General features: G+C 44.3%; 3 protein-coding genes across 7 annotated transcripts in view; 2 read left to right on the top strand and 1 right to left on the bottom strand.

Annotated features, from left to right (window-relative positions):
- Positions 1 to 3,694: 3,694 nt before the first annotated feature.
- Positions 3,695 to 19,146, bottom strand: LOC116957333 (uncharacterized). 3 transcript variants are annotated; one of them, XM_032979426.2, is made up of 3 exons: positions 19,005 to 19,146; positions 17,450 to 17,577; positions 3,695 to 9,636 (listed from the first exon to the last, which is right to left on the bottom strand). In XM_032979426.2, exon 3 carries the CDS (start codon positions 9,593 to 9,595, stop codon positions 8,012 to 8,014), a length of 1,584 nt encoding a protein of 527 aa, XP_032835317.2. In that variant the 5' UTR covers positions 9,596 to 9,636; positions 17,450 to 17,577; positions 19,005 to 19,146; the 3' UTR covers positions 3,695 to 8,011. The 3 variants fall into 3 exon arrangements, with proteins under 3 accessions (XP_032835317.2, XP_032835318.2, XP_032835316.2); XM_032979427.2 differs by lacking the exons at positions 17,450 to 17,577; positions 19,005 to 19,146 and adding an exon at positions 15,499 to 15,655; XM_032979425.2 differs by lacking the exons at positions 17,450 to 17,577; positions 19,005 to 19,146 and adding an exon at positions 11,117 to 11,213.
- Positions 19,116 to 39,151, top strand: LOC116957336 (uncharacterized). Of its 2 annotated transcripts, none has more exons than XM_032979437.2 (3): positions 19,116 to 19,202; positions 23,608 to 23,694; positions 27,206 to 39,151. In XM_032979437.2, exon 3 carries the CDS (start codon positions 27,247 to 27,249, stop codon positions 28,474 to 28,476), a length of 1,230 nt encoding a protein of 409 aa, XP_032835328.2. In that variant the 5' UTR covers positions 19,116 to 19,202; positions 23,608 to 23,694; positions 27,206 to 27,246; the 3' UTR covers positions 28,477 to 39,151. The 2 variants fall into 2 exon arrangements, with proteins under 2 accessions (XP_032835328.2, XP_032835329.2); XM_032979438.2 differs by having other exon boundaries at positions 19,141 to 19,202; positions 23,587 to 23,694.
- Positions 39,152 to 45,250: 6,099 nt separating this feature from the next.
- Positions 45,251 to 58,569, top strand: part of LOC116957337 (uncharacterized) — a 15,628-nt gene continuing 2,309 nt past the window's right edge. Inside the window, exons 1-4 of one of the 2 annotated variants that reach the window (XM_076055803.1) lie at positions 45,298 to 45,366; positions 50,350 to 51,995; positions 54,095 to 54,181; positions 57,693 to 58,569. The exon at positions 57,693 to 58,569 is cut by the window's right edge and continues 2,309 nt beyond it. In XM_076055803.1, coding sequence (XP_075911918.1) covers positions 57,734 to 58,569 — 836 coding nt within the window. In that variant the 5' untranslated portion in view covers positions 45,298 to 45,366; positions 50,350 to 51,995; positions 54,095 to 54,181; positions 57,693 to 57,733. Of the gene's footprint in view, positions 45,367 to 50,349; positions 51,996 to 54,094; positions 54,182 to 57,692 lie in introns of both variants that reach the window. The other variant, XM_076055802.1, reaches the window with a different exon arrangement.

Genomic DNA, 58,569 nt, shown 5'->3' with positions numbered 1-58,569 from the left:
AGTATCTACTGACTCTGTATTAGTATCTACTGACTACAGTAGTATCTACTGACTACAGTAGTATCTACTGACTGCAGTAGTATCTACTGACTCTACAGTAGAATCTACTGACTCTCCAGTAGTATCTAATGACTATTGTAGTATCTACTATTTAAGAAAATGCACATTGGGGTGGGGGACATCACACTGTTCAGGATTTACCTCAGCGTCTGCTTGTGCAGCAGCAATTGTGCTTGATTTTTTTGTCATTTTTAACGCAAAGGAGAACCTCCCTCTCGTCGCCGCTCAGAAAGCTTGTTTGCGTTGCTAGGGGCAACGGCGAGTTGGCGTTTCCATATGCAGTGTGTTCAACTGAGTCGCACACTTAAACTTGGAGGCAGCGCATTTATTAACACAACGGGGTAACTCTACCTCTTAAAGAGATAACAACCTAGGGTGGTGACCACCCCGGCTAACTACACAGGTTATGGGATAACTAACAACTTCAGACCAGGACCGCCAACATGCTGCCTGGTCCGCGTGCCTGAAGACTGGAGACCGAAGATCGAAGACAAAGGGTTTATTTTGGCTTATATCCCCTGCGGCATGGCCGGCGCTCCGCCCCTGGCCACGCCCCCTTCCAGAACCCTCCCGGGGAACCCTCACACCCCCCTCTGGGGGCCCCCCAGTCAACCCGTCCGGTCATGTGTCCTCTCGGGTCACCCAGGCTGCCATGACCTCACCCGACCTTCTCAGGCCGGCACACACACCGTACTCCTCTACTCCTGGTATTGCACTACAGTATGGTGACATCCGGCGATGTCACTAGAAATGCATGCGCAGAAGCATGCTTTGGCACACGCTCAAAGTTATCATTATGATCAGCGTACATTGTTATAAAGTGTGATTTTATTTGAAGCTTTCGTGACTGCAGGAATTCATACTCTTTGGTTCTTTCCGTAAATTCACGTAGGTATAAAATAAATCACGACGTCTCTATGGGGAGGGTTTCCACACATCTGTTAGAGCTTTTAATAGACTGCGAGACAAGAAGGTTCTTTCGGTAAAGTCACGTAGGTATAAAATAAAATAAATCACATTTTGGGCGCAACACAAGCGTCCGTAATCAGGTGGGAAAGCATGGTCTGCTGCTGAGGCAGACTGTTTTAAAAGGTTTGAAATGGGTGACTTTACCGTAAGAACCAAAGAATATGGATTCCTGCAGTCACGAAAGCTTCAAATCAGATTGAACCGTCTCTATGGGGAGGGTTTCCACACATCTGTTACAGCTTTTAATAGACTGCGAGACAAGAAGGCTCACCTGATTGAGTCGCTAACCTTTCTCAAGAGATGCCGCGATAACAATACCGGTCGCATTTACACATCTGCTGCTGTCACGTCTCCTAACGCTAAACAGATCTTGTTCAAAGCTAGCCTCTCGCTAATCTCAGAGAGAATAAGATTGCTCCGATTTGAACTTGATAATTTAGAGAAGACTTTCTTACAATCACACTTAAAACTAACAGATAAGATGTCCACTTCTGATTGGGACCATGTAGATAACATGACAGTTTCTTCTGCTACTTCAATGTCAACCAAATGTAAAGTTAACTTGATCGCTAAATTCAACCTCCTGTCAAAAAAGGAGCCAGAGCCACACGTTAAAAAGTTAGATGTTAACAACATTGCCATAATTCAAAGTAACATCCCAATTTCCGACAACGTAAAATCAGTACGAGCCAAAGGGTTGAATTTCACAGTCACCCCTAAACACATCCCAAAGGATGATATAATTGCCCAGGTCGACGTAGCCTTCAATGGCTTGGGACACATCCCGGCAGACGTTGCTAGATCTGAAATCGCTATCCTCAAAAACGCTAAGAAACCCATTAGCAACATCAGCAAAACGAGCGTTTTGAACTCTCTAAATGAAAAAAACGGAGATGACATTGTCGTCCTCTCAGCCGACAAGGGCAATGCCACTGTCATCATGGATAAAACCACTTACAACAAAATTCAGGACCTTAATGATGGCAGTTAAATCAAAATCAACAGAGATCCCACCAACCACCTAGCTAAAAAAACAACTATCATCACTAAATCGACTTCTCTAATCGATCAGTCCAAGCAGAGCTCCCTAAATCCTTCGGCTGCTGACCACCCAGATTATATAGCCTTTCAAGAATCCACAAAGTAGGCACCCCGCTCCATCCCATCACCTCCACCATTACCTCACTCACCTACAAACTGGCCTGATTTCTTTCTGAGACCCTGCTTCCTTTCATGGGCATGTCCACCTCAGCTGTAGTAAACTCAGCTCATACTTTTTGGTTCTATTCGGTAAAGCCACGTAGATAAAAAATAGCTTAAAGGACGCGACCTGGGCTTGGCTGTTCTCACTCCAACGCTGTCCTCTTGACAGTCCGGTCCTTTCACCTGATGGTCACTTGTGTTGTGGCCAAAATGTCGTAATTTTTATGTTTTATTGTTTTTTTTTACCTATGTGACTTTACCGAATAGAACCAAAGAGTATGGATCATTGCAGTCACGAAAGCTTCAAATCTAGAATTATACTCAGCTCACTAGGTTTCTCTCATGAAGGACATCTCACTGTCTCCAAATGATTTTCTTGTCAGTTTCGATGTAGTCTCTCTGTTCACCAATGTACCTGTATTTGACGTCATTGCAATCATTGAAGACTTCGTCCAACAAGGACGAAAACCAGATGTACCAACTTTGGTAAGGCACTGCCTTACCAACACATACTTCACCTGGAATGGTACATTCTACAAACTGAAGGCACCCCAATGGGTTCTCCCTTATCGCCAGTGGTAGCGAATGTTTTCATGGAGAAATTTGAAACAGATGCCATGCAGACATCCACCCTACGTCCTTCCATGTGGAAGAGATACATGGATGACACATTCGTCATCTGGCCACATTGCCTGTCAGCACTGAACCAATTTCTCAATCACATCAATTCCATACACCCATCTGTAAAATTCACCATGGAAGTGGAAAAAGATGGCAAGCTATCATTCCTGGATGTTTTGACCGAGAAGAGACTTGATGGCTCGTTGGGACATTCGGTCTACGGGAAAGCCACCCACACGGATGCCTATCTAAAGAATGACTCCCACCACCAACCATTCAGCCCAGAAGAATTTCCTCATCAAAACACAACACCATAGGGCCCTTTGCATCTCCGACCAGCACATAGCCAGTGAGTTGGAGCACGTACATGAAGCCCTCAGGATGAACGGATACTCGGATCGTACAATCCTCAAAGCTGTCTCCCCAGTCATGCGGAGACAACCTTCTGAGGATCCAACCAAAAACCATCCCTTTTCCGTACATAGCAGGGGTTACATGCTAATTTATCACATTAACATCACTAGCCCCGGACACACTTTTTTATGACCCTTGGGCTTTACCCATTTCAAACCTTTTAAAAGTCTGCCTCAGCAACAGACCACGCTTTCACACCTGATGACGGATGCATGTGTTGCGCCCAAAACGTCGTGATTTATTTTATGCCTACATGACTTACCGATAGAACGAAAGAGTTTGTGATTTTATTAGTTTACATTGGACCAAGGGCAAAAACAAATAGCGAGTTTTCGTCAGAGGGCTTAGTTTGTTGTATCTGTGTACTTTGTTGAAACGTAAACCCAACAGTTTGTCAGTTAAAAGTTAAGATAGGCGTACGCAGACAGACGAAAAAATCACGTTTATTAGGAATGAAAAGACAACATAATTAGCTTTGTGGAGAAAATACCTCCTTCATGTAACATTTCAGTGTTTCCCTTGTGTGTACTATATTCGTGATTTCGAAGACAAACATTGAGTTGGGGAATATGGATCCTAAGCTACAAAAAATATCTTTGACCCTGTATCACATGAACAACAGCAGTCACGTAAATGTCCTGCACAGGTTACAGTCAAAATAAACATTCGTCTAGTTAGGACATTCCATTTTTGACCATTTAATACCAAATGGTACTTACAGCAAAATCTTTGCTATCACGTACTTTACCATCTGGAATGCTCTATTAACAGGCATCTGTCAAGCGGCAATGTAAATATTATTTCACATATCGAGAAAAATTATGGCATCTTGCAGCGTGCTTCATGACGTTGCTGAGTGGTGGCACAAATGGAGTCGCAATTGCAATCTGCAATCGGCCATTGTGATAATGTTGTGGGCTGCCTAACCTAATTGTTTCACTGTACTTGTACATACAGTACTGCACTACTGTACACTGTAATCTAAACAGCACTACTGCTTCTCTACAGTAAACTTAAAATGCTGTACAAATGACTGGTAAGTACCTCTGTAAAATAGGAAATTATTTTGAAAATCAGTTAAAATGTATGCTTAATTTCTTCATAAAAAAATGTTTTTACACTTGAGAATTTTGCTGAACCATAAAGTATACCTCTCAGACAACCTGCACATTTGATGAACTGGCACCCTTGATTCCCCATGGATGCTGGATAAGAGCTTTTGCTGTGTATGCTCAGAATCAGATCATGTGTTAAAATTATAACTCTAAATTATCAAGCGACACATCGCCAACATTCAATAATTGCATTGAAATATACTGCATCACATTATAGCGCATTTACTGTACTGTTGTATATGCCGGGTATGAAAATTGGATTAAAATACAATTTAAATGAAATTTGGAAAAATGCGCAATTATCCAAAATCATGTTAATTTATTTAATTATGCACATAAATTATGCTACTTAGAGAGATAATAATATTAATTTATGCAAATGTGTGCGGCTATACTAATGTACGCAGTTATGATAATTAGGCTAAACCTCGTTGTCGAGGGTAGTATTATCAATCGGGATAAGACAACGAATCGTATGAATCTTCTTTGGTTCTTTTGGTAAAGTCCCGTAGAATGAGAATAAAATAATTGATACAATAAAATAACACAATAATATTCTCACGACGTTTCGGCTACAACACAAGCGGCCTTCATCAGGTGAAGGGGACGAGACTGTCTGGAGGACAGCGCTGGAGTGAGAAAGTCATGCGTGGCTGATGAAGGCCGCTTGTGTTGTGGCCAAAACGTTGTGAGAATATTATTGTGTTATTTTATTTTATCAATTTATTATTTTATTCTCATTCTACGTGACTTTACCGAAAGAACCAAAGAAGATGAATCATTGCAGTCACGAAAGCTTTAAATCGAAATTTGAATCGTATGAAGTTATACAGGTGTGCTTTAAGTACGCCAGATGAAACTTTGCTTCGTTGTCTAGGTTCGTATTATCAATCGGTATAATACAATCATTCTCGCTTTAACATTACTGATTATGTATTAGTGTGTTATGTCAGATCTCCAAATTCAAATCTCAGCGCAGGATACAGTTCTTATAATTAAGATTATTACGCATGAACCTAGAAAAGAAACTCAAACACTTCTGTGTTAAGCAATTTAAATTTCTAAACAAAACCTTAACACTCTAATATGCGAATTCTCATGCTTAAAATTGTCACAGTACTCCAGATGTTCCCCTAATTGATCCATACATTTAACCTTCAATGGTCGTTTGTTAACTGGGTAACAGTACAATCGATTATTCCTCAGAGTACGCGAGCATACACGGCGAGAGGAAAAGTAATAAAAAATTCATGCAACCATATTCATACGAAGGGCAATAAAGAAACATGTCCCAAAAGCAAGAGTAGTTATCAATTAATTCGTTTGTAAGATTATGCAATTAAAAAGAAAACGAACGAACGAACGACTAAAATACTTCTAAATGACCGTATCCACGTAACACATTGGGCAGCAATGTTCTTCACGATCAGTTGATATTTAATGCACCACCTTGGAATGGCAACCCTTCTTGAAACACAAATATACTTTTGGAACAATCTTATTTGTCCCGATATGCGTGTTGTGTCTTCTTTGCCACTTGTTCAATTCATTGCATAAAGCAGACGCCGGGCGATGCGTCGTGAGGGTGTGGGTGTGGGGGAGGGTCATACAAACGGCTTCATTGCTTTTCTTGCTCGGGGCGTCGGCTTAGCTGTCCGTCCGCTGGCAGATACAGGCTCTTTCCACTGCTGTAGGAGATGCGCCGCACGCGCTCCTTCCTTGAAGATGCTCGATCGCGCTCGCTGCTGGTCCGCTGACAGCAGCAGACTCCTTCCACTGCTAGAGGAGCTGCGTTGCACGTGCTCCCTCCTGCCCCGTGCTCTTTGTCGATGCCCGATTGCGCGTGCAGTTCGTTCGCTGGTGGCGGACACCCTTGCTCGGTGGAGCTGCTGGTGGGAGCTGGCACTCAGGATAGAATGACTTGAGCTCTTTGTCGATGCCCGATTGCGCGTGCAGTTCGTTCGCTGGTGGCGGACACCCTTGCTCGGTGGAGCTGCTGGTGGGAGCTGGCACTCAGGATAGAATGACTTGAGCGATACTTCTTCTGTCAGCTCTAAACTCGTGTTCGGTGACACATCACCACTCGGAAAGTCTCCCCATCCCTGGTTGATTGCAGAGTCTCACCCCGGAGCTTGCCGTTCGCTGCCCTCTTCTGTCGCTCGCCGAGCTGAATTGTCGAGCTCAGCACCTAACATCACCTCGCCCCTCTTCTCTGCGAGACACAGCACCCATTGCTAATGTCTCGAGGCCATTCCCCGAAGCTGGCTTGCTGTCCTTTATCGAGCTGCTGTCTTCTTGTCGAGCGGATGGTCGCTGTCTACTTCCGCTGGTATCTGGGATGTCGCTGAATTGTCGAGCTGAATTGTGTGTTGTGTTGCTGTTATAATCCGAAAAATCTCCCCTATGCGCGGCTCTTGCGAGAGGAAAAAAAAGATGCTTACTCCGTCTGCTCTCTCACAAAGGACCAGAATTCCTTTCATCACGCTCAGTGTTGTGGGGGGGGAAGGTTGGATGTGTATCCGTGTTTTTTTTATTTGACTTTATGGCTGACCCTTTCCGGTGGTGGAATGGGGGGGGGTTCCGTTTGTTTGTGCTCCCTGCGGTCCCGTGAGTGATTAAAAAAAATATTGGCAAAATCATTATTAATATCAATTTTGGAAAACAACAGTACACTGATCTTTGAATGGATGCCTACACATGCATGCATTCTTAGAATGCGAGAAGCCAAGTGATAGCACGGTTGATATTTGTTAAAAGAGGTTCAAAGTTCACATCTGTCCGGCAACCCTCATGATTACTGCAATATTGACCAAAAATCTGCTTAACAGTGGATGTTCAACATTCATGGTGTCAGGGTCAAAATTTGCCAGATTAGAAAGATTAGCCACAAACGACCCGACTGGGGTTACACATTAATCATCGCTCCACCCAACTGGCAAGCTCATGTCCACGTGCAGGTTGGTACTGAGTCACCTTCTACCACAAAAGGGACAGCTGCCACTTGGGCTAGCCGTCGAACTATTGAGATGAAATATGATACAAGCCGCTTGTAGTTGCTGAAGCATTTCACCTTTGAAAAGCAAGATTAGCTACATATAGTGAGAAAGAAATAACACATTAATGCAAGCGCCAATTATTAATATCAATATTATTTTAAACACGTTGAATGCTGTGGAGCTTTTTTGTCTCCCGCTAATGCTTACAGATCTACCCAACCTCCAAGTCCACACATGCTGGCCGCTCCTACTCTGCATCCTCAAAAAAGTCCACCTCCACAAACTGCTGGGTTTCATTTCACTCTCAGTCTGCAGCCTCCTCCAGCTTCAGGCTATTTCTATTGACCACTTGGAGGTTAAACGCTTGCAATTATAAAGGCACAAATCTGGCTGTCGCCTGATGAAGCTAGTTGTAATGACTGGCGAAACGTCACTCAGATTGCAAATGTTGTGGCTTGGCTCTCCAACACACCGGTGTGCTGTACTAGTGATGAATTGGCATGTTCCGTTTACGTGACAACCCTTACTAGTTGGCTGTCGGGTGGTGGCGGGTTTTAACGACACATTTACATATTTACGCGATCTAACCCAAAAAACCTCTATTATGGGAAAGGCCTGTGAATGGATTGAAGCTCAATGATGCACATCTACTTGGTCTCCATTTGACTCAGTATTGCCTAAAAAATCCACCCACACCTCCACATCCACAAATTGCTGGGAGTTGCCTTGCTCTGCCTCAGAGTCCACAGTCTCCTCCAGCTTAACGCTGCCTCGATCAATGTGAAGGTCGGATTTTGGAGTTGAATCTTCATCCTCACATTTCACTATCACTTCTTCAGACTTTACCGTCACTTCACTTTTCACCTTCACTGATTCAAATTTCATTTTCACTTCTTGACATTTCGCCTTCACTCCTGGCCACGTTTCATAACTCAAATGTTTTTCTGGTTCTTGTTTCATGAGGGATGGACTAATTGCAGCACTTTGACTTTCACAAGCCGATTTCAGATCAATTTCCTGATGAATGGTTTGATGCTTGTTTCGATCCCCTAACTGTCGAAAACCCTTCCCACCATTCACAGTGCACTTTAAGGGTTTTTCTCCTACGTGTGTTCGCTGATGTTTTTTAAGATGTGTTGACAGTGAAAATTCCTTCCCACACACAGTGCACTTGAAGGGTGTCTCTCCTGTGTGTATTCTCTTGTGTGTTTTAAGATGGGATGACTTTGCAAAGGCCTTCCCACAAACAGTGCACTTGAAGGGTGTCTCTCCTGTGTGACTTCTCCTGTGTGTTTTAAGATGGGATGACTTTGCAAAGGCCTTCCCACAAACAGTGCACTTGAAGGGTATCTCTTCTGTGTGACTTTTCTGGTGTATTTTAAGATATGATGACTCTGCAAATGCCTTCCCACACACAGTGCACTTGAAGGGTTTCTCTCCCGTGTGTGTTCTCTGGTGGCTCTGAAGCTTTGATGACCGTACAAATGCCTTCCCACACACAGTACACTTGAAGGGTTTTTCTCCTGTGTGTATTCTCTGGTGTATGTTAAGATATGATGACTGTGCAAAGGCCGTGCCACACACAATGCACTTGAAGGGTGTTTCTCCTGTGTGTATTCTCTGGTGTGCTTTAAGATGGGATGACTTTGCAAAGGCCTTCCCACAAACAGTGCACTTGAAGGGTGTCTCTCCTGTGTGACTTCTCTGGTGTATTTTAAGATGCGATGAATGTGGAAACGCCTTCCCACACACAGTGCACTTGAAGGGTTTCTCTCCCGTGTGTGTTCTCTGGTGGCCCTGAAGACTTGATGAATGTGCAAATGCCTTACCACACAAAGTACACTTGAAGGGTGTTTCTCCTGTGTGTATTCTCTGGTGTCTTTTAAGCCCTGATGACAGTGCAAAGGCCTTCCCACACACAATGCACTTGAAGGGTGTTTCTCCTGTGTGTATTCTCTGGTGTCTTTTAAGAGATGATGACTCTGCAAACGCCTTCACACAAACAGTGCACTTGAAGGGTGTCTCTCCTGTGTGACTTCTCTGGTGTATTTTAAGATGCGATGAATGTGGAAACGCCTTCCCACACACAGTGCACTTGAAGGGTTTCTCACCCGTGTGTGTTCTCTGGTGGCCCTGAAGATTTGATGACCGTGAAAATGCCTTCCCACACAAAGTACACTTGAATGGTTTCTCTCCCGCTGATTGTTTTCGCTCCATATGACCAATTCTGTCCAGCAAAGTGGCAGAGGAACTGGCAGCTGCAGACAGAAAACAGTAAAATCCACGCAATGTATGTCAGCATAGAAGCATAGAAATGCATATGTATACAGTCACACGTGATATTCACATATTACATGGACAAGAACACTCAAACATTAACAAGAAATACAAAAAAAATCACCCTCAAATTTATCACACAGGCTGTTTTACGGCACTTGCTCCTATTGAAAATCAGCTGTTGGCCTGGCATAGTAAGGCAAGTGGTCAGTATAATGCCTGGAGGCCCAAGTATATTTAATATCAATGATAACCCGTAACTCTACGTACAGAATTTCGGTTGTATCCGGTTAATGAAGAAACGTTAACTATTGCAAAAGTCTTATAAAAATAGCAAATAATGTTAAAAATTAAACTATTCACATTAGGAAGAAATATTATAAAATGGACAAATTAATGTTCAATCGCAACTTTTAAGTCAGAAGCCAGGCTCAGACTTGATTGAATGCTTGGATGAACAGATGTAATTTCAGCTTCATGTGCTGTGTTTTCCATGCTTATGAAACATTCCATGTGTCGGGGACTGTACAAGAGAAGGTTCCAGAAGGCGCACGTTGTGTTGATTGGAAACAGCTGACCGGAAGGCACTGAAAGCATTATTCAATTAAGGACACACATGTTATAGTAAAGTGGGGGGGGGTGTACGAGTATATAAGGAGGAGCAAGGCCCGCGGTCGGGGCGCTACCTCGGTGACTGATTCACGACCAGAGGTGGACGACGGTGGGGCCGACTTTGGAAACCATCGGGGTTGACTGTTCAGGTATCAACTAGGTGGAAACCGTCGGGGCTGAAGATAGCCATAGCGATTGCGAGGGTGGCAGTCGTTACACTTGGACTGTATATACGTTCGGAGAAATAAAGCTCTACTCCCCTGAAAATGGATGTCTCCAAGGAGCTTATTTAACACATGTAATAGAAAAACTCCATTTCTTTGATTAAACCTAGGCGAATAATATGGTCAATATACTTTACAGCAAAAAAAACTTTATACTCTCACGCACTGGAACAGTGAAGGTGGTGGTGTTGTGGCTAGAACCATGCCTGGCTGCCTTCATCTGCTCAGTACAGATGCTTATACTCTTCACCAAGTACTTAACCTAGGAATAATCAACCCAGCAAAGGCCTACAATAAGTTAAGCTGTCACTTGTCAATCATGTTTGCTGTCAGCAATAATACAACTCTGAATGTTGGCTCCATAATGCAGTGGACGAACAAATGTGCCTCCGCTCCGCATGTAGATACACTCTTACAGATATGTTTCACATGGATCATTAACAGATTATATAAATAAAACAGCTACCATTCACCACTAATAGGTAGTAACATCATTACAGTGGTCATGCCATGATAGGTGCGAATTGAGGCCATGTAAGTGTGGAGCACTTGCAAGTAGGTCATGGGAATGATCCAGGTATCAAGGGATGACTGAGATGACTGGCAGATGCATCACCTGTCTTACCCACTGTGCCAACTTGCTGCATTTTAGCCACCCAGCGCTCCACCCATTGATGTGTCACTCCTCTGACCTCGTTGTTGTAGGATGAATGCCTCCAACCTCCTTCACGGGCCTCCTCCGCAGAGGTCGATCTTTTAAGCCAGGGGTCACCAAACTTTTTTCAGTGGGCCGGATAACTGAAAGAATGCCGAGCGCGGGCCGCATAATAAATAAATAAATTACTATTTCTGGAGCGTCGGATCTGTGTTGATAGGAAAATCTTGGAGCGGGAAAGATGCGTGTTTGTGTGTGTTGCCATGGAATCCATGGCAACGTGTTGCCATGGAAACCATGGTAACGTCAGAGCGTAGGCGGAGCTACTACGAGCCGGGGAAGGACTTGAGACGGCGCGCAATAAGCAAACATTACAATAAACAAGAAAATCTAGATACAATAATTTAAAATAGGAAATTTAAGGTACATAGCAGTCAGGAGGTCTCCGCACGCGTGAAGATCTCCTAGTATTCTAAACATAATTTTTAAATTGTATCACAACGGCTCGTGTTCCATACGTTTTATCAACCAAATTCAAGTACCGTCGGCTATCCGTGGTGCTAAAGTTGAGGGTAAGAATCCACCAATTTTTTCGCCATATAGCATTGTGATATATAACGACTTATTGTTGGTAGCTTAGCTGATTGGAGAATATATAGAGTTTATTGATAACATTGAGGAAGTTTATATTTTAGTTTTTCATTGGTTTACTACATAGTATTCATTATATAGTGTAGTGTATACCCAGTTACTGTTAATAGCTCAGCTTATTGAAGAATATATTGAGTACATTTATTATATTGATGTAATTTAGACTTAGGTTTTTTCACATCGGTTTACTATATGATAGTCGAGTTGTTGCAGCCCCTTTGGCGTCCATGTACTAGGTGCCTCTGTAGATGTGTAGGCTTTGACTTTAACATAGCTATTTCTATGACCAGTCACAAGCTAATCCCTCAGTTATTTCAATGCTAAATTCTCCTGTTTGATTTATACTAGGTGCCTCTGTGGATGTGTAGGCTTTGACTTTAACATAACTATTTCTATGACCAGTCACAAGCTAATCCCTCAGTTATTTCAATGCTAAATTCTCCTGTTTGATTTGTACTAGGTGCCTCTGTGGATGTGTAGGCTTTGACTTTAACATAACCATTTCTGTGACCAGTCACAAGCTAATCACTCAGCTATTTCAATGCTAAATTCTCCTGTTTGATTTGTACTAGGTGCCTCTGTGGATGTGTAGGCTTTGACTTTAACATAACTATTTCTATGACCAGTCACAAGCTAATCCCTCAGTTATTCAAATGCTAAATTCTCCTGTTTGATTTGTATTAGGTGCCTCTGTGGATGTGTAGGCTTTGACTTTAACATAGCCATTTCTGTGACCAGTCACAAGCTAATCACTCAGCTATTTCAATGCTGAATTCTATGCTAATTCCTTTGTCAAGGCGCTCTGTTTCTTCTCACACAGCTTAAAGGTCGCGGTCTGAGCTTGGCTGTGTTCGCTCCAGCGCTGTCCTCCAGACAGTCTCGTACCTTCACCTGATGAAGGCTGCTTGTGTTGTGGCCAAAACGTCATGATAATTTTATTGTGTTATTTTATTTTAACAATTTATTATTTTATTCTCATTCTACATGACTTTACCGAAAGAACCAAAGAAGATGAATCCTTGCAGTCACGAAAGCTTTAAATCGAAATATAAGCACTGTCTTTGAAACTCTTTGGTCCACACCAGAGACAGCTTTCTTTTGAGCCTAGTCTCAAAACGGTGTTAGACCAGAGGACGCCAAAAGGCGGCAAAAGGCGTACGGTGAGTTGGAATCAAACTCGTGTTGCCTGGTTCGTAGCGCAGCGCGCTGTAGGTTACATTACGATTCGCCACTAAGTGAGCTCTACCAGTATGAGTGCAAAGGAACATACACCGACTGACTGCTGAAGTTTCCGGTCAAACTGCCTCCTCTCCCAGTTCCAGAGAAGGTTTTGCCCACTCATTGCAAATGTCACCAATCACAATATTCCGGGTTCGCCATTCTGGTAAAATGAAGCGGCCACTCTGATTAGTACGACAATGAGATATATTGAAGTCTATCTTTAAAACTCACCTCTGTAAACTGGTCTTCATCCCCTGCCTAGTTTTGCCGTTTACCTGAGCGAGTGGGTGAGTGATTGGGTCACGGAATGGGTGAGTAGTTGACTTATTGAGTAGGGAGTGGGTCATCCAGTGAGTGAGTGATTGAGTTAGTGGGTAAATGAAGCTTTGCCCGCCCTTGAGTTTTGGCTGTTTACCCTGCAGGATGTGTATATTTCGTACTTTTTATACACAGCACGGATTGGTGGGATCCACGGATGAAATGCAGCACTTCACAAATGTTAATAATGGTATTGTTAATATTGCAGGCATATTATACGCACCAACATGCAACATATGCTGCCATATAGATATTAAAGTCATTATTTCTCGCGTTATTTTTCATGAGTAGGCCATTGTGTACTGGTGTCATGGTTTAAATGTATAATGATACAACTATTTTGATGAAAGAAGGAAAGGCTTTAACCTTTTCGGCAATAATACTGGTGTTAAGATCAGAATCTTTAAAATCAGAATCTGTCTTCTGGAGGAATGTCACAGGTGTCCAGTCAAGGCGGGTCAGAAAGTTACAAAAACATGGTTAAATACGTACGGTGTGAAAGACGTTCAATTAACATACAAAAAACAATAGGAGTGCAAAATAGATGAAAGGTAAGCAATTCACGACAAATAAATAGAAATGAATAAAGTACATAGTACAATTTGAAAACAGATACCTATTGCAAGGCAGCATTAAGTCTGCGTTAATAACACATTCTTGTGGTATAATTTAACACAAACATCAAGTCTGTATCAACCACGTGATATTTTTATTTACAAGGATATTTTTTTCCATAGATTTGCTCTTTATTTTACTTATTAAACCATTGGACAATCAATCCAAAAAATCTGCGACGTGCATCTGATTGTCTATGTGAGTCTGTGGGTCTGTGTGCAAGTCTGTGGGTTTCTGTGCGAGTCTAGGGGTTCCTGTATGCCTGATTGTTTAAGTTTCCCAGATTTCACTGCCCAAAGATTTGGAACCACATATCGTTTTTTGGCATCTCAATTCTGCCATCTAAAACCTCGCTTAAACTGACTCTAATAATCACTAAAGTTTGAGTGGGAATGTAATTTTACAACAGAATTGGTAATAAGTTTATTTTGTAAACCTCCAATTTTTGAATGCGTTGATGTCTGCCCGCCATGTCGCCCTTAAAAAAATAGCGTCTAAGCTCAATGGGTGTTACTCGTGAAATTCACTTCTGATTGTGAGTGGGCCAGTGAGTTTGGGTAAGTGGGAGGGCGAGTGAGAGGGCGAGTGGGAGAGTGTGAGTAGGTGAGTGTGCTTGTGTGGGCGAGTGGATGGATGAGTCAGTGGATGGATGAGTGAGCGAGTTATAGAGTGGGTGGGAGGGTGGATGAGTAGACGAGTGAGTGGATGGATGAGTGAGTGGGCCAGTGAGTGTGCTTAATTATAATTAAATGCTTTGATGTCTGCCGGCTGAGTCGCCCTTGAAAATAAGCGTATTAGTTCAATGGACTGCACTCGGAAAATAAACATATTCTGACTCTGAAATAAACTTCTGGACTGGTATCGTCCAAATATTGCAATGCTGAACAAATGCCTCCAGTTTACTCAATCGGGAATACGCGAATAAGCATCGCCCCTCCCCCCGACTGCCAAACCAACTCGGCAGGACGCTCCTGAACTGAAGTAAAGAGACTCAGTGTGATAAAGCACTCGAGTGTGCACCACGGTGGAGAGATTTGCACTACATCGCCCGGTATCCAACAGGTCGTGGGTTGGATCCCGACGCTGACGCGTGTTTATTTGAAGTTTGCGTGTCTCTCTTTCTGCGTGGTCGCGTGGATTTGAACTCCGCTTTTCCCCTCCAAATTTAGAAACTTGAGTTTAGAGCATTTGGCTGCTGTAAATTTCCACACGATTACAAGCCACTTCGTTGTGGGCAGGTCGCTTCTGAAATAGATATATAGCTCAAAATAGAAATATAAAAAAGTGGTTTTAAAGTAGTCAGCCAGGTGAGGACAAATAAAAATTAACAAAAATCAAAGCAAATACAATCAGGCGATGGCAGGAGGCAAGCCCAGCATGGCTAGGCCACGCTTTGTAACGTTCCAATCTGGACATCTATTCCATACTCGCTGCTACACTCAATTGAGATCCCGAGGAGAATAATCGAAGAAGCGAGGCTGCACCTAAATAAACAAAAACAACCACCACCAAAAACCACGACCACCACCACGATGTGAACTTCTTACCTCGGATCTCAGTTGAGTGGCGAGCAGCTTTCCGGGATTTCGTGACGTCACGCAGATTAACGCGGCAGGGGAGATGACATGACGTCACGAGCGAGTTATCCCTCCCACTTAATAGATTATGTTGAAGAGCCCGGCCCTGACATTGAATGATTTGGCGTGGCTGCTGAACCGGACATAGTGAACTCGCGACAGATTTAATGGTTAAATTAAATTAATGAAGCAGGCCCTTATGGGGAGTGATTGTGCGTGGCTTTGCCCAAATTATGATTTTACTGGTGACATGACATCACTAGCGAGGTACACATGCCCTGCTGTCTCGCGACGATGACGTCACGTGGAGTGGTCAAGTGAGAGAGCGAGCACGGTGAAGAGTGGTATTAGAGTATAAGTTGATTTAGAATTCTTTTACATGTATTCCTCTGTTGCACAGGGATCCCTTGCTACAACAACAAGAACGTGAACATTATTGCGCGTGTGTACACCACTATCATCATAAGCATCAACATCATCAGCACCATCATCAGCAACACCACTTTAATCATCATCAACACCACCATAATCATCATCAACACCATCATCAGTATCAACAACAACCGCAATTCGTCACTATGTGGCGCTTGTTCCATACTAAGGCCACGTGAAATATCAAACGCCCGCGTGCAAGAGGTCACGTGACATACCCAGGTGTCATGGGTTGACTGATTGAGATGACTGGCCGACGCACCACCTGTGCCCCCTACTTTGCCAACTTGCTGTGCTTTAGCCACTCGGTGCTCCGCTCGTTGTGAGCATCGCTCCTCTGCCCTCCGTTGTTGCTGGAGGGCGACTGCCTCCAACTGCCCAGTAGTGTCCTTCACGAGCCTCCTCCACAGAGGTCGATCTTGATACTGCTGTTGCCAGTCATTGGCAAGTCTATCCTCTATTGGCAGTGTTGAATCTATGGCCAGTGTTGAATCTTTTGGCAGCGTTGCGTCTACGGGCAGTGCTAACCCGATCGGCAGAGCTGAGTCTATGGGCAGTGCTGCTTAATGTAAAAAGCACGTTTATTACAGTGGAGGTGTGCAAGGAGGGAGAATGTGGGGGCGAACGTCCCCCGCCATCACTGAATTGTCGGGGCCGTTGCCCACCGACTCCCCCGTTCCATTCATACCGCTACCCCCCGGCTGCTCTGTCAGGTCCAGACTATCGACCCCTAATGTCTCGCCCCCCTGTACCTCTGCCTGGGATGTCGACCGCGTTTGCATAGCTTAATTAGCGGCTCATACGCTTTGCGCTTGCGATGCGCTACATTTTTCAACGGCGGTTTGCCGCGATGAGCGCGCTCGCAAAGTAAAACCCCGTCCTGCACGGGAACAAACAGGTGCGGCGCGCCGCCGTGGGATTCCCTCCCACCCACGCTCCACGCGCTTAAGCAAAAACAAACACGCCGCGATTTTCTTTGCTCCGGTTTAACGGGCCGTTTACACAGCTGCGTATTCGCGCACCCCAGGCCCTTAATTCGCTACCTCGCTATTAGACAATCGCGCAAGTGCGCGACCGCCACACCGTCACACAGGCGCGCGAGCGTTAAGCGCTACTGGAGGCGATTGCGCAGGTACGCGGGCGCTGGGCACCACCGAAAATAGTCGTGTAGGTACGCGCGCGCTGAACAATACTGTAAACGATCGTACAGGTACGCGGACACCAAGCACGCTCTACTCCCTTATTCGCCGCAAACAGCCGCGTATGTGCGCGAACACAAAACACTCTCCACCCTCCTCTTCACCCTCCAAAGGACCACACGACACAGTTTATTCCCCTACCAGTTATTTTATTTACCACGAGCAACCCGTTAAGCTACGCGTAATTGTGTGGGTCAGTGGATGTCAGCCTATTCCCCTTGGGATCCTAGACTGTATTTCCTCTGCCTATCGCTCTGCTTTCTACCCTCGATCAAATAGCCAAAACTTACCTCTCTCTCTTACTCAGGCGTACTTCCACTCTGCTGCGCTGGAAGCTGTAGAAAAGCGATCCGTAGAGGGTTGAGCCTGGCTGCGCTGAAGTTCGTCACGCAGACGTCTCGAACGGCTGACTCCCCTCCTGCGTGGACAGCGATGATTTTTTTAAGAAGACTGCACCCGCTACCCTCCGCCTCGGTGCTTTTATCCACCCTAAAGGCAGTCCGGTGCTCCCGCACCCGTGCTTGCCCTGTCCATTCAGAGGCTGAGTTATTTTCGTCCCTCTTACATGCAGATCTGTGACCTTTACCTGCAACAAAAGCGTTCCGCCGGCCCCCACACCTTGTGCTGCCTTGTCGGAATGTTCCTAAGTGCATCTTTTGGTGGAGTCCCTAATGGCATCCATATTAAAGGCGCGCTACGGTTCTCACACCCCAGGTGGCCCTGTCCATTCAGATGTTGGAATGCTCTTTCGCAAAGGCATACCGCCGTTTTCACGTTCCGTGCCATGTGTGCGTAACTGCACCCGCGGCGGCCATGCGGCCTCCGCTGTGATCAGGTAACTTTAATATCTGGTCATGGCGCTGCGGTCCGTATCAGCTGCGGGGGGAGATCGCCCAATTTCCCGGCCGCAGGAAACCATGAAACTTAATCCCATTAGGGGTTTCTGGAAGAAAACCTATCGGTCAGGTGATCTCCCCTTCCGGCTCTATGTGGGATGGGTGTGCGTTCGCGCGGGGGGGGGGGGGAAGCGAGTCGCGCCGCGTTGGCGTTGTCACCCCCCGGTGGTGGTGTCGCGGCGGTGGGCACGGTCCCCGACGGAGCTACTCCGCCGTGGTGGCACCACACATATATACCCAACCTCCAAGTCCACACATGCTGGCCGCTTCTACTCTGCATCCTCCAAAAAGTCCACCTCCACAAACTGCTGGGTTTCATTTCACTCTCAGCCCGCAGCCTCCTCCAGCTTCACACTGCCTGTATTGACTACTTGTAAGTTAAACTCTTGTAATGGGAAAGGCCTGTGAATGCAATTGAACGTCTTTAACCTAAACTCAATGATACACGTCTACTTGGTCTCCATTTGACTCAGTAGTGCCTAAAAAATCCACCCACACCTCCAGAAATTTCTGGGAGTTACCTCGCTCTGCCTCAGAGTCCACAGTCTCCTCTAGCTTCACACTGCCTCCATCGACGTTAAGGTCGGATTTTGGATTTGAATCTTCAACCTCACATTTCACTATCACTTCACTCTTTACCATCACTTCTTCACTCGTCATCTTCACTATTCAAATTTCACTTTAACTTCTTGACATTTCGCCTTCACTCCTGGCCACGTTTCATATCTCAAATGTTTTTCTGGTTCTTGTTTCATGAGGAATGGACTCATTATAGCACTTTGACTTTCACAAGCCAATTTCAGATTAATTTCCTGATGAATCATTTGATGCTTATTTCTCTTCCCTAACTGTCGAAAACCCTTCCCACACACAGTGCACTTGAAGGGTGTCTCTCCTGAGTGGCTTCTCTGGTGTATTTTAATATGTGATGACCGTGCAAATGCCTTACCACACAAAGTACACTTGAAGGGTTGCTCTCCTGTGTGTGTTCTCTGGTGTTTTTTAAGATATGATGACTGTGAAAATTCCTTCTCACAGACAGTACACTTGAACTCGCTAGTGACGTCATGTCATCTCCCCTGCCGCGTTAATCCGCGTGACGTCACGAGATCCCGGAAAGCTGCTCGCCACTCAACTGAGATCCGAGGTGAGAAGTTCACATCGTGGTGGTCGTCGTGGTTTTTGGTGGTGGTTGTTTTTGTTTATTTAGGTGCAGCCTCGCTTCTATTGTTCTCCTCGGGATATCAATTGAGTGTAGCAGCGAGTATGGAATAGATGTCCAGGTTGGAACGTTATAAAGTGTGGCCTAGCCATGCTGGGCTTGCCTCCTGCCATCGCCTGATTGTATTTGCTTTGATTTTTGTTTATTTTTATTTGTCCTCACGTGGCTGACTACTTTAAAACCATGTTTTAAACAAAAAATATATACTACTTTGAGCTATATATCTTTCAGAAGTGACCTGCTCACAACGAAATGGCTTGTGTGTAAATTTACGTCAGCTAAATACTCTAAATGCGACCACGCAGAAAGAGAGACACGCAAACTCCAAATAAACGCGTCAGCGTCGGGATCCAACCCACAACCTCCTGTATACCGGGCGATGTAGTGAAAATCTCGCCAGCGTGGTGCACACTCGAGTGCTTTATCACACTGAGTCTCTTTACTTCAGTTCAGGAGCGTCCTGCCGAGTTGGTTTGGCAGTCGGGGGGAGGGGCGATGCTTATTCGCGTATTCCCGATTGAGTAAACTGGAGGCATTTGTTCAGCATTGCAATATTTGGACGATACCAGTCCAGAAGTTTATTTCAGAGTCAGGATAAGTTTATTTTCCGAGTGAAGTCCATTGAACTAAGAAGCTTATTTTCAAGGGCGACTCAGCCGGCAGACATCAAAGCATTTAATTATTATTAAGCTCACTCATCCATCCACTCACTCATCCATCCACTCGCCCACACAAGCACACTCACCTACTCACACTCACCTACTCACACTCTCCCACTGGCCCTCCCACTCGCCCTCTCACTCACCCTCCCACTTACCCAAACTCACTGGCCCACTCACAAGCAGAAGTGAATTTCACGAGTAACACCCATTGAGCTTAGACGCTATTTTTTAAGGGCGACATGGCGGGCAGACATCAACGCATTCCAAAATGACAGGTTTACAAAACAAACTTAATAGCAATTCTGTTGTAAAATTACATTCCCACTCAAACTTTAGTGATTATTAGAGTCCGTTTTAACGAGGTTTTAGATGGCAGAATTGAGATGCCAAAAAACGATACGTGGTTCCAAACGTTTGGGCAGTGAAATCTGGGAAACTTAACAAACAATCAGGCACACAGGAACCACTAGACTCGCACAGAAACCCACAGACTTGCACACAGATCCACAGACTCACATAGACAATCAGATGCACGTCGCAGATTTTTCGGATTGTCCAATGGTTTAATAAATAAAATAAAGAGCAAATCTATGGAAAAAATATCCTTGTAAATAAAAATATCACGTGGTTGATACAGACTTGATGTTCGTGTTAAATTGTACCACAAAAATGTGTGGTTAATGCAGACTTAATGCTGCCTCGCAATAGGTATTTGTTTTCAAATAGGACTATGTACTTTATTCATTTCTATTTATTTGTCGTGAATTGCTTACCTTTCATCTATTTTGCACTCCTATTGTTTTTTGTATGTTAATTGAACGTCTTTCACACCGTACGTATCCAACCATGTTTGTTTTTGTAACTTTCTGACCCGCCTCGACTGGACACCTGTGACATTCCTCCAGAAGACAGATTCTGATTTTAAAGATTCTGCTCTTAACACCTGTCTTATTGCCGAAAAGGTTGAAGCCTTTTCTTCTTTCATCAAAATAGTTGTATCATTATACATTTAAACCATGACACCAGTACACAATGGCCTACTCATGAAAAATAACGCGAGAAATAATTACTTTAATATCTATATGAAGCATATGTTGCATGTTGGTGTGTATAATATGCCTGCAATATTAATAATACAATTATTAACATTTGTAAAGTGCTGCATTTCATCCGTGGTTCCCACCAATCCGTGCCGTGTATCAAAAGTACGAAATATACACATCCTGCAGGGTAAACAGCCAGAACTCAAGCTTCATTTACCCACTAACTCAATCACTCACTCACTGGACGACCCACTCACTCCCTACTCAAGCATACAACTACTCACCCATTCTGTGACCCAATCACTCACCCACTCGCTCAGGTAAACGGCAAAACTAGGGGGGGGGGGGATGAAGACCAGTTTACGGAGGTGAGTTTTAAAGATAGACTTAAATATATCTCTGATTGTCTTACTAATCAGAGTGGCTGCTACATTTTACCAGAGTGGTGTACCCAGAATATTGTGATTGGTGACATTTGCAATGCGTGGGCAAAACCTTCTCTGTAACTGGGAGAGGAGGCAGTTTGACCGGTAGCATCTGCAGTCAGTCGGTGTGTGTTCCCTTATACTCAAACTGGTAGAGCTCATACTCTTTGGTTTTGTTCGGTAAAGTCACGTAGATAAAATAAAAGAAAATATGTTTTGTTTTATTTTATCTACGTGACTTTACCGAATAAAACCAAAGAGTATGAATCCTTGCAGTCACGAAAGCTTCAAATCTAGAATTGGTAGAGCTCTCTTCGTGGCAAATGGCGGCTGTTGTTGCGTGCGGTAATGTAACCTATAGCGCGCTGCGCTACGAACCAGGCAACACGAGTTTGATTCCCACTCACCGCCACCAACACCAGTGACTATCTGAACCAGACTTGGGCCTCCCTAGATTGACTCAGCCTCAAATGAGTGCCTGGTGCAGTGTGTAAACATCGCCACTGGGGAAACAAAAGCGGTCGGGTGTGGTGCTGGCCATACACCCACTCACTCCTGAACTTACTGTTAAGGCTATATTGGGGGTCTGTTGCGGGTAACTATGTGTGTGTGCATTGGAATATGCTCATGTGTGTTAATGTATTTTATTTGACTGCGAGTGTAAGTTAACACGTAACCTGGATTTTAATTTGCATTTTTGGCTTCTGTTAGTATTACTGGTTTTGTAGAGGTGTTTTGGGAGTGTGTTAACGTGCTGGGTAGCTAACACACGGGTTTGTGTATTTTAATTTGTGTGTTCGTGTATATGTATTTGTTGCTTTTGCTATGCCTTAAATATTCCAGGAAGTAATCACACTCTGTTAGTTGTTGGCTGGTGCACCATCTGGTGCACCATCTGGTGACAGTGTAAACCCAGAATATTGTGATTGGTGACATTTGCACGGTTTGGGCAACCCAGAGTCTAAGAGCAGTTTTAGTGCCGGGCATAATTGACTTCAAAAGGAAGGTCCTGAGGGAGGGTGGTGATTTTACACAGGTTGCAATACAGAACATTATTACAACAACATGGACTAAACGATGATCTCTGCTGGATTGGACGAAGATCTAACGTTCGACCACACTGATTACCAGATAATTAATATTCAGCTTGCCAGACCTGCAGAGAAGAAGCTTGCAAGGCCCAATTGTCCATGGCAGTTCTGCACAAATGTCATACAGTAGACCCTTGTATATCATGGGTTTTTTTCTTGCGGTTTCGACCTATCACGGGCAACCTCTTTGCATACCAATTTACATATTATTGGGTCTTTCAGTAAAGTCACGTAGATAGGTTCAAAGAAAATAGCAAAAAATACCAATTTACACTCTCCTGGGAAGACTGTTCTGGGAAGGAGGGTGGGGTGGGTGAGGAACACGAGGAAATCGGTGGCACCTCAACCTTTGCCATGCAAGCATTTAGCCTTAACAGACTGTTAGGGCAAGTAGCATCGATAAAGGTTGGCACGGCACACAAAGGGGTAGGTTAGCAGCACCATTCCCGGCCGCCTTTGTCTCCCCAGTGGCGATGTTTACACAACACACCAGGTACTTATTTGGGGCTGGGTCGACCTGGGAAGGCCCAGGGCCAATTCAGATAATCGTCATGGTTTTGGGCGCGAGAGGAAATTGAACTCAGGTCGCTGGGTTCATAGCGCAGCACGCTAACTGAAGCACTACCACTCTCCACTCACGCACACACATCATCATCATTGCAAGTAGAGCAGTCAGTATTTAGAATCTTATTTATTCTCTTGAAATGTTTTTTTTCTATCGAGTTTCTACTTGTTTATTTCAATTGTTTTGTTTTTAGTTTAGTTGGCATGCTGTACAGTACTTATTTCAGTTGTGATGCGTATTTTTGGTTGCCGTTTACCTAAACCCATTGTTTCGGTAAGGCTTAAGTATTGAATATCGCCGTTTTGGCTTTCTTGGCACATTCCAAGAACGTAACCCCCGCGATATTCAAAGGTCTCCTGTATTTTCTGTTCATATACTACAGCACAGATGTATCGATTTTTTTAATCAGAAACTAGATCTCTGCTTTCTTGATGTAATCAAGGCCTAAGTACCATTAAGAGGCTTCGGCTTTTGGTTGTTCATTGTTTTCGATATTCCTGCCCCTCTGCTCACATTCGTTAAGGATTTTTATGATTTTGGGCAGGCCCGGAAAATACGTGACAAGGATTCGGAGCCGTTTCCTGTTCAAGTTGGCGTGTGACAGGAATTCCCTCTGGCCACAACCATTACGGTAAGTCCCCGGGTAGCGCAAGACCCTACTTACGGAAATCCAACCTGACGGAAATGCTCCCATAAATCATGTAAAAAAAATCAACATGCGGACATTTTTGCTTTAGTTACTTAAGCGCAAGTAGTCCAGCGCGGTGAGGTTGTGGATGAATAACGCTGAGCGAGGCATAAGGCAGACGGCATCTTCCCCAAGGCTGTGGTGTATAGCCGCTCTGCACTCTCAGTCATGCTGTTACATTGTTACCGTGCGTTTCCTGTATCTGTCACATCGTCTCATAACTTTCAGTGTAATATCACCCTTTATTACATTGCAATAATGACTGGAAAAGATTAAGGTCAATGGAATTGTTGTGTAGCATTGCCTAATTATTTTTCTTTTGTAGCATTATGTAATTTTGGTTTTCTGTGCTTAGAACTATCTTGTTTTTCCATGTTTCTCTTTATAGTTTTGATTAGAAGTGTATTTAATAAGTTATTTACGTTATGTACTTTATTTAACACAATTGCACTTCGATTGCTTATGGTCTCAGCCGACAGCGATCTGAGAGGTCTCGGCCTAGTCTATGCCCGGTAAATGAATATTTGGAAGTGACTGTTTTCTTTTAACAATTAATATTAGAATGTCTTATGGTGTTCATTAATATTTGGATAAGTTTTTCTTCCATTAGTTTAATTATGGGTAGTGTTAGGGTAGATATTCGATGAAATGAAAGAATAATAGGAAGTGCAGAACGTATGTACAGCAATACGATACAGGTGGCGATAGAAAACAAACTATAGCGTGATACAGTACTGAGAGAAAATGAACGAGTAATTTGGTAGGGGCGGCACAACTTTCCGGCTATGGGATTTTGTCTTGCTTTTGGGGGAAAATTGTTCAGTTCCCGACATGGGAAATTCGGGTTACGGATTGTTCCCGGGAACCTAACCCTTCCATGACCCGTGGACTGTCTGTACATTAAGATGGCATCTTCAATATTTACATAGTTTTGATAACCTCACATTGGCCCTACAAAAATACATTTGGTACAGTTACAATGAGAGGCTATTCGATGGCTGGTTATAGTTAAGGGATCGTTTCCTGCTGGTCAACCATGTTACGTATGCTGATCTGGCAATGGCTACTCAATGCGATGGAGTTAGGGACTCTTGTTCTGTACCTGTAGAATTTCATCATGAGGAGGCGCCTTACATATCTTCCAAAATAATAATGCACCTGCCTGGGTATTTCATGTCATCCAACATTCTGCCTGCTCGCCTCTTAGTGAGTAATCAGGCAGTTCTACAGGTGGTGGAGGAGCTCCCATACTTGGTTAATGTGTTGACAACCAGCTCTGGTTTGGCAGCTAAAGTTTTAATTCCTATTAGTCGAGTGCATGCTTTAATTTGACTGCCTAACATGGTGAGGAAGCTGCCTGGACCATTGCTCCATGTAAATCACTGAATCTTCTTGCCCACAACTATGACCCCTTTCTCTGGGAATGTGAAATATGCACTCCTTTAAAGAACCATCTGTGCTGGCTTATACAATTAAGGCTGGCCTGCCTATGATTCATCCTCTATTGAGCCAGACTTGATGGTTTTCGAAGCTTACAAATCCCTGAGATATCCATACAGAATATAATCAATGAGGCTATTTGGCAGGCGAGGATGCATTCGTTGGTCATGAATCCCGCATGCTCAGAAACTGCATGCTCAAGTAGTGTAAGTAAAATTTTGATTTAAAGCTTTCGTGACTGCAGTAATTCATATTCTTAGCTCTTTTGGTAAAGTCACGTTGAAGGGAAACAATAAAATAATAAAATATATAAAACAATAAAAAACAATATTGTTTTATATATAATGTATATATATGTTATATATATATTTTATTATTTTATTGTTTCCCTTCAATGTGACTTTACCGAAAGAGCTAAGAATATAGCGTAAGTTAGTTCGGATATGAGGGACTAAACAGGTATGGCATGGGCTAGAGAAAAGATTGGAGGATGTGGAGGTGATCGGACTTGCTGATGACTGGTACCAGGAGTGTGAAGATTGGCCTCTGCGGTGGAGGCCCTTGAAGGATGCTGCAGTGTAGTTGGAGGCAATCGTCCTGCAACAATGATGTCAGAGGAGTGACACATAAATGGGTGGAGCGCTGGGTGGCTAAAATGCAGCAAGTTGGCACAGTGGGTAGCACAGGTGGTGCATCTGCCAGTCATCTCAGTCATCCCTTGACACCTGGATCATTCCTATGACCTACTGGCAAGTGCTCCACACTTACATGGCCTCAATTCGCACCAATCATGGCATGACCACTGTGATGATGTTACTACCAATTAGTGGTGAATGGTGGCTGTTTTCTTGATATAATCTGTTAATGATCCATGTGAAACATAGCTGTACATAAGAGTGTATCTATATGGTGAGCGGAGGCAGGTTTCTTCGTTCACTGCATTATGGAGCCCACATTCAGAGTTGTATTATCGCTGAGAGCAGACATGATTGACAAGTGACAGCTTAACTTATTGTAGTCCTCTGCTGGGTTGATTGTTCCTAGGTTAAGTACTTGGTGAAGAGTATAAGCATCTAGCCAGGCATGGTTCTAGCCACAACACCACCTTCTCCGCTGTTCCAATGCGTGAAAGTGTAAAGTTTTTATTTTTGCTGTAAAGTATATTGACCATATTAAACACCTAGGTTTAATCAAAGTAATAGGTTTTTTTTTATTACAGGTGTAAAAAAGCTCCTTTTAGACATCCATTTTCAGGGAAGTATAGCTTTATTTCTCCGAACGTATATACAGTCCAAGTGTAACGACTGCCACACTCGTAATTGCTATGGCTATCTTCAGGGCCCGATGGTTTCCACCACATTGATACCTGAACAGTCAACCCTGATGATTTCCACAGTCGGCCCCAATGTCGTCCACCTCTACAGTGCCTTCCGGTCACCTGTTTACAATCATCACAACGCGCACCTTCTAGAACCCCCCTACACATGGAACGTTTCATAAGCATGGAAAAGACAGCACATGAAGCTGAAATTACATCTGTCCCTCCGAGCATTCAAGCAAATCTGAGCCTGGCTTCGGACTTACAAATTGCGATTGAATATTAATTTGTCCATTTGATCATATATCTGCCCAATCCGAATATTTATATTTTTAACACCATTTGCTATTTTTAGCAGACTTTTGCAATAGTTAACATTTTTTCAATAGCCAGATACAACCGAAATTCTGTATGTAGAGGTACGGGTTATCATTGATATTGAATATACTAGGGCCTCCAGGCATTATACTGACCACTTGCCTTACTATGCCAGGCCAACAGCTGATCGTCAATAGGAGCAAGTGCCATAAAACAGCCTGTGTGATAAATTTGAGGGTGATTTTTTTTATTTCTCGTTAATGTGTGAGTGTTCTTGTCCATGTAATATGTGAATATCACGTGTGACTGTATACATATGCATTTCTATGCTTTTATGCTGACATACATTGCGTGGATTTTACTGTTTTCTGTCTGCAGCTGCAAGTTCCTCTGCCACTTTGCCAGACAGAATTGGTCATATGGAGCGAAAACAATCAGCGGGACAGAAACCATTCAAGTGCACGGTGTGTGGGAAGGCGTTTGCACAACCATCATATCTTCAGGTCCACCAGAGAACACACACGGGAGAGAAACCCTTCAAGTGCACTGTTTGTGGGAAGTCCTTTGCATGGTCATCAAATCTTAAAACACACCAAAGAACACACACGGGAGAGAAACCCTTCAAGTGCACTGTGTGTGGGAAGGCATTTGCGGATTCATCAGCTCTTACAAGACACCAGAGAAGACACACAGGAGAAAAACCCTTCAAGTGCATTGTGTGTGGGACGGCATTTGCAGAGTCATCACCTCTTAAAAGACACCAGAGAATACACACAGGAGAAAAACCCTTCAAGTGTACTTTGTGTGGGAAGGCGTTTGCACATCCATCATATATTGAGGTCCACCTGAGAACACACACGGGAGAGAAACCCTTCAAGTGCACTGTGTGTGGGAAGGTGTTTGCAACGTCATCACATCTTAAAATACACCAGAGAAGTCACACAGGAGAGACACCCTTCAAGTGCACTGTTTGTGGGAAGGCCTTTGCAAAGTCATCCCATCTTAAAACACATCAGAGAATACACACAGGAGAGACGCCCTTCAAGTGCACTGTTTGTTGGAAGGCCTTTGCATGGTCATCAAAGCTTAAAACACACCAGAGAACACATATGGGAGAGAAACCCTTCAAGTGCACTGTGTGTGGGAAGGAATTTTCACTGTCAACATATCTTAAAAACCATCAGCGAACACACGTAGGAGAAAAACCCTTAAAGTGCACTGTGTATGGGGAGAACAGTTTTCGACAGTTAGGGGATCGAAACAAGCATCAAACCATTCATCAGGAAATTAATCTGAAATCGGCTTGTGAAAGTCCAAGTGCTGCAATGAGTCCATCCCTCATGAAACAAGAACCAGAAATACATTTGAGATGTGAAACGTGGACAGGAGTGAAGGCGAAATGTCAAGAAGTGAAATTGAAATTTGAATCAGTGAAGGTGAAAAGTGAAGTGACGGTAAAGTCTGAAGAAGTGATAGTGAAATGTGAGGATGAAGATTCAACTCCAAAATCCTACCTTCACGTCGATCGAGGCAGCGTTAAGCTGGAGGAGACTGTGGACTCTGAGGCAGAGCGAGGCAACCCCCAGCAATTTGTGGATGTGGAGGTGTGGGTGGATTTTTTAGGCAATACTGAGTTAAATGGAGACTAAGTATATGTGTATCATTGAGCTAAGAAAAACGAAGTTCCATTCCATTCACAGGCCTTTCCCATAATAGAGGTTTTTTGGGTTAGATCGCGTAAACAGAACATGCCAATTCATCACTAGTACAGCACACCGGTGTGTTGGAGAGCCAAGCCACAACATTTACAATCTGAGTGATGTTTCGCCAGTCATTACAACTAGCTTCATCAGGCGACAGCCAGATTTGTGCCTTTATAATTGCAAGCGTTTAACCTCCAAGTGGTCAATAGAAATAGCCTGAAGCTGGAGGAGGCTGCAGACTGAGAGTGAAATGAAACCCAGCAGTTTGTGGAGGTGGACTTTTTGGAGGATGCAGAGTAGGAGCGGCCAGCATGTGTGGACTTGGAGGTTGGGTAGATCTGTCAGCAGGAGTAGGAGACAAAAAGGCTCCACAGCATTCAACGTGTTATAATAATATTTATATTAATAATTGGCGCTTGCATAAATGTGTTATTTCTTTCTCGCTGTACGTAGCCAATCTTGCTAATCAAAGGTGAAATGCTTCAGCAACTACAAGCGGCTTGTATCATATTTAATCTCAATCGTTCGACGGCTAGCCCAAGTGGCAGCTGTCCTTTTGTGGTAGAAGGTGACTCAGTACTGACCTGCACGTGGACATGAGCCTGCCAGTTTGGTGGAGCGATGATTGATGTGTAACCCCAGTCGGGTCGTTTGTGGCTAATCTTTCTAATCTGGCAAATTTTGACCCTGACACCATGAATGTTGAACATCCACTGTTAAGCAGATTTTTGGTCAATATTGCTGCAGTAATCATGAGGGCTGCTGGACAGATGTGAACTTTGAAACTCTTTTAACAAATATCAACCGTGCTATCACTTCTCGCATTCTAAGAATGCATGCAGGTGTAGTCATCCATTCAGAGATCAGTGTACAGTAAATGCACTGTAATGTGATGCAGTTTATTTCAATTCAATTATTGAATGTTGGCGATGCGTCTCTTGGTAATTTAGAGTTATAATTTTAACACATGATCTGATTCTGAGCATACACAGCAAAAGCTCTTATCCAGCATCCATGGGGAATCAAGGGTGGTGCCAGTTCATCAAATGTGCAGGTTGTCTGAGAGGTATACTTTATGGTTCAGCAAAATTCTCAAATGTAAAAACTTTTTTACGAAGAAATTAAGCATACATTTTAACTGATATTCAAAATAATTTACTATTTTACAGAGGTACTCACCAGTCATTTGTACAGCATTTTAAGTTTACTGTAGAGAAGCAGTGGTGCTGTTTAGATTACAGTGTACAGTAGTGCAGTACTGTATGTACAAGTACAGTGAAACAATTAGGTTAGGCAGCCCACAACACGATCACAATGGCCGATTGCAGATTGCAATTGCGACTCCATTTGTGCCACCACTTAGCAACGTCATGAAGCACGCTGCAAGATGCCAGAATTTTTCTCGATATGTGAAGTTATATTTACATTGCCGCTTGACAGATGCCGGTTAATAGAGCATTCCGCATGGTAAAAAGTACGTGATAGAGATTTTGCTGTACGTGCCATTTGGAATAAAATGGTCATAAATGGAATGTCCTAAATAGACGAACGTTTGTTTTGACAGTAACCTGTGCAGGACATTTACGTGACTGCTGTTGTTCATGTGATACAGGATCAAAGATATTTTTTGTAGCTTAGGATCCATATCCCCCAACTCAATGTTTGTCTTCGAAATCACGAATATAGTACACACAAGGGAAACACTGAAATGTTGCATAAAGGAGATATTTTCTCCACAACGCTAATTATGTTGTCTTTTCATACCTAATTAACGTGATTATTTGTCTGCCTGTCTGTCTGCTATGCCTATCTTAACTTTTAACTGACAAACTGTTGGGTTTACATTTCAACAAAGTACACATACAACAAACTAAGCCCCCGGACGAAAACTCGCTATTTGTTTTTGCCCTTGGTCCAATGTAAACTAATAAAATCACAAACGCTTTCGTTCTATCGGTAAAGTCATGTAGGCATGAAATAAATCACGACGTTTCTGGCGCAACACATGCGTCCGTCATCAGTTGTGAAAGCATGGTCTGTTGCTGAGGCAGACTAAAAGGTTTGAAATTGGTGTAGCCCAAGGGTCATTAAGAAGTGTGTCCGGGGCTAGTGATGTTGATGTGAGAAATTAGCATGTAACTGTCAGATAGGAGAGCCGCCTCCTCGACGAGGGCATGGAAGTGGCTATGTTAATGTGAGAGATTAGCATGTTAATGTGAAATCTAAGAGTAGTGCAATCCAAAAGCATAAGTGCAACCCAACGGGTGCAATCCAAAGGGCAGGTGAGTATGAGAGTGCAATCCAAAGGAAATGTGAGCATGAGAGTGCAATGCAAAGGACATGAGCATGAGAGATCTGAGAGAGAGACAGAGAGTCATAAGTAACAGCTGACATAGGCAGGTAGGATGGAAACATCACAGTCAGTTAAAACTCTACCTGGTTAATAACGTCCTTCCAATGATTGCTCAGTTTGTACCCATTTTTTTGGTTGAAGTTGTGTCTGTGTTTATATATCTGGATGGCTTCATGAACAAATCTCTGAAGGTAGGTTTGCAGAGAACCTCCGTCTTGGAAAAATCTAATTCGTGTGAGCCCACAGTGTTAAAACAAAGATCGGCAAACGGCAGAGGTATTTGTCCTACCGTGTTTCAGATCTGTCTTTTGTTCACGAACGCGGTCCGAGACATGTCGTTTCGTTTCCCCACTGTAACTACTGCTGCAACCACAACTCAGTTTGTAGACACCTGGGTATTGCATGTCAGGAATCATCCTTTAGAGATGGGGCCCTATGGTGTCGTGTTTTGATGAGGGAATTTTTCTGGGCTGGATGGTTGATGGTGGGAGTCAGGCTTTAGATAGGCATCCGTGTGAGTGGCTTTCCTGTAGACCGAATGTCCCAACGAGCCATCAGGTCTCTTCTCGATCAAAACATCCAGGAATGGTAGGTTGCCATCCTTTTCCACTTCCATGGTGAATTTGATAGACGGGTGTATGGAATTGATGTGGTTGAGAAATTGGTTCAGTGCTGGCAGGCCATGTGGCCAGATGACGAATGTGTCATCCACGTATCTCTTCCACAAGGAAGGACGTAGGGTGGATGTCTGCACGGCATCTGTTTCAAATTTCTCCATGAAAACATTCGCTACCACTGGTGATGAGGGAGAACCCATTGGGGTGCCTTCAGTTTGTAGAATGTACCATTCCAGGTGAAGTATGTGTTGGTAAGGCAGTGCCTTACCAAAGTTGGTACATCTGGTTTCCATCCTTAGATGGACCAAGTCTTCAATGATTGCAATGGTGTCAAATACAGGTACATTGTTGAACAGAAAGACTACATCGAAACTGACAGGCAAATCATCTGGAGACAGTGAGATGTCCTTGATTAGAGAAACCAAGTGAGCTGAGTTTAGTACAGCTGAGGTGGACTTGCCCGTGAAAGGAAGCAGGGTCTCAGAAAGAAATTGGGCCAGTTTGTAGGTGAGTGAGTTAATGGTGGAGGCGATGGGATGGAGCGGGGTACCTACTTTGTGGATTTTTGGAAGGCCATATAATCTGGGTGGTCAGCAGCCGAAGGATTTAGAGAGCTCTGCTTGGACTGATCGATTAGAAAAGTCGATTTAGTGATGATAGTTGTTTTTTTTAGCTAGGCGGTTGGTGGGATCTCTGTTGATATTGATATAGCTGCCATCATTAAGGTCCTGAATTTTGTTGTAAGTGGTTTTATCCATGATGACAGTGGCATTGCCCTTGTCGGCTGAGAGGACGACAATGTCATCTCCGTTTTTTCATTTAGAGAGTTCGAAACGCTCGTTTTGCTGATGTTGCTAATGGGTTTCTTAGCGTTTATCAGGATAGCGATTTCAGATCTAGCAAAGTCTGCCGGGATGTGTCCCAAGCCATTGAGGGCTACGTCGACCTGGGCAATTATATCATCCACTGGGATGTGTTTAGGGGTGACTGAAATTCAACCCATTGGCTCGTACTGATTTTAGACTGTTGGAAATTGGGATGCTACTTTGATTTATGACAATCTTGTTAGCATCTAACTTTTTAACCTGTGGCTCCGGCTTCTTTTTTGACAGGAGGTTGAATTTAGCGATCAAGTTAACTTTACATTTGGTTTGACATTGAACTAGCAGAAGAAACTGTCATGTTATCTACATGGTCCCAATCAGAAGTGGACATCTTATCTGTTTATTTTAAGTGTGATTGTAACAGAGTCTTCTCTAAATTATCAAGTTCAAATCTGGAGCAATCTTATTCTCTCTGAGATTAGCGATAGGCGAGCTTTAAACAAGATCTGTTTAGCGGTAGGAGACGTGACAGCAGCAGATGTGAGTGTAAATGCGACTGGTATTGTTATCGCGGCATCTCTTGAGAAAGGTTAGCGACTTAATCAGGTGAGCCTTCTTGTCTCGCAGTCTATTAAAAGCTCTAACAGATGTGTGGAAACCCTCCCCATAGAGACGGTTCAATCTGATTTGAAGCTTTCGTGACTGCAGGAATCCATATTCTTTGGTTCTTTCGGTAAAGTCACCCATTTCAAACATTTTTAAAACAGTCTGCCTCAGCAGCAGACCATGCTTTCCCATCTGATTACGGACGCTTGTGTTGCGCCCGGAACGTGATTTATTTTATTTTATACCTACGTGACTTTACCGAAAGAACCAAAGATTATGGATTCCTGCAGTCACGAATGCTTCAAATAAAATCACACTTTGTAACAATGTACGCTGATCAAAATGATAACTTTGAGCGTGTGCCAAAGCACACTTCTGCGCATGCATTTATAGGGACATCGCCGGATGTCACCATACTGTAGTGCAGTACCGGGCTTAGAGGAGTACGGTGTGTGTGTGCCGGCCTGAGGACAAGGTCAGCTGAGCTCATGGCAGCCTGGGTGACCCGAGAGGACACGTGACCGGACGGGTTGACGGGGGCTCCCAGAGGGGGTGTGAGGGTCACGTGATAGGGACCGAGGTTCCCCGGGAGGGTTCCGGAAGGGGGCGTGGCCAGGGGCGGAACCCGGCCACGCCGCAGGGGATATAAGCCAAAAGAAACCCTTCGTCTTCGATCTTCGGTCTCCAGTCTTCAGGCACGCAGACCAGGCAGCATGTTGGCGGTCCTGGTCTGAAGTTGTTAGTTATCCCATAACCTGTGTAGTTAGCCGGAGTGGTCACCACCCTTGGTTGTTATCTCGTTAAGAGGTAGAGTTACCCCGGTGTGTTAATAAATGGGCTGCCTCCAAGTTGAAGTGTGCGACTCAGTTGAACCCACTGCACATGGATACGCCAACTCGCCGTTGCCCCTAGCAACGCAAACAAGCTTTCTGAGTGGCGACGGGAGGGAGGTTCTCCTTCGCGTTAAAAAAATAACAAAATAAATCAAGCACAGTTGCTGCTGCACAAGCACACGCTGAGGTAAATCCTGAACAATGCGATGTCCCCCCCACCCTAATGTGCATTTACTTCAAAAGTCAGTAGATACTACCGTAGTCAGTAGATACTACTGAGAGTCAGTAGATTCTACTATAGAGTCAGTAGATACTACTGTAGTCAATAGATACTACTATAGAGTCAGTAGATACTACTGCACATACATAATGTGCATAATGTACGTTGACTCAGTAATCCCCACCCCCCCCCCCCCCCCCCCAGATTTTGCACAAGAGTGGCGTAGCGTGGTGACCACATCTGCGCCTCTATATAAGGAGTGAAACAGACTTATCCACAAATCTGGCTGTCGCCTGATGATGCTAGTTGTAATTACTGGCGAAACGTCGTACTCAGATTGGAAATGTGACTTGGCTCTTCAACACACCGGTATGCTGTACTAGTGACGAATTGACATGTTCTGTTTAAATCACAACCCTTACTAGTTTGCTTTGTCGGATGGTGGCGGGTTTTAATGACACATTTATATATTAATGTGATCTAACCAAAAAAAAGAATGGATTTGTGTATGTTTATGTTATGTTTTTTTACGAGAAGACAAGTTTTGAAATTAATATATTTTTCCACCGGGCAAATTTGGGTACTTCCTCCTAGTGCAGTGGTTCTTAACCTTATTGGAGGTACTGAACCCTGCAAGCTTTATCAGTGCATTCACCGAAACCTTCGTAAGTGGAAAAAAAATATGATTTCTTCAAAACATAAGTATATATTTTATTAGTGCTCAAAATGAACCATGCATCAGTTGCACACAAAATCACTGTTCAAAGAACAAAACCAACAAAACATGAATTTCACGCAAAAACATAACTCAATGAATATTTACTGCAAATCAATGGGACTTTTGCTGTTGCCTTTCAGATACAAGTTCAGAAATGCGCGGCTTCACCTTGGCAAGTGCCACTCTCATATCATTTTCGCAACAAAGTCCGTTCCTTTTCTTAGTTTTTATGTCTACCATGTTCGAAAAAGATTGCTCGCAAAGATACGTTGTAACAAACGGTGTGAGTATCTCAAGGGCTTTCTTAGCAATAAGAGGGTAGGGTACGATTTGGTGATACCAAAACGTTGAGAGCGTTATTGTTCTGAAGAGTTGCTGTTGAAGCTGGCTCTGCTGAAGTTCAATGATTTCCTCGAGGTATTCATCGTTGGCATCTGCTGTCGCAACACTAAACGTGAACGGCTGTCTCACCCATGCTGGATATGACTCTCTGGTGGGGAAGTATCCGTTGAGAGGCTTTGCGAGCACATCTAAGTGCATGGCAATTGCTTGCTTCAGCTCCCCAGGTACAGTAATGTCTCCAATTCCAGACACGTCTTCGATCTTACTTACACAGTCGTCCAGCAGGGGAAAGTTTGCGAAGTTATAATTCTCTGTTCGTCGTTTCCATAAAGGTAGCTTTTTTTTAAACGCCTTCAGGTTTTCTTCCGCTTTGATGATGTTGACTCCACCACCCTGCATCTGTCGATTGAGATGATTGAGAGCATCGAAAATATAGGCCATGTACGCCAAAATGAGAATGAACTCAGAATTTTCGAAGCAATCTGCGTGACAATGTTGGTACTCTCGCAAAACCAGGGCTAATTCCACACGCATGGCAAAAACACGATTCAGCACCTTTCCCCGGGATAACCACCGAACGTTAGAATGGTACAGAAGTACCTCGAATTCAGAGCCCATTTCCTTACACAGCTCTTTGACGATGCGGTGCTTCATAGCACTATTTCGCACGTAGTTCACACATTCAACTACAATTTTTAATACTTCTGCCAGTTTTGAAGGCAAGGTTTTTGTTGCCAACGCATGCATGTGCAGAACACAGTGCGTAACAATGATGTGTGGTGCATCGGATTTCACCAGCGCTCCAAAACCAAAGTGTCGTCCCAGCATGGCTGGAGCTCCGTCCAAACAAACTGCAGAAACCATATTCCACGAAAGATCGTTGTCTCTGAAGAAGTCATCCACGAGTTTCTTCACATCGATTGCCTTGGTTGTTGTTGTAAGAGGCTTACAAAATAAAAAAATCTTCCTTTATCACGTCGTCTTTCATATAGCGCACAAATACAACAAGCTGGCTTAGATTGGAAACGTCGGTGGTCTCGTCGAGTTGGAGGCTGAATTTTGCTGGGCTTGAAATCAGATCTGCAACTACTTGAGCCAATATGTCATCGCTCATGTCGTCTATTCTGCTGCTGATAGTGTCATTTGAAAGAGGAATTTGGGATAACTTATCTTCAGCAGATTTTCCCAGCATGATGTTCGCCATCTTCAACGCAGCTGGTTTTACGAGTGTTTCACCAATGGTGTGTGGTTTGCCCTGCTTTGCGATCAGGTATGCAACTTCGTACGATGCTGTGAAGATCGGTTTGTCGATGGGTACAAAGCCGAGAACAGGCAGAGTCGCCTTTTCATCGAATCTGGCTCTATTCACCTTGAATTCAGCGAGCGTTGTGTTCTTGTATTTCCCATCTCCATGCAGCTTTAGGAAGTGTTCCTTTAGTTTTGTCGGTGCTAGACTAGAAATGCTGAACTTGGCATTGCAAATCATGCATTGGGGATGCTGACTCCCATCACGTTCTTTATACACGTGACTCCATATTGTACGTATTCGTCCAACCACTTTATTTTTTCTCGACATAGTTTGAAGGGATTGAAAGATTAAAAGAAAATCACAATTGACATACAATCACAACAGCCACAAGTCGACTACTGAGCGCACCAAGTTCCTGATCACGCAATGTGGCGTGATCAGCTGCAGCCAATGATGGCCAAGCGGAGCGTGACGTCACGAATAATAAAAGTGGGCTGAATTTATTTTGTGTAACACATTTTTACTAAGCATCTAAATATTTGTAATCTAACACGGCGAAGAAAAATTGCATGTTGCCAATTTTTTAACGGCCGACAAAAACGGCCCGACATTGCTAGTGCGAACCGGGCTATACTGTGTGTATCTTGACCCCTGCCGAACCCCGGAGAGTGACTCAACGAACCCTTGGGGTTCGATCGAACCCAGCTTAAGAACCACTGGCTTAGAGAGTTCCACAATCCGAGGTGGTACCACGAGAGTGAAGGCGTAGAGAGTTCCACAGTCCGAGTGGTACCATGGGAGTGAAGGCTTACAGAGTTCCACAGTCCGAGTGGTACCACGAGAGTTAAGGCTCGGAGAGTTCCACAGTCCGAGTGGTACCACGAAAGTGGAGGCGTAGAGAGTTCCACAGTCCAAGTGGTACCACGAGAGTGAAGGCTCGGAGAGTTCCACAGTCCGAGTGGTACCACAAGAGTGAAGGCTTAGAGAGTTCCACAGTCCAAGTGGTACTAGGAGAGTGAAGGCTCAGAGAGTTCCATAATCCGAGTAGTACCACGATAGTGAAGGCTTAGACAGTTCCACAGTCCGAGTGGTACCAGTAGAGTGAAGGCTTAGAGAGTTCCACAGTCCGAGTATTTGCACGAGAGTGAAAGTTTCAAGTTTCAAGCTTATTTATTAGATATAGCCCTGTGAGCCATGTGGCTCTTGACTCGGGTGCAGCCGCAACAAACAAAGAGATGAACACAGAGCATCTTAAAATGACGACACGCAACAGAAACATCCAGGAAAAACCAGCAAAATCTTCCATATGCGTCCAACCACTTTCTTTTTTTGCTCGACATAGTATGAAGGGATTGAAAGATTAAAAGAAAATCACAAATGACGTACAATCACAACAGCCACAAGTCGACTACTGAGCGCACCAAGTTCCTGATCACGCAATGTGGCGTGATCAGCTGCAGCCAATGATGGCCAAGCGGAGCGTGACGTCACGAATAATACAAGTGAGCTGAATTTATTTTGTGTAACACATTTTTACTAAGCAACTAAATATTTGTAATCTAACACGGCGAAGACAAATTGTGTGTTGCCAAATTTTTAACGGCCGACAAAAACGGCCGGACATTGCAAGTGCGAACCGGGCTATACTGTGTGTGTCTTGACCCCTGCCGAACCCCGGAGAGTGACTCAACGAACCCTTGGGGTTCCATCGAACCCAGCTTAAGAACCACTGTCCTTGTGCGTTCTATAGTTTTGCATCAAACTAGGACCCACGTACTGTGTAATATAAATGGTAGTTGCTGTTACACATCTCTCTGTGTGGTGGCAAGCATTGGGTGAAACCTGGCTGCTTATGAGAGACTAGAAAATCGTAGGGCTGGAGGTTCGTGGTAAACATTTTTTTTAGTTTTTTGAAGAGATAGATACATAACAAACTCATATCTGCTCATCTGTGATTTTTCATAGCAGGAAGATCATTATTCTAAGAGGGAGATCAAGAATGTGAATATTTGATTGATTTCATAATAGCCTCGGTTTCACTGGATTTTAATTTCTGTAGAAAATCATGAATATAATTCGTATGTATACTCCCACAATGTTTAATGTGAGGACTGTGTGGGTGTGTGTAATGTGGCGAGTGGTAGTGCAGTAGGTATCGTGCTGGGCTATGAACCCAGAGACCCGAGTTATGCCAACACCACTGATGATTATCTGAACCGGTTCTCGGCTTCTCTTAGGTCGACCCGGCCTAAAATGAGCACCTCGTGTGATGTGTAAGCATTGCCACTTGGGAGACAAAGATGCACATGTCTTCACTGATATGCTAATTGTGCCTCCAGTTTGTACTCTGTAATCGCTGACACTCCCGCCTGGCCTCATGACTTAGAGACCCTTAACTCGTAACTTCTTGGTCACGTGACCAAACTGAACACCATCATATCAGGAAGTTCTTGTGTAAAAACACCCCCATATCTGCCGTGGGGCAGAACACTTTCCGTTTGGTATCTTGGAGATACCACCTTTTATTTTCCTGTCTCATAAACAACTGTGCAACAAACTTCAATGGGTTAACATATTTGTCCATGTCTTTGCGATAGAGAAGTAGTACTGCCTCAACTATAAGCCTAATTAAAGTTATTGCAACACCTTGCTTCGCTACCATAACCTCAAGCTTTCGAACTTTCCCATCGGCACTGGGAATGTTCTTGAGGATGTGGCCCATTGGCCACTCATTCCGTTGATTTGGTTGTCACCTTCTTGGGTGTTGGGCCTGCTGGACTGCCACTTGCTGCGCACTTGAGGTGTTGCAATGTACTTGTTTTTCCAGCGATGCCAGAACATGCTGATGAAAGCTCTGCACTTGTCTCCATTGACGTCTGTAGAGGTCTGAAGTGATCAACTCCTTGGTGGGTGCTCTGAGCACGTCTGTCTTCTGGTTAAGAAGTGTAGCAGGAGTCAAGATGAATGGTGACTCCGGGTCAGTTGAGACGGGAATCAGGGGTCTTGAGTTAATTATAGCTGAGACCTCTGCCATGAGAGTGGTCAAGACCTCGTGAGAGAGCGGTGTGGACCCAATATCACACAGCTGGAGTCAAGAATGCATCGAGCAATCCCGACCATGCATTCCCAGGCTCCACCCATATGCGAAGAGTGAGGAGGATTGAAGATCCACGTGCAGCCTTGCTCACATCCCTACAGAATCATCTTCAACATTTTCCGTATTGATCTTAAGCTCTTTACATGTGTAGTGGGTTCTTTTGTGGAGACAGAGACGTTGAGGTAGAGGCAACACAGTATTTTTAGTTTTAACTACAGCAACTCCCTTATGCCCCCGACCCAGCCAAGGTACGGGTCCGACCACTGGTCCAAGCTCGACCTGGCCCTTACAAGGGCAGCGGGCTCGAGGTCCCAGGGTCCTAGTCTAGTTGGTCTTCAGTCTTCAGTCTTTAGTCTTTGTAACACTGCCCTCAACCTGCGGGGAGGTCCGGCTTTTATACACCTCTCCGGTGTGTCAGCCTCTGGCCACGCCCCCTTTCCAGGATGGGGGGGTCCCGGGGGATCCCAGGACACCCCGCAGCCTTCTCCCTCCCGTGCTGGGGATCGTAACGATCTCCCCGCCGGCTCGAGGTACCGCCCCTGATGGGTACTGTCCGCCATTGCGGGTAAGTGCAGCCCATCTATAGCGCTACACATGTGCGTACGCGATCCGACGCTACATCACCCCCCCCCCCCCCCCAACGTAGCATTCAGCCGTCTCGGCTATCAAATACAATATCAACAACAATAAAAAAAAGTTATACGAACAACCCCGAGTCCGTGTGCCTCAAAACACAACAGCAGAGAACAGTACAACAACAATATATAACCCAAACCTCCTGCACAATATACACTATGAACAATATATACATGAATTACCCGCCTAGCTCTGTGGATGCGAGCCAACCAACCCCGACAAGAAGGCGACCCCGAGTCCGTGTGCCTCAAAACACAACACAACAGCAGAGAACAGTACAACAACAATATATAACCCAAACCTCCTGCACAATATACACTATGAACAATATATACATGAATTACCCGACCAGCTCTGTGGATGCGAGCCAAACCAACCCCGACAAGAAGGCGAAGTGAAATAAAAAACTCTTCTGAAAAAGTTTTTGATTTGGACCGGGTCCTGGCTGACGGTCCGTTGTACACCGCAGGAGGAGTTTTTGTGTGTTCGCCGGAAGCTTAGGGTGGTGGCCTTGAGGTGAGTCGTCAGCTGGGCAGTGCCCCGTGGCGGCCTTACTCCCGAGGGGTCTGAGGGAGCAAGCACACGGCTAGACTGAAAGTTAGGCTTGGCAACCGCACGACCCGGCTCGTCAGACACATCACGCTCACGGTCCTTGCGTGTAGTGGGAGTATCAAGGAAAGGTAGAAAGGGTTTTATGCACGACGGGTGCACAAACCAGCAGCATTTTTACACATTGGGGCCGGATGACCTTTACGACATCGACGGGCTCCCTCTAAGGTTTTAAAAGTTTGGGTGACGTGGACAGGGGTACTTGAGGACAGTGAAGCCACGCCCTGTCACCCTTGGACCATGTATGCGAGGAGACTTTGAGACTTCGCAGGCGCTCATTGGCCAATTGGCGGGCCTCCGAATTATGCTTAGCCGCCTCCCTTGCTTCCACCAACTTTCGGACATTTGACCGAATGTGCTGGGAAAGTTTGGATTTAGGGAACCCCTGAGCGACGCGTAATTGAACATCCACCGGGGAGTTGGCCTCCCTGCCATACATCAAATAGAATGGGGAAAACCCCGTGGCCGCATGAGGAGCCAATCGATAGGTGGCCAGAACCCCGTGAGTCGGCTACTTGGTGGCTCAGCATGGTGGTGAGAGTCTTGTTAAACTGCTCCACAATGCCATCCGTTTGAGGGTGATAAGGGGAGGTGCGAACCTTGTGTGTGCCCAACAAGTCGCAGACCTCTCACAGCAGGTTAGACGAAAAATGATTTCCCTGATCGGTCAGCAGCCGCTCCGGAGCACCCTTATCCAGGACATAGCCCTGGAGAAAGGCCTCCGTGATGGCTGCCACCGACTGGTTGGGTAGTGGCCAAGCCATAGGCCAGCGGGTGAAATATTCAACCCCAACCAGGAGGTACTTGTTACCCCTAGGAGTGACAGGGAAAGGCACGACCAGTTCGTTCACTCAGATACCTGAATAGATTGCAATGGAGGGCACGACAGATTAAAGGCAGGCTTTCATCGAGCGTATTGGGGACATCCCTGAAGCAAGGTAGCAACGTCTCCCGACATTCTCAGCCAAAAAGAAGTCCACACTGAGTGTCGCAAAGGTTTTCTGAACCCCGAGGTGCAACAAACGCTCGTGTGTGGCCCACACGACCCTTCCTCGCAAGGATGTAGGCACAACCAGCTTGTACCTCAGCTCGCTGCCATCCCAACGCATGAGTAGGCCGTCCCTGAGGATAAGGGAGATGGGACCCCCAGAGGCCTCCCGCTTGTAGCCCTCAGCGGCCCGATGGCGCATCGCAAGGAGGGAACTGTCCTCCAGCTGGTGGCGGCCCCACTCGGCGGAGCTGAGACCCAGAAGGGCATCGGTGGCAGAGCCAGCAAGGGGGTCCGGAGGAGAATCAATTAACTCTTCTGCCGCCCCCGCAAAGGAGGAAGACGCATCAACGGTGGCTCGTTAACAGCGGCCCGACCCCGTGAAGCAGGCGCATCGGTCCGGACCATACATACGCGACAGTGCATCAGCGTTGCCATGGCGGACGCCCTTCCGGTAAACGACCATGAAGGAAAAGTCCTGTCGGACCTCCAACCATCGGGAAAGCTGGCCTGATGGCTGATCAACCTTAAGGGCGTATTGTAGGGCAGCATAATCGGAGCACATGGTAAACTCTCTCCCGTACAGGTAAGGCTGGTATTGTTGAATAAAAAATACAATAGCCAGCAGCTCTCGGCGGGTAATGCAATAGCGTTGTTGGGCAGGCGACAAAACCCGACTGCCATAGGCGATGCCGTCGACCATCTGGGACAACACCCCCCTAATGCCTGTATTGCTGGCGTCCGTATCCAGCAGGAAGGACGCCGAGAAATCAGGGTAACTCAGGGGAGGGGCATTCACCAGACCGTCGTGGAGAGCATCGAACGCAGCCTGTTCAGCTGGCCCCCACTGGAATTTCGCTCCCTTAGCCATAAGTGCGTGGAGTGGTTTGGCAATTGACGCAAAGCCCACACTGTATAACAATAACCCTATGTCTCCTGACTTTGGGCCACCCTTTTTAACGAAAAATGTGTGTTCTGACTTTTTGGCAACCTTGTTAAATAGCCCTATGTCTCCTATTTGTTGGGCCACACTGTATAATGGTAATAACCCTATGTGTCTCGACTTCTGGTCTACCCTGTCAAAGAATAACCCTCTGTGACTTGACTTTTGGACCACCCTGTATATTAACCCTGTGTGTCCTTACTTTTGGATACCACTATAACGCTATGTGTCCTTAATTTTGGGCCACACTTCATAATAACCCTATGTGTCCTGACTTTTGAGCCATCCTGTATAATAATACCTTATGTGCCATGATGTTTTGACAACCTGTATCATAATAACGTTATCTGTCCTGAATTTTGGGCCACCCTGTATAATAATGACGTGAGTATTTACTTCTGGGCCATGCTGTATAATAATAACAACCTTATGTGTCTTTGACTTCTGGGATACCCTGTAAAATAATTACCCTCTGTCTCCTGACTTTTGGACATCCCAGTATAATAACCCGTGTGTCCTGACCTTTGGGCCACCCTGTATAATAAAAATGTGTGTTTGACTTTTGGGTAACTCTGTATAATAACCATGTATGTCTTGACTTTTGGGCCACCCAGTAAAATAACCGTGTGTCCTGACTTTTGGGCCAGCCTGTATAATAACCCGGTGTGTCCTGACTTTTGGGCCCTGCTGTATAATTGCTATGTGTGCATTGAGTTTTGCCACACCCTGAATAACAATAACCCTACGTCTTCTGACTTTTGGGCCACCCTATATTACAATAACCGTGTGTATTCTACTTTTTGGCAACCTTGTATAATAATAACATTATGTCTCGTGACTTTTGCGCCACCATTGAAAACAATAACTTACGTTTCCCGACTTTTGGGCCACACTGTATAATGATAATAACCCTATGTGTCTTGACTCTTGGGCTACCCTGTAAAATAATAACGCTCTGTTTCCTGACTTTTGGGGCGCTGTGTTTTATTACCCTATGGGTGCTGACTTTTTGGCCACCTTGTATAACTCCCTTGTGCGTCCTAACTTTTGGGCCACCCTGTATAACAATAACCCTACGTCTCCTGACTTTTGGGCCACCCTATGTTATAACCCTGTGTGTCCTGACTTTTGGGCGACCCTGCGTAACAATAATCCCACATGTCCTGACTTTTGTGTCACCCTGTTTTATAATGCTGTGTGTTCTGACAGTTGGGCCATCATGTATAACACAATAACCTTATGTCTTAAACTTTGGACATCCTGTATAACAATAACCTTATGTCTCGTGATATTTGGGCCACCCAGTATGATAATCCCGTGTGTTCTGACTTTTGGGTCACTGTGCAAGTTATTATTCTGTCCTGAATTTTGGGCCATCTTGTATAATAATCCTACGTGTCATTATTTTTTGGCCCACCCTGTAAAAAAATATCCACGTGTCTTAACTTTTAGACCACTCTGTATAATTGCATTTCATGGAAAGTTGATGGCTTCATTCCGATCAGTGGGGAATTGAAATGCTATCCACACACCGTATTGGTTTCCCGTCCAGCACTGCTGATGGGAGTGGATGCACCCAGAGCTCATAGAGGCCACCCGAGCACATTGAGGACTCAGGGGGAGGGAGCGATGTGAGCGAGCCGCACTCCACACAGTCAAGGACTCCAGCTACGTGGCCACACTTTAAAACTATATCATCTCCTTCCATATCCCCTCCTCTCGTCCTCTTCCCTCCCAACATTCTCTTTGACCGTCATTTTCCCTGTGCACAATCCCGTTTGGTTCTTCTTGCTCCTTGCACACCTCCACTGTAATACACTTGCTTTTTACATTAAGCAGCACTGCCCATAGACTCAACTCTGCCGATCGGGTTAGCACTGCCCGTAGACGCATCGCTGCCAAAAGATTCAACACTGCCCATAGATTCAACACTGCCAATAGAGGATAGACTTGCCGATGACTGGTAACAGCAGTGTCAAGATCGACCTCTGTGGAGGAGGCTCGTGAAGGACACTACTGGGCTTTTGGGAGGCAGTCGCCCTCCAGCAACAACGGAGGGCAGAGGAGCGATGCTCACAACGAGCGGAGCACCGGGTGGCTGAAGCACAGACAGTTGGCACAGTAGGGGGCACAGGTGGTGCATCGGCCAGTCATCTCAATCAGTCAACGCATGACACCTGGGTATGTCACGTGACCTCTTGCACGCGGGCGTTTGATATTTCACGTGGCCTTAGCATGGAACAAGCGCCACATAGTGACGAATTGCGGTTGTTGTTGATACTGATGATGATGTTGATGATTATGGTGGTGTTGATGATGATTAAAGTGGTGTTGCTGATGATGGTGCTGATGATGACGGGATTGATGATGATGATGGTGCCGATGATGATGATGATAGTGGTGTCACACACAGTGTACACACGCGCAATAATGTTCACGTTCTTGTTGTAGCTGAGCTTACCCACCCAAGGGATACCTGTGCAACAGAGGAATACATGTTAAAGGAATCTAAATAAACTTAAACTCTAATATCACTCCTCACCGTGCTCTCTCTCATTTTAACACTCCACCTGACGTCATCGTCGCGAGACGCCAGGGGGTGTGTATCCTGCTAGTGACGTCATGTCACCGGTGAAATGATTTGGGCAAAGCCACGCCCAATCACTCTTTGTCAGCGCATGACTCATTAACATAATTTATTCAACGGGAGGGTGCGACGTCATGTCATCTCCCCCGCCGCGCTATTCCGCGTGACCTCACGAGATCCCGGAAAGCTGCTCGCCACTCAACTGAGATCCGAGGTAAGAAGTTCACATCGTGGTGGTGGTCGTGGTTTTTGGTGGTGGTTGTTGTTGTGTATTTAGGTGCAGCCTCGCTTCTTCTGTTGTTCTCCTGGGGATCTCAATTGAGTGTAGCACCGAGTATGGAATCGATGTCCAGGTTGGAACGTTACAAAGTGTGGCCTAACCATGCTGGGCTTGCCTCCTGCCATCGCCTGATTGTATTTGCTTTGATTTTTGTTAATTTTTATTTGTCCTCACCTGGCTGACAACGTTAAAATCACGTTTTTTTATATTTCTATTTTGAGCTAGAAATCTCTTTCAGAAGCGACCTGCCCACAACGAAGTGGCTTGTAATCGTGTGGAAATTTACAGCAGCCAAATGCTCTAAACTCAAGTTTCAAAATTTGGAGGGGAAAAGCGGAGTGAGACGCGCAAACTCCAAATAAACACGCGTCAGCGTCAGGATCCAACCCACGACCTCTATACCGAGCGATGTCGTGAAAATCTCTCCACCGTGGTGCACACTCGAGTGCTTTATCACACTGAGTCTCTTTACTTCAGTTCAGGAGCGTCCTGCCGAGTTGGTTTGCAGTCGGGGGGAGGGGCGATGCTTATTCGCGTATTCCCGATTGAGTACACTGGAGGCATTTGTTCAGCATTGCAATCCACTCACTGGCCCACTCACTCATCCATCCACACACTCGTCTACTCATCCACCCTCCCACCCACTCTATAACTCGCTCACTCATCCATCCACTCACTCATCCATCCACTCGCCCACTCTCTCACTCGCCCTCCCACTCACCCAAACTCACTGGCCCACTCACCCACTCACAATCAGAAGTTAATTTCACGAGTAACACCCATTGAGCTTGGAAGCAAATTTTTAACGGCGACATGGCGGGCAGACATCAACGCATTCCAAAATTACAGATTTACAAAACAAACTTAATAGCAATTACATTCCCACTCAAACTTTAGTGATTTTTTGTCAGTTTAAACGAGGTTATAGATGGCAGAATTGAGATGCCAAAAGACGATACGTGATTTTTCGTATTGTCCAATGATTTAATAACAAGTCAAATAAAGAGCAAAAACAGTCGAACCTCTGAGATCGAACGCACCAGAACTCGAACAAATCGGTGTTCGACCGATATTTCCGAACATTTTTTGCCCCGGAAACCGAACGAAATTCGGAGGTCGAACGGACAATTGCGACTTGAAAGAACCTGTACGGCTGAGATTCATTTGGCCAGCGTGCATGACGCTTGCCCAGACAAAGGTTTTGCCGTGTGAGAGGCTCAGTTAATGCGTAGCTCTCACCCAGTGCAGTTACCCGCAAAACATCGATCCTTAACTTTTTTTGTAAATTTTCGATTTAAAGCTTTGACTGCAAGGATTCATCTTATTTGGTTCTTTCGGTAAAGTCACGTAAAATGAGAAAATAATAAAATAAAACAATACAAATTCTCACGACGTTTCGGCCACAACACAAGTGGCCTTCTTCAGTCAGAAAGAGCTCAAGTGACTCGGTGGCAGAAAAGAGGCACAAAAGAGAAAGAACCCCCGAAGGGCAGTTACCTGACGTTTTTATGGAAGGGGACTCCCCTTCCAAACAATAACACCACCTCACCACTTTCCACTCAAGCCATCAACTCTCCTTACTACAGGTAAAGTGAAGTTCAATGTGCATTTATTTCATTTATTCCATTTATTTATTGTGTTTCTTGTTTCTTTTAAATATTTGTATGCATGTAATTACTGTAAACTTCGTGAAAAATGCTTTATAATGAGATATTTCTTGTGTCTGGAACCAATTCATGTCATTTACATTAATTCTTATGGGGAAAATTAATTAGGTGTTCGAACAAATCGGTGTTCGATCGGCCTTCTGGAACGAATTAAGTTCGATCTCCGGGGTACCACTATATACAGAAAAAATATCCTTGTAAATAAAAAATATCATGTGGTTGATATAGACTTGATGTTTGTGTTAAAATATACCACAATAATGTGTGGTTAATGCAGACTTAATGCTGCCTTGCAATATGTATCTGTTTTCAAATTGGACTATGTACTTTATTCATTTCTATTAATTTTGCACTCCTATCGTTTTTTGTATGTGAGTTGAACTTCTTTAACACCGGACGTAGCCAACCATGTTTGTTTTTGTACCTTTCTGACCCGCCTCGACTGGACACCTGTGACATTCCTCCAGAAGACAGATAATAATTTTAAAGATTTTGATCTTAACACCTGTATTATTGCCTAAAAGTTAAAGCCTTACCTTCTTTCATCAAAATAGTTGTATCATTATACATTTAACCCTTGACACCTGTACACAATGGCCTACTCATGAAAAATAACGCGAGAAAAAAATTACTTTAACATCTATATGGAAGCATATGGTACATATTGGTGTGTATAATATGCCTGCAATATTCATAATACAATTTTAATTAACATTTGTAAAGTGCTGCATTTCATCCGTGGATCCCACCAATCCGTGCCGTGAATCAAAAGTACGAAATATACACATCCTGCAGGGTAAACAGCCAGAACTCAAGCTTCATTTACCCACTAACTCAATCACTCACTCACTGGACGACCCACTCACTCCCTACTCAAGCATACAACTACTCACCCATTCTGTGACCCAATCACTCACCCACTCGCTCAGGTAAACGGCAAAACTAGGGGGGGGGGGATGAAGACCAGTTTACGGAGGTGAGTTTTAAAGATAGACTTAAATATATCTCTGATTGTCTTACTAATCAGTGGCTGCTACATTTTACCAGAGTGGTGTACCCAGAATATTGTGATTGGTGACATTTGCAATGCGTGGGCAAAACCTCTGTAACTGGGAGAGGAGGCAGTTTGACCGGTAGCATCTGCTGTCAGTCGGTGTGTGTTCCCTTATACTCAAACTGGTAGAGCTCATACTCTTTGGTTTTATTCGGTAAAGTCACGGTGATAAAATAAAACAATAAAAGAAAATCTTTTTTGTTTTATTGTATCTACGTGACTTTACCGAATAAAACCAAAGAGTATGAATCCTTAAAGTCACAAAAGCTTCAAATCTAGAATTGGTAGAGCTCACTTCGTGGCAAATGGCGGCTGTTGTTGCGTGCGGTAATGTAACCTATAGCGCGCTGCGCTACGAACCAGGCAACACGAGTTTGATTCCCACTCACCGCCACCAACACCAGTGACTATCTGAACCAGACTTGGGCCTCCCGAGATCGACTCAGCCTCAAATGAGTGCCTGGTGCAGTGTGTAAACATCGCCACTGGGGAAACAAAAGCGGTCGGGTGTGGTGCTGGCCATACACCCACTCACTCCTCCTGAACTTACTGTTAAGGCTATATTGGGGGTCTGTTGCGGGTAACTATGTGTGTGTGTGTGCATTGGAATATGCTCATGTGTGTTAATGTATTTTATTTGACTGCGAGTGTAAGTTAACACATAACCTTGTTTTTCATTTGCATTTTTAGCTTCTGTTAGTATTACTGGTTTTGTAGAGGTGTTTTGGGAGTGTGTTAACGTGCTGGGTAGCTAACACACGGGTTTGTGTATTTTAATTTGTGTGTTTGTGTATATGTATTTGTTGCTTTTGCTATGCCTTAAATATTCCAGGAAGTAATCACACTCTGTTAGTGGTTGGCTGGTGCACCATCTGGTGCACCATCTGGTGACAGTGTAAACCCAGAATATTGTGATTGGTGACATTTGCACGGTTTGGGCAACCCACAGTCTAAGAGCAGTTTTAGTGCCGGGCATAATTGACTTCAAAAGGAAGGTCCTGAGGGAGGGTGGTGATTTTACACAGGTTGCAATACAGAACATTATTACAAAACATGGACTAAACGATGATCTCTGCTGGATTGGACGAAGATCTAACGTTCGACCACACTGATTGCCAGATAATGAATATTCAGCTTGCCTGACCTGCAGAGAAGATGCTTGCAAGGCCCAATTGTCCATGGCAGTTCTGCACAAATGTCATACAGTAGACCCTTGTATATCATGGGTTTTTTTCTTGCGGTTTCGACCTATCACGGGCAGCCTCTTTGCATACCAATTTACATATTATTGGGTCTTTCAGTAAAGTCACGTAGATAGGTTCAAATAGCAAAAAATACCAATTTACACTTTCCTGGGAAGACTGTTCTGGGAAGGAGGGTGGGGTGGGTGAGGAACACGGGGAAATCGGTGGCACCTCAACCTTTGCCATTTAGCCTTAACAGACTGTTAGGGCAAGTAGCACCGATAAAGGTTGGCACGGCACACAAAGGGGTAGGTTAGCAGCACCATTCCCGGCCGCCTTTGTCTCCCCAGTGGCGATGTTTACACAACACACCAGGTACTTATTTGACGCTGAGTCAACCTGGGAAGTGTTGTATATGAGCCTTTTCCAAAATTGATATTAACAATAATATTTGCCGTTATATATATCATATTTTTTTAACAAACGAAAAAATAATTAATAAAACCCGTAAGCCAGGCACACAAAAAACCAGGTGTCGGTCATAACAGGCCATTAATAAATAAAGAAATAATAAAACTCTCGAGGCGAGGATGTTAGCAGCTATCTGCGAAGATCTCCAGATGAACAAGAGTTTGATGTGCCCTAAGGGAGGTCACGCAGAGGGAAGCCCTCCGCAAGCCATAAATGAGGACGCCCACGGGTTAAACTATTTTTTTTTTAAAACAACGGTTCAAATTTAAAATGCAATAACAAGAATAAGCTAAAGTTAGCGGTCCTCGCGCTCACTCCAATCAAGACCAGGCCACCAGATACATCAGTGAATTATTATCCAATGATTAATTCGCTATCAAATGATTTTCACCTTTAATACTTTTACTGTTAAAACAAAGCTTGGAGCAGGAATACCGAGTCACATCAAAGGTTATCGAGAAGGAATGAGACAACGGGCAAACTTGCGAAAGAGTTTAAACAATATCCCAAGCAACCCCGACCACCTTTGTCTCTCTCACAGCGCGGAGAAGCAGGAATCACACCTTATCACAAGGGGCCATCTGGAAAAGCCAGCCGGGTTTGATGAGGAGACACACCCACCCCACACACGGCAACCAGGCAAAGAAAGTTTTAAAGAAAATTGCAATATAATATTAATAATAACAACGTGTTAACCTTACACGACATTCCATTATAGAACCTTACAGAACCAAGGGATATGGATTCCAACAATCAAGAAACGGACCTCTTAAACTCAGGATGATAATTATTTTTCTTTTTAATAATTCCATCATAACAATTCGAACCTCGGTAAAACCGAGAGGTGTCGGGAGCACGTAGTTACAAACACGAGTCTTGGCGAACATGGGACCAAATGGTATTTGAGAAATATAAGTCGAAAGTATAAAGAGGTGCTCCTGACCACCTTTGTCTCTCCCGAAGAGCGCAAGAGAGGAATTTCACGCCAGGGCAAACAGATCGTTATCGCGGGGACCATCTGCCACACACGGAACTTAGTAGTAGCCCCCACCCCACCCTGCACACAGGCAGCAAAAGAGCGAGCGAGCTTTAAGTTAAACTGTCACACATTTATAAACACACAAAGTGACGAAAATTAATTAACTAAGTAAGAGCCAAGGTAACGGGGTGGATTAGGCTGGTAGAATGTGGAGTCGAAATGATATTTGCAAAGTATAGAGAGATGGGAAGATCCCGGCCACCTTTGTCTTTCCCTGCAGCACGTGATAAAATGCATACGCTCGGAAGAGCATCTTCACTTGGAAATAAATCAAATACTATGAATCACAAGCAGGATCATAACTGTGTATGATAAGATACCAACTGTGATGTGAAATGTTAAACTTAAAAAAAAATCTTACCCATTTCTTCGTGCGTCGGAACGCGTACGGAAAAGGGGTGGGGGGGGGAACCCGCCCCTCTCTCTGGGTGGATGGAGTAGACAACCAGACGCCACCAAGATGAATCGAGGTGTCTGTTGTCTCGATGTTTATGGCTTGAGGAAAGACCCGAACAGGACCGTGTCATAAATGACACACACACAAACATACACACTGACACACGAACCCCCCCACCACCGACACACGAACCCCCCCCCACCGACATACGATCAGATCAAAGATAGCTCCGCCTCGTGAGGGGGAGCCGAGGAGAGAGATTTTTGGCATAAAAAGGAGCCGTTTCAGCATTGAAATCAGCTCATCAGCCCTCGGGGCCAGCTCAACAGAAGAAGACTCATCTCAACTCAGCTCAACAGAAGAAGACTCATCTCAACTCATCTCAGCAGAAGACCCGCTCAACTCATCTCAGCAGAAGACCAGCCATCACCGACGCCGGAGACTCCTCTACAACTCGCCGAATTGGCGAGTGTCGCCGATTGGCGACCCGCTGCCGCTGTTAGCGGCCAGCGCCACCACGAGCGAATCGTGAGCCTGCAATCTACAACCGCCGACGACGGAGCACCAGCGTGCCAGCTGCTCGCAGACGTATTGCGCGCATTACCTACCGAGTCCGCGTACAACCGCGCCGCTGCGGGCGTGCTTCTAACGCCGTCTACCAGACGGTCATCGCAGCTACAACAACGTATCTACTCGTTCACCAACGTCCGTCGAGTCCGAACCAACTACTGAGAGAAGAATCAACTGATACGTATGATACACTGCCCCCCACTACACGACAAACCAGATGTCTGCTTGACGCAAAGAATCGATTCCGAACATTGGCCTACTCTTTCACCACTCATACCATTCAACACACACACGGGTCATTAACAAAGCCTAAAACCTCAAGCCATTGAACCATCCGTGATTGTGGAAACATCGCAACGACCGAGTGAATAATCCATCGTTTTTAAGAGTGGTCATAATTTTCCACTGTAATATTGTGATGGGGCTGTACTGCTAACCGCATAAATTACCAACTGACCCATTAACAAGGATTAATTCTTGACACCTCACCACGGAGCGCCGCTCGCGGGGATAGAGAGCGTGTTCAACCGGTTCCCTGTCAGGGGTCTGGCCACAATTAATTAAAAGATTGGCCCGAGATAAGGATCTCAAAAGGAAACATCGCCACCCATTCAGTCGCGTTGAGAAGTTGATTAGAAATACTTGAGTCGTTCGTTAATATTTGTCTTTCTGCATAATCTTGCTGGTATCCACGAATGAAATAACGAATTCAAACGCATATTTGTGCCTCCAAGAATAATACTGGTTGGAGTGCCCTGTCAACGAGTAGCGTTGCATAATAATCAGTCATCCTATTGTTAACAACGTGACAATAATTGCATTAAGGGCCGCGCATGATCAATGACCGAATGCTGTGTTGTGTGACAATTCAAGTAACGAAGCATTGCGGCCATCGAGTGGTGTTGATAATGCAATTAGAAGTATTTCAGTCGAACGCTTTAAATTCATAATCGTTATGAATCAATGAACGAACATCAACGTGGTACTGTGCTGACGATTTAAAGCATAATAACTTCGCATATCAGAATGTATTAAGGATTGGATACGAATCAAAGACCAAGTGCCGTGTTGTGTAACAATTCAAGCATACGAGTTTGCATATTATAAAGTTAAGGTTTGATAGAATAGTTCGCATGTTTTTAATCTCTCTCTCAACAACCGATTGATTGCGTTACGCGTCGGGAATTAACCACAGGTGCCGCTATCGAGGTGAAACAACGCAATCGTGATGGTATCATGTTAACGCTGTGTTGAAATTCCAAAATCCCGAGATTGAGTTTTTATATTATCCAAAAATTAAAGTTAGCTAGAAATAAAATTGATTAAAGCAGAAGGTTTGTGTGTGATTCTTCCTGAAATTCTGCATAATATTGTTCTGCATATGAGATCTGAATCCTGGGGACCTATCATAAGCACACTATCACCACACATAATCCATAACACATAATTCATAATGTTCAATCGAGAGTAATCGTATCCTTATCGATAATACGGAATTAAAGAGCAGAGTCGAATCGACTCTCTGTCATTCACGCTCACAACGCCTGCGTCACTGCATACGATTAATTGCGTTATTCCAATTCATAACACAATCCTCGTCACCGAGGCTCGACCTGATAATCCATAACGACCTGCATTATCCTAACCACGCCCACTCGCATACATTAATACGATTATCTCTCGAATCAGCATAATTTATGTGCATAATTACACTGATTAACATAATTTCGGATAAATTATGCAAATCTCGAATTTCATTTAATTTTCATTATTTTCATCAATTTTCATAACACCTATATATACAACAGAAAGCCCAGGGCCAATTCAGATAATCGTCATGGTTTTGGGCGCGAGAGGAAATTGAACTCAGGTCGCTGGGTTCATAGCGCAGCACGCTAACTGAATTGTTTTTTTTTTGTTTTTAGTTTAGTTGGCATGCTGTACAATACTTATTTCAGTTGTGATGCGTATTTTTGGTTGCCGTTTACCTAAACCCATTGTTTCGGTAAGGCTTAAGTATTGAATATCGCCGTTTTGGCTTTCTTGGCACATTCCAAGAACGTAACCCCCGCGATATTCAAAGGTCTCCTGTATTTTCTGTTCATATACTACAGCACAGATGTATCGATTTTTTTTGTTTATCAGAAACTAGTTCTCTGCTTTCTTGATGTAATCAAGGCCTAAGTACCATTAAGAGGCTTCGGCTTTTGGTTGTTCATTGTTTTCGATATTCCTGCCCCTCTGCTCACATTCGTTAAGGATTTTTATGATTTTGGGCAGGCCCGGAAAATTCGTGACAAGGATTCGGAGCCGTTTCCTGTTCAAGTTGGCGTGTGACAGGAATTCCCTCTGGCCACAACCATTACGGTAAGTCCCCGGGTAGCGCAAGACCCTACTTACGGAAATCCAACCTTACGGAAATGCTCCCATAAATCATGTAAAAAAAATCAACATGCGGACATTTTTGCTTTAGTTACTTAAGCGCAAGTAGTCCAGCGCGGTGAGGTTGTGGATGAATAACGCTGAGCGAGGCATAAGGCAGGCGGCATCTTCCCCAAGGCTGTGGTGTATAGCTGCTCTGCACTCTCAGTCATGTTGTTACATTGTTACCGTGCGTTTCCTGTATCTGTCACATCGTCTCATAACTTTCAGTGTAATATCACCCTTAATTACATTGCAATAATTACTGGAAAAGATTAAGGTCAATGGATTTGTTGTGTAGCATTGCCTAATTATTTTTCTTTTGTAGCATTATGTAATTTTGGTTTTCTGTGCTTAGAACTATCTTGTTTTTCCATGTTTCTCTTTATAGTTTTGATTAGAAGTGTATTTAATAAGTTATTTACGTTATGTACTTTATTTAACACAATTGCACTTCGATTGCTTATGGTCTCAGCCGACAGCGATCTGAGAGGTCTCGGCCTAGTCTATGCCCGGTAAATGAATATTTGGAAGTGACTGTTTTCTTTTAACAATTAATATTAGAATGTCTTATGGTGTTCATTAACATTTGGATAAGTTTTTCTTCCATTAGTTTAATTATGGGTAGTGTTAGGGTAGATATTCGATGAAATGAAAGAATAATAGGAAGTGCAGAACGTATGTACAGCAATACGATACAGGTCGCGATAGAAAACGAACTATAGCGTGATACAGTACTGAGAGAAAATGAACGAGTAATTTGGTAGGGGCGGCACAACTTTCCGGCTATGGGATTTTGTCTTGATTTTGGGGGAAAATTGTTCAGTTCCCGACATTGGGAAATTCGGGTTACGGATTGTTCCCGGGAACCTAACCCTTCCATGACCCGTGGACTGTCTGTACATTAAGATGGCATCTTCAATATTTACATAGTTTTGATAACCTCACATTGGCCCTACAAAAATACATTTGGTACAGTTACAATGAGAGGCTATTCGATGGCTGGTTATAGTTAAGGGATCATTTCCTGCTGGTCAACCATGTTATGTATGCTGATCTGGCAATGGCTACTCAATGCGATGGAGTTAGGGACTCTTGTTCTGTACTTGGAGAATTTCATCATGAGGAGGCGCCTTACATATCTTCCAAAATAATAATGCACCTGCCTGGGTATTTCATTTCATCCAACATTCCGCCTGCTCGCCTCTTAGTAATCAGGCAGTTCTACAGGTGGTGGAGGAGCTCCCATACTTGGTTAATGTGTTGACAACCAGCTCTGGTTTGGCAGCTACAGTTTCAATTCATATTAGTCGAGTGCATTCTTTAATTAGACTGCCTAACATGGTGAGGAAGCTGCCTGGACCATTGCTCCATGTAAATCACTGAATCTTCTTGCCCACAACTATGACCCCTTTCTCTGTGGATGTGAAATATGGACTCCTTTAAAGAACCATCTGTGCTGGCTTATACAATTAAGGCTGGCCTGCCTATGATTCATCCTCTATTGAGCCAGACTTGATGGTTTTCGAAGCTTACAAATCCCTGAGATATCCATACAGAATATAATCAATGAGGCTATTTGGCAGGCGAGGATGCATTCGTTGGGCATGAATCCCGCATGCTCAGAAACTGCATGCTCAAGTAGCGTAAGTAAAATTTTGATTTAAAGCTTTCGTGACTGCAGTAATTCATATTCTTAGCTCTTTCGGTAAAGTCACGTTGAAGGGAAACAATAAAATAATAAAATATATATATAAAACAATAAAAAACAATATTGTTTTATATATATTTTATAGATATGCTTTATATATTTTATAGTTTTATTGTTTCCCTTCAATGTGACTTTGCCGAAAGAGCTAAGAATATAGCGTAAGTTAGTTCGGATACGAGGGACTAAACAGGTATGGCATGGGCTAGAGAAGAGATTGGAAGATGTGGAGGTGATCGGACTTGCTGATGACTGGTACCAGGAGTGTGAAGATTGGCCTCTGCGGTGGAGGTCCTTGAAGGATGCTGCAGTGTAGTTCGAGGCAATCGTCCTGCAACAATGAGGTCAGAGGAGTGACACATCAATGGGTGGAGCGCTGGGTGGCTAAAATGCAGCAAGTTGGAACAGTGGGTAGCACAGGTGGTGCATCTGCCAGTCATCTCAGTCATCCTTTGACACCTGGATCATTCCCATGACCTACTGGCAAGTGCTCCACACTTACATGGCCTCAATTCGCACCAATCATGGCATGACCACTGTGATGATGTTACTACCAATTAGTGGTGAATGGTGGCTGTTTTCTTGATATAATCTGTTAATGATCCATGTGAAACATATCTGTACATAAGAGTGTATCTATATGGGGAGCGGAGGCAGGTTTCTTCGTTCACTGCATTATGGAGCCCACATTCAGAGTTGTATTATCGCTGAGAGCAGACATGATTGACAAGTGACAGCTTAACTTATTGTAGTCCTCTGCTGGGTTGATTGTTCCTAGGTTAAGTACTTGGTGAAGAGTATAAGCATCTAGCCAGGCATGGTTCTAGCCACAACACCACTTTCTCCGCTGTTCCAATGCGTGAGAGTGTAAAGTTTTTATTTTTGCTGTAAAGTATATTGACCATATTAAACACCTAGGTTTAATCAAAGTAATAGGTTTTTTTTTTATTACAGGTGTAAAGAAGCTCCTTTTAGACATCCATTTTCAGGGAAGTATAGCTTTATTTCTCCGAACGTATATACAGTCCAAGTGTAACGACTGCCACACTCGTAATTGCTATGGCTATCTTCAGGGCCCGATGGTTTCCACCACATTGATACCTGAACAGTCAACCCTGATGATTTCCACAGTCAGCCCCAATGTCGTCCACCTCTACAGTGCCTTCTGGTCACCTGTTTACAATCATCACAACGCGCACCTTCTAGAACCCCCCTACACATGGAACGTTTCATAAGCATGGAAAAGACAGCACATGAAGCTGAAATTACATCTGTCCCTCCGAGCATTCAAGCAAATCTGAGCCTGGCTTCGGACTTACAAATTGCGATTGAATATTAATTTGTCCATTTTATCATATATCTGCCCAATCCGAATATTTATATTTTTAACACCATTTGCTATTTTTAGCAGACTTTTGCAATAGTTAACATTTTTTCAATAGCCAGATACAACCGAAATTCTGTATGTAGAGTTACGGGTTATCATTGATATTAAATATACTAGGGCCTCCAGGCATTATACTGACCACTTGCCTTACTATGCCAGGCCAACAGCTGATCGTCAATAGGAGCAAGTGCCATAAAACAGCCTGTGTGATAAATTTGAGGGTGATTTTTTTTATTTCTCGTTAATGTGTTAGTGTTCTTGTCCATGTAAAATGTGAATATCACGTGTGACTGTATACATATGCATTTCTATGCTTTTATGCTGACATACATTGCGTGGATTTTACTGTTTTCTGTCTGCAGCTGCAAGTTCCTCTGCCACTTTGCTGGACAGAATTGGTCATATGGAGCAAAAACAATCAGCGGGACAGAAACCATTCAAGTGCACGGTGTGTGGGAAGGCGTTTGCACATCCATCATATCTTCAGGTCCACCAGAGAACACACACGGGAGAGAAACCCTTCAAGTGCACTGTTTGTGGGAAGTCCTTTGCATGGTCATCAAATCTTAAAACACATCAGAGAACACACACGGGAGAGAAACCCTTCAAGTGCACTGTGTGTGGGAAGGCATTTGCGGATTCATCAGCTCTTAAAAGACACCAGAGAAGACACACAGGAGAAAAACCCTTCAAGTGCATTGTGTGTGGGACGGCATTTGCAGAGTTATCACCTCTTAAAAGACACCAGAGAATACACACAGGAGAAAAACCCTTCAAGTGTACTTTGTGTGGGAAGGCGTTTGCACATCGATCATATATTGAGGTCCACCTGAGAACACACACGGGAGAGAAACCCTTCAAGTGCACTGTGTGTGGGAAGGCGTTTGCAACGTCATCACATCTTAAAATACACAAGAGAAGTCACACAGGAGAGACACCCTTCAAGTGCACTGTTTGTGGGAAGGCCTTTGCAAAGTCATCCCATCTTAAAACACATCAGAGAATACACACAGGAGAGACGCCCTTCAAGTGCACTGTTTGTTGGAAAGCCTTTGCATGGTCATCAAAGCTTAAAACACACCAGAGAACACACATGGGAGAGAAACCCTTCAAGTGCACTGTGTGTGGGAAGGAATTTTCACTGTCAACATATCTTAAAAACCATCAGCGAGCACACGTAGGAGAAAAACCCTTAAAGTGCACTGTGTATGGGGAGAACGGTTTTCGACAGTTAGGGGA

Source organism: Petromyzon marinus, chromosome 72, assembly GCF_048934315.1.
Source record: "Petromyzon marinus isolate PM22_M1 ecotype Great Lakes invasive population chromosome 72, UKy_Petmar_22M1.pri1.0, whole genome shotgun sequence".
Lineage (NCBI taxonomy): Eukaryota > Metazoa > Chordata > Hyperoartia > Petromyzontiformes > Petromyzontidae > Petromyzon > Petromyzon marinus.
This window is presented reverse-complemented; position numbering and strand designations above follow the sequence as displayed.

Excerpts from the sequence above, each read along its gene's own strand:
- LOC116957333 (XM_032979425.2), bottom strand. The coding sequence starts at position 11,138 with ATGCAGCAAGTTGGCACAGTGG. Across the intron at positions 9,637-11,116 it reads GCAGCAAGTTGGCACAGTGG|CTGCCAGTTCCTCTGCCACT; the intron begins GTAAGACAGGTG and ends TTCTGTCTGCAG.
- LOC116957336 (XM_032979437.2), top strand. The coding sequence starts at position 27,247 with ATGGAGCGAAAACAATCAGCGGGACAGAAACCATTCAAGTGCACGGTG.